A 72,089-nucleotide genomic window follows, 5' to 3' on the forward strand; every position below is an offset into this window, starting at 1 on the left:
TTGTGCCCAAAAAAAAAAGATAATGGGGCGTGTGGCACAACTATGCAGAACCACCTTAAAAACGGAACCGACTAGAGACAAGAAATAATAACTAACGAGTGATACCGCATTTGGCCGCCAGGAGGCTCGCTTGCTCTATAAATGAGTGTTGCGTTGGCGCTATAGTAGTGTTGGTAACTAAGCCTTTTAATGTGCAAGTTACAGTTTGGGACATCATCATCATAATAATAATAATAATAATAATAAGAAAATAAATAAATTTATAGAATCAAATGCACCATGAATCAGTGTACATTACAACACATTTACTGCAGCTAGCATACCTTTGTCCTGCTGGTATTCATATTATACAGTTTAATGTGGTTTAACTAGGCAGTGAGCACAGCAATGAGAGGCAGTGTGGCTAAAACACGCATGCTTTTGCATGGATGTCTTTGACTGCAATATATTGTGTGTTTCACTAAACCTGTGGGGTTATGTATTTTATACATTATTTTCTTTATGTATTATAACGGTGCTAGACCAGTAGTAACTGTTTATAGATTTATAAACCGGAATGAAATACAATGAAGTGAGAGGGACAGATTTCTGTTTGTGTTTGTAGCCGCTGGTCTTTGAATGGTTAAACGCGCCAGGCTGCCTGTGAGAAGGCCTCAGAGAGATTCAATGGTGAGCCCAGTGGGACATTCCTCAGGTACTCTCCAAAGCTCTTCTGTGTCCCGCACTCTGACACTATTTACAGGGAAACCTGCCCTCACCCGGCTAATCTTAGAAATCTTAGTTCTATGAAGCTGTAAATCCGAGGGGTGTGATTCCGGGACTAGGCCGGGCTCCGACGTTAGAGGGACTTCCCCCCCCACCCCGGGGCCCAATATATAAAACAGGAACACAGAGAGACCATCTCAGTAAAGGCCATTCAGGCTCATTCAATAATATTATCCTCGTTTTAGAAAAGGACCTTTTGGGTAGTAAAAAAAAAAGTAAGCCTAGCCTGTGTGAAACCCTGTCTTGTGGTTAGAAAAACAACTATTGACAGTGATGTGGTCAGATAAGATCAGGTGTGGATTAGTGTGGATTAGATCCATAATAATCTTTTGTTTATATCCACATGAAGGAATCTAATTATCTTGATGGTAGTCCTAGTTGAAAACTGCTATTCTTTCCTTTTTTACAAAGGCTTTCAAACAAAAATGAAACCTCTATGCATGAGTTCAGAAAAGAACAAGAAGCTGATGTCCAGCAGGTGGCGCCATAAGACCAAGTTAATATTTTTACATTCTGTAATTCACAGGGACAGACAGAGTTGACCCAGATATTGGAGGCAAGGCTTCACAACCTGTTTAAATACAATCCTTTAGTCAGTGGATCTCACTGCTCATATTCAAGTTTCACTAACTGTCATGTTTTTCAATTTAGAAGATTTGTTTTTCAATATAAGACTCATATAAAAAAAAAAAATCATAAAGCACTCTTTGAAAATACCATCTTCAATGTACACTGTAGTATACCAGCTGTAGTATTTTACTTATTTGAGAGAGTACAGTAACATAGTGAAAACAGGGCTATGCCCTTCATTTAAGATTAACCTATGTGTTTTACTTGACATGGAAGCCTTGTGTTCTGTGAACCTTTAAAACCCCAAAACCTCTGACCACTGCGTGTGTGACCAGGGTCAGAATAGCTATTATTAATGGGAACAGGGATTCGTTTAGTGATCTTTAATCCAACAAGTACAGCGAGGTACGTCAGTGGAGCAGCATTTCAGCACCACTTCAGTGTCTCAGTTGATTACCCACAGCCCCCTATCACAGTCCCTTTAACATTTAAATGCATTTTAGATTCCTGCAACAATATGCCTGCTGTGTGTGATGTACAATGGTAGTCCCAATAGAAGAGAATGTTTATATACTATATGTAGTTTTTTTTTTTTTTTTGGATGGCACTGTTGTAATTTCTATATAGTGCTAACCTGGCTATGGCCTTCATTTCGCAATAGTATATGTTTTACTAGTAATAGCGAATGGTGATAGTGAATATGGGATATTCCAATATATTCTGTACATTGGTTGGGACTCTGCAACCATCATCTTCCCTTATCAGTTGCTCGCCACTTGATGAGCCATTTGTCTTCTGGGGATACTTCTTTAAAGCCAGGCCTTGATTCCCCGATTGCAGCGTCCCTCTGGGATGCAGATGCTCCGACTTATCGGACACCGACTGTAATGCCCCTTTCCAGCTCGGCTGAATCTTTGCTTCCTGTAGAAAAGATTGCTGTTCAGTGGTGTTAAACTCCCCTCATTTCCTTAAAGATGAAAACTTTAAGAATAAAGAAGTTGCAATGTTTGTAACCAGTCTACCACCAGCGCTGCTTTAAAATACATTACTTCAAAATGTAGGTGTACCTGGATAAGCCTCAGCAATACTGAATACAAACTTAGTCTTGCACTGCAGCACAGTATAAATGAGGCTAACATATGAATTTGGCATATAGATTCTTGTTAAATGGTTAAGTAAACTATTGAATATTTAATACTAGATACAGCTTGTTGTGAGCTTCTGTAGGAGTGCTGGATATTAAACCAATCATTCAGCTAAATCTGTAATCTGTAACTGGAATATTAAACTTGCAGTAAGCAGAAATGTTCTGCAAAAAGACCCCCCTTCTTATGATGTATTTTTCTGAGTTTCAACAGATTCCACACAAGTACAAGTGATATCCGTATAGAGTTAATCTCTACCAGCAGCAGGGAATGATGAGTTCAAAGGATGTCTGTGTTCAAAGGGGCTGTGTAAACCTGACAGTGTATGTTCCTCACATTTCTCTTCACCTTCCAACTTTAGCTGCATATGCAATTGAACACATGAGGGGTTCCGAGTTTGAAAGGGTAAATAGTATTTGTACTGTGATGGTAGGCCTTACTGGTCGTGTGTTGTACAGTGTGTTCATTTTGCAGTTTTCCCAGTTATACTATAGTTTATCATAACTTACCATACTTGTGAAATCCAGTTTAGCATTCCTCTCTGAGTTAAACAATACTGGCCTCACTATGCTTTATTACACTTTATATTGGGCCACTGGTGAGCATGATTGTAACCTTTTATATTACACTGACATGCTGCTCAGGTGATGAGTTGAGTCGGGTTTCAACAAACTTGCAGAAGAGTTGGTATGCAAATCATAAATGGCTAAACAGCATGAGTTGGCTTTCAGTGTTGGGCAGGGAAGCAGTGTGTTATTATTAACACAGATAGAGAGTCAGTCAGTTACAGTGAGGGTCGGAAAGGGGAGAGGAGAGCGAGGTGGGAGATGCATGGAGAACGAGGCAGTGGCACAGTGGACTTCTGGAAATGGAAATATATTTTGGAGGCCAATCCACAGGGCTGAAGAATATTCTTCATCATAACAATATTTTTTTAGACAGAAAAGCCATTGTTAAAATACGAATACAAAGAGCAACCAATGCTGTACATTATGTAAACTGGCCAACTTTATACACCCAAAAGAGAGAGGAATATGTGCATAGTTATACACGAGACATATATGCATATATATATATAGTGACTATATATATCTTGTATATATATATATATATATATATATATATATAATATATATCAGTGATACGTGTATATGCACATATTCCTATATATCATAGTGTCACTAGTCTTAGATTTTATTACTATGAGGATTAGTAATAATATATAATAATAATAATAATAATAATAATAATAATAATAATAATAATTTTCACATACCAGTTGTACAAACAATAAATTATTTCAGTGCTGTGTTCATCCTTTCCCTAGTGTAGCCCCCCTCCCAATCTGCAGGAAGATGGCTGAAGTATGCGGGGGCTGTGTTTGCTGTCTGTGAGAAAAGCCTGATAGAAAGCTTACAATCGAGATTAAATGACTGCTGATGCTTTATCTCTTTCCCAGTTGTAATGCTACCGGGTGAGATTGAGCGACAGGGCTGTGCCCACCAATCAATGTGTCTGGGTCAATTAGGGCCGGCATGTCAATCAGAGAGGGTGCCATGCTACAGTACTATGGAACACGACCTGGTTAAGGCTGTTGAGTAAATCTGAAATACATTGGTTTATTAGAGAAAAAAACTGCTAGCTTATAGCGATTTTAAGTGAATCACATACAAGGGGAGAGACACCCTCCTGTGACCTCAACAATACGTTTTTCATCCATTTCACTTAACCAGTACATATAACCATTGTAGTGAATAAGTTCACAATGGTATAATCAGCCTGCTGAGTTACACACCTACAAAACTATAAGGGCAGTGAGAATGTTATGCAAATGATACAATTTGAGAACTCACTTGAACTGTACCAAGGCTGTCTCTCAAAACAACATCAGTTCCCCATGTCTGGACCATGTCTGTGTGCAAGTTCTGTACACTCAAAACATTCTGACTCCAGAGTTCTGAGGGGACTGGTCAGTCCAACAGTCACCTCACCAAACACCTGACTATGACCTGGACTGAGCAGTGTGATAGCAGAAATATAATAGCACTTTCTCTTAGGTTATGAAGCTTGTGATAAAAAAGAAAATAAACAGCTGATTGTGTCAGACCGATACAGGTTATCCGATTGTTTTCAAAGATTATGGTTTTTGCCACTGATTTTAAATAATAATTCAAGTATGAGAAATGATTTGATGTGCACTGGTGTAACTGGGAATACTGGTGTAAGTAATGGCACCTAGGTGTTGTGCACTGATAGGTCCTCATTTTGGGTGTGCGTGTGTATGTCTACAGGGGCTAAATCACTTGTATAATTTTCATAAGTTGGTGGCAATACCGTCTTAGATTTCTAAAGGCTTCTAAATATAAATACAATACCAGATGTATCAATTATAATTTTTAAGTGAAGATGAAAAGCCTATGTATAGGTACAGCAGAAAGAATATCCTGAAAACACTAGCAGAATCGCTGGCATACACTGCTATTCCTAGGTGTAGAGAGATGTGTGTGTAGTGGTGTGTGTCTGTATGTTCAAGGGAGAGGTGGTTATGCATGCTTTTCTGTCCCCAATTTTCCCTGGTTTGAATTGGCAGGATATCAAGGGCACACATTGTCATATTGTAACACTTTGATATTTCTAAAACACAAACAAAATAATCCATCTCCATTATTTCTCTTGACCATTTGAAGTGTCAGTTCGTGCTTTCATTTAGTCCGATGGAATACTGAACAGGACGGACTGCGCTCCGGTTAGAGCCAGCAGAATAAAAGTCTGCTAAAGTGTCCTCCTGTGCTTTCCAGTTGTGCTTTAACTGCAGCTGGTCTCTCAGTGAGGTAATGCAGCCGAGGGGGTCTGGCCTGGAGCACAGCTCAAACTAACACATCCGAGAAGCAGAGGCACTTGCTTTGAGTTTTTGATATTGTCAGATTTCTCAAACTAATGGTCAATGCAGTAAACCCCCAATAAAGCAGAGCCATTCAGTATCAAAACAACACCAATACTAACCTACCTTTAGTGCAGAAAAAAGATTATTAAATATATATATATATATATATATATATATATATATATATATATATATATATATATATATATATATATATATATATATATTATATGTCTGTGTATGTGTGTTTTGTTATTTTTTAATAAAAATAAAATTGATAACTTTGTGTCTAGAAGGCAATGTGCCTGATTTTCCATACAATTACTGTGGAGTGGAAAATATAGCCAATGTGCAGTAGAACACGTGCAACATACAGTGTGCCAAATTTTGTCCAGAAAATGATTCTTTAAATCGTCTAAGATTCTGGTTTTTATTTTCAATATACTCCTGTAAAGGTTAGTTCCCATGATCAGTATAACTTGGTCCACTTGATCAGATCATTTAATCTAATGAACTGGAGCTGCTGAATAGTACGCTGCAATTGGGACACATTTTGTTCAGTTCATTGGGATTTTCTAGTCCTCAAGTTAGTCTGCTTGAAGTAGACTAAACCACCAGTACGCTGCAACTGATCCAGTACGTTTTAGGTGGCCAATGCTGTCACACCACTGAATCCCCCACAAACTCAAACCAAGGCCTACTACTGTTTGGAATCAGTGAGGCTTTGCTGCACTCCAGCACTCCTGTCTGATCACCCTGTCACAGCCCTCACATTGTTAAAAAAACAAAAAAACAAAAAACAAAAAAAAAACAGACAGTAATAATAAAAATGATAACAATAACATTAACAGCAATAATATGATACAAAAATAGAGTTCGGAACCACAGGCTTCAACACTTTTTTAGCAGACACTGTTTAAAGGCAGAGGGTCTTTGCTTCACCTGGCACCCCTTGGCCAGTTTGTTGGGCTTGTCTTGGCACTGCACAGTTCGTGTCTGCCAGCCTGTGTCGCAGGTCCGAGAGCAGGCCAGCCAGGGGCCTGTCACCCACTGTGGGGCTTGTGGCAGCGCCAGTGCCTTTTGTCCCTTGCCCTGGGGAGTCGCGGACGCTGGTGGGGCCAGTTTCTTGGGCATGAAGAAGCTGTAGCGCACGTCGAGGGCCTGGCGTGCATCGGTGGCCAGGATCTGCACGATGATGACCTCCCGCAGTGAGCCCGGGCCCATGCTGTGCAGGAAATCATCGCGCTGGCTCCATCCGCTGTAATTCATGATCGTGCCGTTGAGGTCGATGATGCTTTCCGAGGTGGAGATCATGAACTTGCCGTTCACCAGGTAGTCGCCATTCTTCTTCCTGAGTGCCAGGTAGGCGGTGTAGCGTGGCTGGTCCTTGGGCTTGAACTGACGGACCTTGATGTGCGTAGAACCCTCTGGGATCGTCACCACATCTGTGTAGCCCTTACTGTGAGAGGGAGGGAGGCCATTATTCTGTCTCCATTATAGAAACAACAACATTACACTGTATGTGTAAGAACAAATAGACACCAATGTGATATGTAAAAACTACATTCACAAACTTATTTGAAAGTCAAATAAATAATCAAATAAATCAACTGACAGCTTATTAGACTGCTTAATATCTTCTGGAAAGGCATTCCAGAACTAGATTTTCTATCACATTATGTACTCCTTGTTCTCGATTCATTTGGTGCCATTGAAGGATTATAATAATGGGGACAGGTCATTTGATGAATGAATATTCAGGTCAGCTGTAAAGCTTACAGCTATGGATAAGAGCTTTGCATCACCCTATGGAGTTTGGAACCTGCTTTGTAGTGTTCCATATATTTAATGAAAAACTGTCAAAATTAAATTATTATTATGGCTTCCAATATACTTTTGCGATATCATTTTGTAGTTTCTTTTATTACACAATGTTAAATAAAAGGTTTAAATTATGTTCCTATAGTTTTTATTTTAATTTTTTATTTTAAATGATGTCTAGTCCTACAATTCTAGGTGATTGAAAACGTTTGGCCATAGCTGTAGAGAGACAGTAAGGATTGCATGGTGTGTTTTACAAACTACCTCCAATTCCCTACCATAGTGCATTACAGTCTTTAAGACTATACAGTGACAGTTTTGTAACCTAGCTCATGTGTTTTTTTTTCCCCCCTGGAGTGAATGGCTCTCTAATACAGAGTATCTCCCCCCCCTGTTACCTTTTCTTAGTGAAGTTACCGATGACCTTGATGCAACCGGAGTTGTCTCCCCCGCAGATTCCACACTTATCGAAGTGCAGCTTGGAGCCGATGATCCCGTCACAGCCTGTCCGGACACACTTCCCTCTCACACACACCGAGTTGCTGTAGGGCCGGCACTCTGTCCCATCAATCACCTAAGGAGGGGAGCGAGAAAGAGGGGGGTAATACAGCTGGGGAGGGGTCCTGAATATCAGCCTGCTCGTTACATTTCCATTTCCTCACTACAGTTTTTTTTTAACACATTTTTTTATAACACTGTCCTACCTTTTTAGTATCCAGTTGATAATGTAGAAATGCACAATTTATATGTTGCCTCACCACTGCAACCCACTTACTAATCAGGGGAACTGAAGATTCCCCAAATCGTTCTGATCTTATCTGATAAATAGTGTTCTTCATATTTCCTTTATGTTCTTTATGTGATTGACAAAAGCCCAGTGCAGTATATAAAAGAATGTCACGGGTCAGAGTGAGGCATCAGCTCACCTTCTGAGAGAAGACAATGTAGTATCCGGTGCCCTTGGCGCGGCAGGTCAGTTTGCACGTGTCTCCTGGCAGGACGCCAGCGTACTTGGGGACCCACTCAACGAAAGTCTTCACTCCTTTGGGGTCAGTCTGGTACCCGTTCCGTGCCTCACACTGCTCAAGCCGGAAACTCTTACCTGGAAGGGAAACCACAAGAGTCTCCTCAGCACACCAACATACTACTGGCAGCTGACCTAGCTGCTTTACACCTTTTACAAATGATCCTTTATAGACCCTTATAAAAAAGTTCACCACAGGATCGCTGGGTAAGCTGTACTCACTGTTTGCAGGACAGGGCCCTTCATTGCAGGACCGGTAGATGGCTCTTTTGCCAGTGCAGAATCTGCCGTTGTTGCGTGGGGCTGGGTTGTTGCATTGCCGGCGAGCAAACTGCACACCCCCTCCACAGGTTCGAGAACACTGACCCCACGACCCCCAGGAACTCCAGCTACCATGGTTCGAGGCCTGGGACAGAGAGACAGAGAAAGTGAGAGAGAGAGAGAGAGAGAGAGAGAGAGAGAGAGAGAGAGAGAGAGAGAGAGAGAGAGAGAGAGATGGGTAGTAACAGGGAAATAATAAATAAAAAAACAAAGAAGATGAACTGAAGGTGAAGGTGGTGAGTGATTGAGGGGAAGAATAAATTCAGCTAGATTCAAAGCCAGATACATGATGATAACCAAATAAACAACACACAATTCATTAATGAGCATGAAGGCCGACTCCACATTGTTACATGTTAACAATGAAGTTATTTGTGGAGATGTATGAAACAAACAGCACAGTGTAGAGCTGGTTCCTGTCCCCTGTGAGACCCCCAAGCAGAGAGAGTGTTGCTAGTACTCACAGAGTAGTACTTCTTCCTGGTCTTGTCCACGCACTTCCCATGGAGACAGATGCGTCCCTTGCCACAGGGCGTCCCCTCCACGCCGGGCAGCTTCTTGGTGAGGCAGACCATCTGTCCCTGCCGAATCACCGCACACCACAGCCGTGCACACACGTCCATGCCGGGGCACACTGTGTACTCGGGGCCGAACGCCAGCTTGCACTGCCGGATTGCATCGTAGCTCTGACCAGGCAGCTCCTCCGGGCCCAGCAGAGGGCGTCGTGGGGGATCCAGTAGACACTCGCCTGGGGATGGCAGACTCTGTCAATTACTCTATATGCTCTCTGAACATTTAAACTTTACGATTAAACACTGAAATCGATCACTTATTTAGAACTTTGGTAAACTCTCATAAAACCGTTAGCAAGAAGCACCCCGATAGAGTTTAAAATAAATGGCTCCAATATTAACGTGTGGAAGAAGACGTGTGTATAACACTTATGTGTTATGGAATAGGCTATGCCTAAATATTAATAATGAAATAAACAACCTTACACTGTAAACTGCAGGTACTACTGTATGAACAGCCAGGCCAGCAACCTCACAACATTTTAAATTCTAAACTAATAACACCCAACATTTTAAATTCTAAACTAATAACACAATAGATTATTATTATTGAATGTTTTTCATTAACACTGATGTTTTCATTTTGTCAGCATTTATTTTAAAGATGCTAAAATATGTTTGTAAAGGGAATAACACCCATATATCTACAAAAGTAGTCATGGCATTCTTGTGCTTTATCTTTGCTGTATCAGTTATTTTGTATAACATGAACATTGCTCATTTTTATGTCTAAAAGATAAACAACGCTCTTCATGTTATAAGACTAGCATCACGAAAAAGGGAAACGTATGCTGGCTTTCATGATTGATTAGACTTCATTATGATGCACAACCACCAAAAAAACAGCCAACATTTCTAACTGTGAACCACTAACCGTCTGTCTCTACCCCCGAAGGTACTGTTACTTAACAATTAGTGCTGAAGTAGTGCTTTATTTTTTCTTTTACATGATTCTGACTGAGCTGAGAATGTGCCAAACAAACCACTGTGAGAATGAATCATCAGCAAAAATCTAAACAAGAGCCGCTGTGCTGCATTCGTTTGTTTTGGCTGAACACTTGCATGTTCTTAGTTTGGGTCCCTGTTCCCCCATTCACCCCTTCTGTCACTCACTCTGCTCAGTACAGACAGCCACATGCAAATCATGAGCTAAGGACAGTACAGAACCCAAAGGATGATTCCTACTGTGGTGTAGCTTATGTAAAATGAGACTGACACTTAACAATGGCTACATAAACAACACATATAAAACAGATTATGGTAGGAGGATGATTTGAACTTGAGACTATTGTTTTGAGAAGTGGTTAAAGTCACAAACTTCCACTACCAGTTTGGGACCAAAAACTAATTATATTTCTAATGCAAATGATAAACTGTGATTTAGATATTGTTTTAAAGACTACTATGATCATAAAAATAATACAATGTTTAACTACAGCTGTAAGCTTTTCTTTTGGACTCAATTTCCATCGTAGTTGGTTCCATCATGTGATTACAGTTTAGTAGCTAAGTGTAGCCTGGAGCAAATTTCATCTTTGAAACTGAAGGATCGATAGAAACTAGGAGGCATAAAGCTACTTGGTTTAGATTCTGGGTTACAGATAGTGTCGACGATTCGTATTTTTGACTGTTTCAGGAACCCCGTGAGTTATTTGAGGACCAAGCTGGTTTATAGTTTTCATACACTTTCTCTTTTAAGGTAGAAGCAAATACAGAACTGTAGCAGGGTGAGATCTGTGCTGACTCTGCTGGCGTGTTCACGGGCTGCAGGAAGAGGGCGGCAGTCGCCCAAAAACCGCCTGTGAGTCATGGCAGTGACACGGGGAGGTGGGAAAGTGTGTGTGTGGACTTTCCCCCTCTCTGAATGGCCGAGAGGCGGGTCTTGGGTGATTGTCGGTCCTATAAAATAACGCTCTGTTATTTCCTCAGGTCTGCCCACTTAGACGCGCTAAGAGTGCGGACGCTTTGATTCGGGACCGGGAATCAGCAGGGAGAAAAATAAAGAACCACAGCGAGACAGACAGAGAGAGAGAGAGAGCGGGGAACCCTTGGGCAGACCCCGGCGTATTGTGAAAGAGCAGGCTAGATAACCGATAGAGTAGGACGGTGATCCGGGTCGTGCGGGTAGCGGCGACCGGGATAACGCTGCCGAGTGCAGCACCTTTTATTTGTAGTTTTATTACTGTTTTATTTTCCCTTGTTCTTTTCACCTTCTGTTTTCATTATTATTTCTTTGAGCACCTGCGAGTGCCCTTCCTGTTCACGTACCAGCTGTGGTATTTCCGTGGTGCTGTCTATCATCGTTGATAGGCAGCCCCCGGTCAACAGTGCCCTCTGCCGGAAAAAGTAAGAACTGTCTAAAAATAAAACTGGGCACCTGTGTGGTGTTTTCAAGTACACCTGTCTGTCTCCTAATCAGTGAATTACCCACACCCCTTCCACAAGAACAAAACAAATAACTGTGTACTACTTATTAAAATAAATACACTGTTATTATAGATGTTTGTTTGTTTTTTTCCATAAAGCATAGAGCTAAATATATTTGCAATTCTCCTGTGATATTCACTTGCAACCTTGAGATATTTATTCAAATCTTCTGCCTCTGCTCAAAGCAAGTGCAGCTACTCAGGATATCTTGGATATTCCAGCTCCCTATCCTTCATACTCTCTCTCCCTTTCCCCTCCCTGTCTCTTACTCCTCCTCCTTCCCTGTCCCCTTCCTCCTCCCTTTCTCCCTCTCTCCTCTTTCTCCCTTCTCCTTCCTTCCCGGTTCCCTCCTCTCCTACCGTGCCCATCGTCAAAGAAGTCTGTGATGGTGCTGGAGGTGCACTTGCTCCAGGGTTTGGAGGCGTCTATGCTGGTCAGGATGGATGACATGAGACGCTTGTCCTCCATGGCTCCAAAGTTCTCCTCGCAGTATTTGGAGTCGTCGTGGGACAACCCCAGGAGATGACCTGCCAAGGGAAAATCAAAGACACTCACACACTGTATTAGATACAACTGCACACAGCACTTCATAAACACATTTAGTTACATCTCACTGACACAGCACATTCTCTCAAGAGCCTGATTGCTTTGCTGCTACAGTGCTATTGTTACAGCTCACTTGTCAAGTCAGGGGTGCTGTAAGCTGTAACAGAGGTTAATGGTGTGGTGGCAGGAAAAATTGGCTTTATTTGAATAAAAACAAAGTTCAATTAAATGTTTAACAGAAAAACAGTATGAGACTTGTGAGAACATATATATATATATATATATATATATATATATATATATATATATATATATATATATATATATATGTGTGTGTGTGTGTGTGTGCCACATACGGCATATATTTAAAACGCCTTGAAGGATGTGGACAAATATAAGTTGACCATTCATGACAATTTGATTAAAAAAAAGGCAAAACTAAGATGAGATGGTGGATATATGTTTTCATACCACTATAAATCACATTTACTCATGATTCAGTTCTGTTTAGCCCTACTACGAAGCCTCCTCTGAGGCTCCAAGGCAATTAGACCAGGAGCGAGAGCTTGTAGTCAATAAGCTGTCACATTCCCAGCCAGCGCAGGTGGAGAGGACGGGGTGGTATAAGGGTGCTGTGGCAGGACAAAAGCCCTTAATGTACATATGTGTGTTTGGGAATGTAAGCTTGGCAGGGAGATTTTTAAATCTGGGAGATGTTTAAATCTGTCCCTGCCAGCAGTCACAGGTGAGGCCATTCCCCAAGCAGGTAACTGAGTGCTAATTGGAAAGTGGCCACAGGTACATGAGGAAGAAAAAAGCTTTGACCTGTGAGAGGGTGTAGGTTAATGTTTAGGTGAGTGTATCTATTAAGTTTTGGAGAACTTGGTCAGTGAAGATGAATGTCCAGCTTGACAGCAGAATTGTTTTGTTTAACCTTATTTGAGCCCTTGTGCCTGTTTATTTGTTTGGATGTTTTGTTGTTTGTGTATTAAAAGTGTGTAGACGTGCTTGAACTGCAAAAAAAAAAACAAAAAAAAAAAACATGGGCCAAAATAAAACTATTTTTTGACAAAAGTTTAATAATCACAACAAAATGTGTTTAGAAATTTCTGAAAAACAAGTTTATGAATGAGCCATATACATACATTTTTTTATTAGTCTTTCTGCAACCAAGAGCAAAAATCTCAGAATGGATATTACAGAGACATAAATAGTCTACGTTCTCCTTTAAAAGAGAAGAGAAGCAATGAACATTTTCCAATGGCCTGTAAAGATTTTGAGCATGATCGGAAATGAACCATGTCTTTATTGCTGAGAGGTCACTGAAACAGAAGGTTCTTGCAAGTCAAAGCTGGCTTAAACTTGCAATTAATACACTGCTAAATCCAGCATAGAATTTCCATTACAGTAACACACCCCTGCCAGGGCCCAGGTTCTAAACGGAGTGCCAGTGTAGTAGAATGATTCCTGCAGTAGTATTGCCAGCTTGACTGCCATTGGGCCCAGTCTCTGCAGGAAAAGCTGTTCCCTATTTAGATAAATTACTGTTACATTTTCTGTACTTTAGCTTATCACACTGTGGCTCCATTTCTGTTCCAGTGTTGCACCTAAACCTTTACACCACATCAGTAACGTCTAGAGTAAATTTACGCACAAAAAAACAACTTTCAATTTACAAAATTAATAATGAACAACCTAACTGTAAATACATGTTTTTTTTTTTTTTTTTTTTATATCATCCTAATTGACTCCCTTTGTCCAGTATTAGTCTAGTGGATAGAGGTGAGGGACTAGGAGGCAATGTGGCTTAGTTGTGAAAGCTGAGGGACCGGATGGGAGGCAGTGTAGCTTTAGTGGTTACAGCTAAGGGCCTGGGAGGGAGGCAGTGTTGCCTAGTGGTTAGAGCTGAGGGACTGAGAGTGTGGCAGTGTGGCTTGATGGTTAGAACTGTGTGGCCTAGTGTGGTCCACCATTTTGCATAGGTTTAATTGAACAATCATCACAATTATGTTGGCTGAAAATGTAAAAATACATCTGCAGCGGTTATCATCACAATGTTTACTCATGTCCTGCTCTTCATTCCAACATCACTTTCCAATTGAAGCTGTCATCTGCTGTCTGGATGTGGGCCTGATATAATATATTAAATCATTTGTTTCTGCCTGACTAGTTGAGTTTGACTTAACATGTCTTCCCGTCTCAAAAGGAAACATGGAAAAGAGTTTGTTAGTTTGAAGCTCTGAAGTCCTGAATGCAGCATGCCATAGTGTAGTAGATGTAGGGTAGGGATGAAACAATAGTACATTTCCATGATACAATAACTGCAAACCCACTCTTGACTTTGTAACAATAGTATATTTTTAAACTGGTTTCTGCTGATTTTTAAATAATCTCACTGAATGCAAATATCTCTGCCTTTTTCTCTCACAGTGCTATTGGATTTGCAGCAATTTCCACTAGGATGCTAAAGTAAAATGAGGAAAACTAAGATAGAATACAGTGGAGTTTGGGAGAAAGAATCTCACTAGGTCCAGCATGGACCTCAAATAGGTGCGACCAACATGTAAAATAGTAGGCTGGTCAGAACCACTAGCCGTTTTCCATGACTATCGGTTCATTTAAACACTCCCACGCACAATCAGCAGGATATTTGGAAGCGCAGTGCAGTCTCAGTTCAGGGTATTTTCACTGTGGTAACCTAAAGATTTTACCCCATGCACCACCTTCACAAATGCCAAGGGGATGATAAGTGCTGGAATTTTTTCATGTTGATATAGTATGAAGTCAGATTCCCTGATGAGCTGCAAAGCACAAAATGTGCTGTGAATCTGAGGAAGTCTCCTAAGAGAGGTCTGGCTCACTGTGTTGTTGTTTTTGTCCCAATCAACACATCTCTCATCTCCCTCCAATTATAAGAGCTTAACCATACCCAGAACTAAGGAAAACAGCATGGGCTGGTTTATAGAACCATGCTTAATCTTAAGCAAATACGATTAAAATGCAATTTACATGTTTTTTTTTATAGTTTTTACAGAGAGAAAACCAATATAAAAATCACTGGATTAAAGGCCAAATTAAAGATGATATTTGGGGGTGGGGGGGATGGTAACAAGTCATGTGATGTTGCAATGCGTGTGTGTCAGTAGCAACCACGAACAATTATTAAATGTTAATAACTGATCAAGTAAAAAGAAAAAACACATTTATTTTATGAACTACATTTGTAAGTGGTTGTTTCAACGCATAAACAGATGAATGCCTAAAAATGGTTGGGTTGCTTCTCTACTTGTTCCCTTGCATATTTAGATCAATAAAATGGGATTACAGAAGCTGTTCAGGCCTTTACACTTCAGAAGCACAAATCAAAAGTGGAATGGTCCTTGCAGGACGTACAGTTATCCTTTAAAAAATTTCCAAATGCTTTGCAAATAAAGGTGAATTGTGAGCTACTTCAGCATGCATGGGAATGCACACTGCATGTCATTATGGAGTGGGGTTTCTTCCTCTTTGTTTTGCCGGCTCTGTTTGAAGTGCAATGCTAGTGAGGAAACAGATGATCGTTTGAAGTGCAGTCAGAGCCCAGATGAGGTATGAGTGCCAGGCATTCCTCACTTGTGTTCAGTCTGCTCCTCACTAGCACCAAGCAGAGCTGCCAAGCAAAATCAAACTACATGCCTGATATCCTTTCACATTCTACACTGGCATGGGCAGAACAGTAGAGATCCACAAACCAAGACGCCGGGGTACACAACCCTGAGCACAGCCCCAGCTTAATCCACAACAAAATATACTGTAATGGCCACTTTACTACAGTATTTATTACTAAGCTTTTACTACTAAGCTTTGTTGCTTGGCATATGTTGTTTTCCCATTTGGGAGTCTGCGGTCTCAATATGTTACTGTGTGACCAAATTTTATATGAAAGTTTGCATCACTTAAATTGTGAAATAGTGTGTTCTCAGACTATGCAAATTAAGCTGTAAATGAGGTATATATACTGCGTTAAGCCATTAATTATAGAAACTATAGTAAATACTGTTAAATACTATATCCGTGTTGCAGTTGCAGCATAGAACTGCAATATACTGCATTTAACAGCAATTAACTACAGTACATTGTGGTACTTGTTGTTTTGTGCTTATTTAAAGCCCCAGTGCCTTAATTAAAACTGAATCACAGCCAGACAGTGCAGATAACATTAATATTGCTGACTACAAATGAGTTGCTAAGTTCAAATAGCTCAAACTCAACCGTAACAAAACTTGTACCCTCCTTGCCCCAAGTTGTGTGCATGTGTTTGTGTTTGGATAAGTGTTCCTCTGCGTGGTCTGGCTGGTTTGCAGTTCCCAGTTTCCCAGTCACCTGGCAACACATGGCACACTCTAATGTCGGCCATCACAGCTCCACACTTCAAACACTACATATCACTGTTATCCCCCTAATTGGATAAAAGGAGCTAAGTATCCATATGACTGTAATTCTCTGTTCACTTTTCAACGCGTGTAGATCTGGAACTGATTGTAATATACTGCATAACTTTTAACTGCAGCAGCTGGGCTATGTTTAATTTGGCAAAGGGGAGATAGAGGGGAGAGAGAGGTGGCACTGAGGTAATCAGTGAGGCAGAGGATGTGGGGGCTTGAGGGTAGGACTTTCATCACAGAGCTAATAAACTAAACCTGGCCCATCAATCCAGTGCACCACAACACTGTGTGGGCTTTCTGTGTTGTCCCCAGATTGGTGCTACAGCTCTTGCCTTCTCTGTTCTATACGATTGAGGTACAGCTGAGATGAATGTGTGCCTGTTCTGTAGAATCAACCCATGCGGCAATGATCAATTTTATAAATTAATAATAATAATAATAATAATAATAATAATAATAATAATAATAATAATAATAAAACCAAATTTACTGGCACATCTAGTAAAAACAAAGAAAACACTTCACATCATTTTCTATTTTATCATGTTACAGACGTAAGCCTTGCTTCAATCCTAACCTTAACCCAATCATTATTAACTGTTAGTACTAGGGAGTCCGCAAAAATAATCACCTTATTAATTAGTGGCCAGTTATAATGAAGCGTGATCAAAATGAATACAGGCTTATATTCTGTGCTGAGTGAGGGTTCCCCAGTCAGCAGAGTTTAATTGAGACATATTTATTTTTTTTGCAGTTTTATTTGATCTTTGACCGCTATTCGAGGTATGTTTTGAATTTATGTTTTTTCTGGGCTGTGTTTGTGGGTAGTAAGTGTCCTAGCAGTAATGGAAAGGTTGAGGTAATATCCTGGTACAAATTCCTGACAAAATGGAATAGAAAGTGACACTGGTGATTCATGAAAACATTCCTTTGACATATAAACAAGACTTTTACACCAAACCTCATAACCCATATACGTGCTTAACATGCAGCAAAGTCAGCTTGAACTGAGAGAAGGAGAGGGTGTGGATGGCAGGTGACTTCAGGCTATGTGCCTGCTTTTAAAAATGACAATAACCAAACAATATTAATTGATGGGTCATTGCAAGGTGTTTATAAAGTGGGCAACACTGGCACAGGCTATAATTAGGCGACGTGGATGCAGATGCCATAAGATCTTCCCTGTTAAGCTCTGTGAGCGCCAGCCATGCAGTCCGGGGCTCCTAAGCAGAGGCTACTAAATGTACAGAATGGGGTTTGTTTTGTGATGTTGGCTACTGGTCACTAGTGTCCTGAGTTAGCTTTAAACCCTGGACTCTAGAGGTGAAATGCATGAAAGGCTAATGAACTACTGTAGCTCCCCCAGGCACCTTTCCCCATCAGAAAAATCTAATGCAATAGGTCTTGTTACAAAAACTCTTAAGAAACAACATAGGTGCATGTGGTATGCTTTAAATGGTAATATTGTGCACATAGTTTTTAAATGTAATTGTAGTGAGCAATAAAGCAGTGGAGACTTTGCACTGGAGGAAACTGTCCCTCTTGAGATTTCTTGCAGTGACATGTCCATGGAAAGGTGGGAGATCTCTTTAAAACTACCACGGCTGTGCTGAGACATTCAGCACTCACACCTACAGTAACCCACAATATGTCAAACTCTACTGACAGTGCCTTTACTGATGTAGTGATGTAGTGATGTATTTCAAAACAATCAGTCTCTCCATCGTCTCCCTCAAACATAGTCTATGGCTCAGGCTTCTCAAGTTCAGTACTGTAGTATTCTCTCATGGATTGAATGAACTTTAAACAGAATTCTGTACTACCAATGTCAGTTCTGCACAACTGGTCACTGGACTGGTGCCTTTTTCTACACTCATCTATAATGCACATACCCCTGGTCTTGTATTCAATGAAGTAGAATTCATTTGTATAAATGTAAAAATGATCGCTCATCTCCAATATGGACAACAATTCAAATTAAACAAAAGAGCCAGTTATAACGTCCCACTTAATATGCAGCACTCTAACTTCATTATCACTGGACTGAACCTCCCTTTTGTACAACTCATCCATAATGCACATAACCTTATACAAGTTTACCAAGGAAAAGCTGTATGGCAATTTAGCAGTTTTTTCATGCTTTTAATTTTTTTTTATTTATACTATGCGTCATAGTTTACAATAGTTGGCCATGTTTTTAAATATGCTTTTACCATTGGGCTTTACAATGCTTAATTCTGATTTTCGATGCTTTATTATACTTTGATATACTTTTATAAGGGTATCCTTAAACTTTTAAGGCTATTCTTGGTCTTGTAACGATGGAACATTAATTAGCATAAAATGTATACACCATCGCTCATCTCTGATATAGACATCAATTCAAATTAAACAAAAGAGCCAGTCATATCCCCATGGCCTGGAGCTCTGGGAATCAGTGTGGGAGTCTCAAATTCGATTATATTAGCATTTCACTGTCGTCAGCTTAGTAACTGCGGAGGTTTCACTCCAGAGAGCTTTACGTGTGAAATGAATTCACAGTCGTCTAATAAAGGTATCTGGGGAGACTAGGGCAAGTTCACAATTTAAAGCAAACCTATTTTCCATACTGTAATTGCAACATATTTCTTTCTTTGGTGCAGCACAAATCTGTGCTAGAATCCCATCTTGGGGACAGCAAAGCTGTGGGACAATGTTACAATTGTGACTCCAAGTGGAGCCAGATTTGGTACAGGAGGGTATTGTACACTGAGAGAGTGGTGAGCGTAGCCACATTGTAGACACTGAACCAATGGGATCCTTTAAGATCCGACAAAGCTCTGGGATCTATCAGCTACTATTGTTCTTAATGTGAACATGGCTTAAAAACTGTTGATTCTTAGACCCAAAGATGATAATCTAGCTAGGTTTGTCTAAAATGCATTGAATGGACTGAAAGGATGGCAACATGAGGGTTCATCAGTCTTTTGACATAATACAATATATTGGGGACAACTTTCAAAGCTTTTTTTTCTCAAAAGTCTAACTTACTCATTTCTTAAAAAAACAACAACAACCCCCCCCCCCCCCCCCCCCCCCCCCCCCCCCCCTAAAGTTACAAAATGATAAATAAACACCCAACTTAAACTGTGTTACTTGCTGTGTGGTGTCTGTTCTCTTTTTGGAAAAAAATGAGTAAAAACCCCATTGGGGCTGTGTGGTGGGACGTACCAATCTCGTGTGCCACGGTAAAGGCAGCGTGTAGGCCGTCGTCCTCGATAACAGCACAGCTCCTCTCGGGGGAGCAGATGGTCCCCACGTCTGCCATGCCCAGTGTGTCACAGGAGTGGTGTCCGCACAGGTCCTAGTCAGGAGAGAAACCACAGTCAGGCACTCAACACTGGCTGCTTCAGCTGAACCCAAAGGAGCACACACCGTACTGACAAATTCAAGGGGAATTAGGCTGTACCACCATGATATGGATCTTGTAATTTTTTTTTTAAATGGAAAAAGATTTAACTTACGCCCCAGTAAACATATTATACCTATCATGTGTAGTCCACTGCAGGACAACCAGGGCTGCCCCCCTCCTTCTTCTTTGTCTATCCGTCTCCACGTTTATTATTGTCAGTCTGTTATTTTCAGTTGTTGTAGTTTTCTTAAATAGTATCTTGTTCTGTTTGAAAATGCACTTATAAACATGCAGCTTGTCTGGTTTGAGTGTCCCCTACCATAACTGCAGGGTTTACATTTATAAAGCTCTTCTGAAGCAGAAACAGTTCAACATGTTTACACTGGAAACCTAAATGTTGTGTTTCATTAAGAATGCGGCAACAGAGTTCTCAGAAATCAAAGAATAGGAATGTTTTGATCAATCCAGACTGCATCTGGAACTCAATAAACACCATACTTCCAGGGAGCTTTACATAAAAATTGGGAAAACTATTTCTTAACCCTATCCTGGTTCCCCTGGTGTTTGTAGCAGATGTTCTGTACATGTTACAACTTTATTTGTATTATGAATTAATCTTTTGTTATTCCTTTTTTTTGGCTACAAAATATATTCTAAAATTAACTACAGCCCCTAAATCACCAGGATACAATTAAAACCAGTCAAGTCACTGATTGTTCATCTTTCCAGCAGCAATGTAGAGTTGCTGGAAATCTTTATAAAACTTCTTTGAAAAGTGGTTACAGTACTTGTACATGTAACTTATAATATATAGCAGTTTTTGTAGAAGATTAACATTGTTAGATGGCTATCATACCATAATGAAATATTATGCTGAAGATGAGACTTCTGTAAAATACAGAACTACAATCCTCCTGTATTAATTGTTTTATTTCACAGTTCACACACTGTGCGCTCTCCTTCATCTACCTTAAGTTAGTTTACATTCCCTAAAGATGGTTTCAGCTGCAAGTGCACACATGTCCTCCCTCCTTGAAGATGTTTTAACATTGTCACTCAATGCCTGCTCCTACCTGAATATCATCTACTTCACAGGAAAACATAAACAAAAATGTAAACGTTCTTAAATGGGTTTATGACTACTATAGCCTACAGTATGGCTTGTCTCACACAACACACATAAAAACCCTCTCACCCTAGAAATCATATTTAACAGTAAGTTCAAAATCCTTTCATTCACCCCATTGGATAAGGTGGTAATTTCAATATTAACCAGATGTGTAAAGTGTGTGAGAGTTTACAAACATGCCCTAATTCACTTTTATCTTTCTGGCATGCTGTCTGTGTACATCACAGGGAACAGATGCATTTTATTAGCTAAACCCTGATATACTAATGGGTATACAGAGCCTCAGGATCAACTGGTGCTAGTGTGACCTCTGTATAGCCCTGTAGCTTCTCTTTGGTTTACCTGATACAGACATTTCACACATATGTTAACACGTAATTCACCCAGCATGTATTTGTAACATTCATAAAATATAAGTGTTGTGAAGTGGGGAACCTAGTGGTAGTGTGCTGGACAGAGTCTGAAACAGGTAAAGGAATGAGGTCATGTTCAATACATACTGTGCTTCATAAACAAGACGTAAAACACTGCAGCTCCTGCACACATGGTGAAGTGTGACTATGTCTGAATGCAGTGATGGCAGGAGGAAGCTTAAAGAGAGAGCTGGGCTAGGTATTTAGGTAATGACCAGTGAGAGTGACAGAGAACAGAACGGCTAGTTCTACATGAAGAAAATAAACATTCATGTGACAAGCTGTCAGTGATATTGCATAGGCATTGTATTTCAGTCCGAACACGTGCTGAGTTGCCAGGTAATAAGATGCCACACCGTGGCTCTATAATTGTCTCAACATTTGTTCAGCTGTGGAACATGTGTGTGAGTTTTTACAGCCGTGTAAAAGAAGAAAAAAAAACATAACAAATATTTGGTATATGCAAGGTAAAAGCACAGACAGAGACAATTGGAAAAAATGTACGCCAGGCTCTCGTATCAGTGACTGTATGCATGTCCCCTGCTTGTGTCTCTGCGTGTGTGTGTGTGTGTCTGTATGGTATGAGAGTGGGTGTGGGCCTCTATAAAATATTTCTGTATGCAATCCTACGTGGTATGTATCTCAGTTTGTGTTTATATAGTATGTGTGTACCCAGGTGCCTGTGAGTGGGTGTATGGCATGTCTTAGCTCCTGTGTGTATAGTGTATACTGGTATATGTCTGTGTCTGGGTTGCCCACAGCTCCAGGTGGCAGTCCTCAGATGCAGGGGAGGTTTTCAACAGTCAGGCAGGTGCCTGAGGTGGATTTTCCATACACGTTTACAAGCAGAAGCAGCAGCACTTTTAAAGGACTCTTTCCCAGGACTGCAAGACTCACAATTACCAGACTGAATAATTAGACTAGAGACTCTGCATGGGTAATTCTCTGACAAAGCAAAATCTAATACAATGCAACAGGACTATAATGTGCATTATATGGAGTACAGTAAAGCATACAGTTGCATAACATCAATGGGTTTACTACGGTTGCTTTAAAGAAGAGACATGGAAGAATCCTCATGTACAGCAACCCTGGATAAAACTGTCCAAACACAAGGCCATCCTGCTATTAGTAAAGACTTGTCGTCAATGGATTGTGTCAAGGGTATTGCCATTCATGGCAAGCATACTGAACAGATATTAAAAAGTGTTGCTTACTTAAACATTTTGGGACTGACTTGTCTGGTTTGTGTGTGATGGTACTATCTGAGGGTTAACAATACAAGCACTTGTTATGCTTATGGTGGCACTCAACCAACTCCTTGGTACTGCCCACAACCACTAGAGTCACGAGGAATGGGCAAAATGGTTTAATATATAAGACACCTAACATATTTAAAAAGAGGACAATCTCCAGCATCCAAATTCACATTGCAAGAATCTTCATGTCACTGAACTCTAAGACAAACACTGTGCCTTATTGAGCATTGCTGACTGACATCAGACAACAGACCCTTTTTGCTATGTTCTAACACTTTGCTGCGATAGCATGGTAAAGCACAGGCAAGCATGGTAAATCAGATTTAGTTCTCATTAACCTGTATTGTGCACTAGACTTCCAGAAATAAGAATGGAGTGTAGTACAAACACACACAGACACGTGCACTTCATTCTAAGCATGTAGCATGAATACATTGCCTAATGATGCAAAGGTGTTTATACAATCTACAACTATACCTGTATCCATGCTACTTTTTTTTGTGTCCCTTTTTCATTAAAAATTAATTGATATAAAGCGACTAATAGAATGTGTAAACATGTACTGATAATTCATTGGTAGGTAGTTGGTAAATGTAACAGATGGTTCTGGGTGTTTTATTATTTTGAGGTCCCAATGACTCTGAACTAGAAGTCTATTAAATGAGCAGGTAATAAAGCTGTTTCCTCCTAAAAAGTATGACACACCGAACCATTGACAAGGGCTAAAATAATGTTATAAACAAACAGTAAACTACGTTAAATGATTAGCATTCTTGGTTCAATAAGCTCTTAGAAGCATACTGACTCAAGAATGATCAATGCATTGAAACTTGTTAAACACCACGGTTAATTTGAAGTATTTAATTGTCTGGGGTGCACAAATCTGGTCCTCTATAACGGGAGACCTCGAGGTTTTATAACTGATTAAAACCTGGAATGAGGTTAAATTAAATGAAGACCAGGAGGTCTCCAACTCTATTTGAGAAAACTTTAACATAGTGTAGAACCAGATATTATGTTTTAAAACACATGTTTGCTAAAACATAGATTTCTTTCAAAATTACACCTATTGAGACCTATATAGGGAAGGGATATGCATAGCTTGGAAAATGTAGAGCATTATTATTTTTTTGGCTACAATTTAAAGCTTCCAGTCAGCAGTGTCTGAAACAGCACTGGAGACCGTCTGTTACACAAGGAACTAAAGCATAACCTGTTTCATGAACCTGATGTGGATGTTTGTGCACCTGTGTGGAAAAACACGCAACACATTTAAAAATAAGCAGAGAGGTCAGCTTTAGGGCAGATGTGTTACACTATATTTTCACCAGTCACAGTGTCTCATTATCCATACCCACTAGATTGCATCTGGAAAATCTGGGTGGTCACTTACAAACACAATCATTAACCATGTGCCGAAGAACACTAAGTAAAGTTTGATCTTTTTTTTTATCAGTTACAAGTGTAACAGAGTGGAGGCTGGGTGCGATCTGGTGACCTCGTACACCACAAGCGAGGGACTTAACCACTATGCAAAAGAGCTGGGCTTGTCTGCATTCGTGGTTACAGAGCTTTTAACCTCATCTCACCACTTACACTGCAACCATCTGCATTTGTATTTATAAAGCTTTTAAGGTCATCTCACCAACAAGGGACAGAATCCATAATGACAGTTCAACACACGACACTGCCACCTACACAAGCATATCAAACTTAATTGTTTGCAGTATCAGTTGCTTTCTCTTGGTGCAAATACTGAAGAAAATATTCAAAGATGACTATTTGTACCACAAGATTTCTTAACTTTTTTGCCTAGCACCATAAATCCAAGCCTTTGATATTGGTCTCTCACTGAAATTGTACGGTTGTGAAAAATTGACGATGTTGACATAGCTTACAGCTGGAGTCATTTTGATTTGCTGAGACCTTCTGTTGACATTTTTTACAAACACTGTTGGCGACTGACTGGTGACTAATTAATCTCAGCTGTGACTCTTGTGAAGTACAGTATCCTCTGGACTCTGTCGCAGATATCTGATGTTTTAATGAGACTCTTATTGTTTATAGACACTTGGTTTTAACACATTGTTTAACATTTTGCAGTTTTTTTATTTTTTATTTTTTAATAAGTTGTAACTTAATTATTGAGTAGGTCTGGCACAGATTTATTTCCCTGCTCATATATTCAGCACCACACTGTAATCCAGACAAAACATCATATTTCTTTCAACAGTCACTGTAAATATTTAGCTAACAATCGTAAACTGAAAAAATAGCTCCTTGCCATTCTGTTCCACTTAATGGCAAATCTTCCCAAATGTTCTTTTCCTATTTCAAGTCAGTTACACAGGAGCATCTCTGAGCATGCAAGCACATACATTAGCAGCCCTATCCATCTTCAAGACAGGATGATAAATAAAACATCTGAAATGGAAACCATTGACAGTACCAGTACGACTGCATTACGGGATCTCATTTGCAGATCAGATCTCAGCTTCACATCCCATGCAAGTGAGGTTCTAACAGGGGAACTCTGTACACTGAAGAAGGCATTAGCTGATACCTTTGTCTCCTTGACTTATTTTCTCATAGTGTTACATTAGAATTCTGATCAAGCGTTTGAAGTTATGGATGCTGATCTACTACAATGGGACAGTGCCCCCCACAATCTGCTGGCAGATGGAGGAGGCCCAAGTTATCCCTAAGTTAGCACAGTGTTCCTGTAACGAATCCCATTATATAACACTAATGTCCTTTTAAGAATCACTAATCTGTATATGTATAGTGTATTACTGTTACCAATTTAAATTACCCTGCAGGCTTATAAGAGCTCCACATTTGGTAGATAATAGGTCTGAGCCAATGAGAACAGCCCTGTCTGTGAAGCACTTGCCTCATGCGAATAAACTGATTAATTTGGGAATGCACTGTGTATGTGTGTTATTGTTTCTTGTGAAAGCCAGAATGGGGGGGGGGGGGGGGGGGGTTTACCCCAGTTGACCCTTACATCCGAAATACCGATGCACATGATTCCTCCCTTAGAAGAATGCAGGTTTGCAGTATTTAGTGTTGGGTGAGGACATGCCAATACTGCAGAATGATCAATATCTAAAATCTATGTGCAGAGTCTGTCTGGGAACTCTACTGCAACTGCTGCAGGAATGCAGAGACAGCTGCTTATTAAAGCTCATTAATCCTTCTTTTACCATCCTGTGACTACTGGAAAGTGAAATCAAACACACACACAAGGTAGGCTAGACATAACACAAGTTTTTTCCAAGACCGAACAGCTGCAGCATGCAGAAATATGGTATGATAGGTTCTTATCTGAATTAGAGAGACCAGTTCTAAAATTGGATTGCTCCTTACAGGTAGTGCCACAGCCAAAATTCCGCCAAAATTGATTATTAACTAACATGTTTGTTAAAAAAAATATGGCTATTATCTTCACCTTGAAAAAAAAAATAAAAAATTAAAGGAAGCTGAAAGATGAGTTCAGCGCACCAATATAATACTAATCTGCAAGGAAACTGGTAGAAACAACAGTGATTGTAGCTAGATACTCCGCTGTAATTTCTACTTAACTTTTCTGTATGATGTATAGTGCATCTGAAGTCCAGTTAACTGAAACAAAAGCACCACCAGTCTGATGTCAGCCCTAATTGGTTTCCTTAATTTCCCTCATTTCGATAAAATGCACTGTTCACAATTGTTTTTAAAGGGTCACAACCCCCTGACCTTTTAATCTAAATTAACAATACAAAAAGGAAAAAGGAAAAAAATAAAATAATGGTGGAGTTTGTATTGACTTGTATCTGAAGAGTGCCAGGGGGTACCACCATAACCTTAAAAGTTGGAGCAAAACCAAATATATCTGCATGAAAAGTTTACTTTAAAAAGATAAATGAAACCTCATAATCATGTACTATTTGCACAGTACCTGAAAGGTTAAAATTATTTGTATAAAATCAAGAGTTTTTATAGGATTATAGACAAATGCAATCAAAAACATCTGTAAAGGGCTAGGAGCATACAGATGCAGAAGAAATAACAACCACACACACCCATTCACACCCTCTACTCCAGTCTGGCTCTCAGATCCGGAGCGATGGGATCAGGCAGCCACAAACAGCTCAGTTTCTGCAGGGCTTGGTGCTGTGGCAGGGCAGTGCTGTATGAACTCCGGTTCATCCTGCCCCTTTCCCATGAAGTTTCAGTTTCACGAACACACAGTCAATTCTATTCCCAGATGTTCAAGGAAAAACAAAACAAAACAAAAAACATGCTCATCCTGGTTTTGTAATTTTAGTTTTTACAGTCAGTTAGGTTGCACGCTTGCATGCATGTTTGTAAGAGTTTACGTGTGTAGGTGTCTATTTTGGTCCATGCAGGGGAAATGTCTCTTCCAGAGCACCATCTGGAAACTGGGGTGTCTTTGGAACTTAGGACGCTAATGAGGAGGTATGAAACGCATTGAGGTGAAACCAGCTTACCTCTGAGGATAAAAGGCTTGTCTCTGCACTTCTGACAATGTTAATGGTGATGGTTTGCGCATCGTAAATAGAGAGCTAACACTAAGCAGACATGCTCACAGGAAATAAATCATATCATACACACTGATCGGCGAAACAGGCAATGCACACAAAGAACGTTAATGAACTGTTAATAGATTCTACAGATGTGAGGGCAGACTGTAAGGTAACCCCCCCATTAAAACTGTGTCAAAGGTTCTAACAAGGATATCAGCATGGTTTTATATTTCTATAAAAGCAAAACCAAATAACCCAGTAAAGAACAATCTGGTGGATTAACAGGATATGTTACAAAACGGTAAGGCTTTATGTGAAACTGCAGTTTGAATTTCAATCACTTCCCAAGTTGACTAACCTGACACTTTATTACAGATACATCCCCTTTCCACACATGTAGGAATTGAGCCAGCCGCTTCCCGCATTTCTATTCAAAGGTGAAGAGTCACTTGGCCTGAGGTACAGATGTATAGATAGAGAACCGTGGAGCAGTAGGGTGTCAGTCAGATTTAACAAGAATCACTAGTTGACTTGCTTCAAAGAGGGAAGATAGACAAGCTTACCTGGGCAGAGCTTCATCTACCCCAAAGCACTCTTCCCTGGATCCCCATTCCCCACAGAGCACCTGTCCTTGGAGAGCAAGATTTACAGGGTTTGCTGAAACCTTTCCCTCTCTTACCCCTTCCATGCATCCCTACAGCAAGTGCCTGTGGCTAGTATCCTTCCAGCAGTACACTGGATCAGGCGGAACCAAAGGCAAGCATTTAAACTTCTGTTACATGCTTGACAACATTGTAGTGTTGTCACAGCTTTGAAAACACAGGCAAATATTACTCTCTTGACCTGTTATGTAAAATCAAAACACTAAGGTGCAATACAAAGAAGACATGGATACACTAGTGCTGTTGTGCAATGATAGCACTGCAAGTACATATAAAGTACCAGTTAAACAATAACTGTTCACCACTAAGGTCCAGTAAGTTCAATGAACTTGCATTAGAGATTCCAACTTTAAAAGCACGTCTTCTGGCAGGACATTTAACTGCTGTATTCTCTAAATAAAATACAACCCATCTCTGTCACACCACCGTTATGCACCTAGGCTCTGTATACATCCCGCTTCTTCACCGTCTGTTGTACTTGTGCTCTCGTTTACAGTAACATAATATTGGTTTAATAGGTCCTATACTGCCTGTGGACAGGGGTCAGTGAGTTTCAGTCTGGCCACTGAGACCTGAGCTCTGGATGGCATCTGCAGACCGGTCTTCTGTGCTCTGTTAGTGACCTGGCCGCTGGCAGTTTTGTTCTGCTGCTGTGAGTGACAGCAACACTGATCCTGAACGCTAACGAGACAGGGAGCTTGGCTCACTGCCTCCTTTACCAGGGGAACAGTACTGTGTAGATACTATCACTGCTTCTGTGTGTGACAATGCTGGGAAACAAATTCAGATATTCAAACACACATTTATTTGGAGGCCAAGTGACCATGTTCGTGCTTGGCATTAGTAGCAGGAACACAGCAATGTATACACATTGATAGATGTGAAAATAACTTTGACTCTAGTGCTGTATATGAATGTATTCTATGATACAGATGAGTGTTTGTTTTTTGGTTTACAGGGTTTTTATTTTAGTATTTCTATACATTATGTTTAGAAACTTTTATATTGTGCCATCTAACTCATACCTAGCAGTCAAAATAAAGTAACTTGCCCCTTCTTATTCCTATTCCTCCAGCTCCCCCGCTCCTCTCTTCTAGCTAACTTGGCTCCAATTGTAACGAGAGATCTACTGCCTCGTCCTGTCGCTTAGATGTTGGGATCCTAAACCATGTGTGTTTAAGGCCTAATGTTTCATATCAATAGATTCTATTCAAATTTCTGTGATGTGTAGGTTTGTCTTGAACAACTACAAATGTATATTATACATGTTTTGAGCTAAAATGAAAGAATATTAGTCCCGGCAACACTGTGTGTGTGTGTGTGTGTGTGTGTGTGTGTCAGTGTGTGTGTGTGTGTGTGTCAGTGTGTGTGTGTGTGTGTGTGTGTGTGTGTGTGTGTGTGTGTGTGTGTGTGTGTGTGTGTGTGTGTGTGTCAGTGTGTGTGTGTGTGTGTGTGTGTGTGTGTGTGTGTGTGTGTGTGTCAGTGTGTGTGTGTGTGTGTGTGTGTGTGTGTGTGTGTGTGTGTGTGTGTGTGTGTGTGTGTGTGTGTGTGTGTGTGTGTGTGTGTGTGTCAGTGTGTGTGTGTGTGTGTGTGTGTGTGTGTGTGTGTGTGTGTGTGTGTGTGTGTGTGTGTGTCAGTGTGTGTGTGGTCAGGTATTACTATCAATGTGGGGACAAAATTTGAGAAAATGTTCCCACAAAGATAATAACTCGATAAAAAACGACATTGTGGGGACGTCCCCGCTTTGTAAAACACCTTTTTAAGAACTAAATATGCCTTTAAAAAAAAAAACTAAAAGTGCCAAAATATTTAGTTTGTTGTCGACTTTCACCCTGTGTGGAGTTTTGCCTGCCTGGAGTTAGAAATAGTAAATAAAAATATAGTGAGAGTCAATGAGAAGTCCCCACAAGTATAGGAAAACAGAACATGTGTGTGTGTGTGTGTGTGTGTGTGTGTGTGTGTGTGTGTGTGTGTGTGTGAGTGTGAGTGCGTGTGTGTGTGTGTACCTACTGTGGCTTGGAGCAACGTAGTCAGTGTGATTGCTGGGTCCAGCAACAGAGGAGGCAGCCAGTACAGATGGCTGGTAATCTGCAACACTACAATCTGATGAAAACGCACAGTACCAGCCATCTTTACTTAGATCCAACAAGATCTTTCTTTGGCGGGCCCGTTGATAAACATCTGCTTCAGGATCTGGCTTTCTTTTTCAAATATTGTGCGCATGCAGACTTATGATCAATCAATCTTTGTTGTACTCATTTTGCTCAGAGTTCAGGCTATCGAGTTTTGTTGTTTTTAACAGATTATTACTGAAACTAGTACACATGAAGCTGCTCTTAGTAATGGGATTACTATCTATTTGTCTGGCATTTATCTGTCTGGACAACGGACAGTACATTTAATGAAGAGAATAAAATGTTATTGATTTTTCTATACATGGGAGGGGATTATTATAGGTCAAGCGTTTGTGCGTGACTTGAGCAGAAGTCTTTATTGCAAGTACTTATGTGCCATAGTTAACTGTCATACTATCTCATATAGCAAACCTTAGAAAATGACAGTAGATGTAGTGAACGATAGGGGTCGCTTTCAGAAGTGTTCACAGATAATATCACACATATGAAAATACAGTGCAGGACCACACCTGAGCAACAGTGTAATACTGGGGACATCTCTATCTTTAAAAAACATTGCATGCTTGTACAGACATGTCAAGCACAAAAACGTTTCAGCAGTGCGTGTTTAGGTGGCCTGCCGAATGAAGGCAATAGCCAAAGCATTTGTTTGCTTGTGAGTTTACCTGTTGTGCAGACACACTTTAAGGCCCTTTCACTGCATTGTTTTCCAAGTGGATGGTGTGGTTCTAGGTCTCTAGTACATACAGTATGTATTTGAAGTGTGCTAACGAGCTGCTGCAGCATGCTTTCCAATGTATGTTATTTTGGGTATGGTATCTTGGTTGCTGTTGTTTTACTGCACTGGCAGACTGTCTTATACAAACAAGTAAGTATTGTTCTGTAAGAGAAACAAAGGAAGAGCTGAAAGCAGTTATGCATTCAGTCCTCCAGTTACATGTCAGCTACAAGGACACTAGTCTGCAGGCTTACTGAGCGTGACCTAAAAATGCTGTCTAATTGTATTGACTGTCTAATTGGCTGGCTGCCCACACCACAACATTCCAGTAAGAGAGATACTGTCTCTTTGCTCACTTGTTCCATGCTTAAATGAGAGACTAAATAATGTAGCAATACACTGTAAAGCTATAGTGACCAATATGTTTTGATAAGTGTGTTACTTTATGAGTCTGCTGTAAAACATGACAACTGCCGGCATCTGAATAACAAATATTTTTTTAGATGTTCTGAAAAAAGTCAATCCACTTGTTTCTTTCTTTATTTCTTTGTTTCTTTGTATTTACCTTATTGGGCTAGGTATTGCTGCATTGGCTGCATTTCAAGGAGGTAGTGTGATTGCAGCACAAACGGCTCTTTGGTGATGTAAACAAATTGGAATGTAAATCTTTCTTGAAGTTGTGTGCAAAAAGGTATTATACTGTGTGAAAAACTGTAGAAATCATGCACTAAATATCCATGTAAAATTCATAAAATTGAAACAGGTTTTGATACACTAAATATTTTGAACAAAACACCCAGTAAGCCAATGTCATTGTTCTGGTATTATATAAGTGGAATTCACATCGTTGAAACTGAGGCGCAGATCTGTTAAACGAGAAGCAGGTGCTGATACAGCTGTCTATGAACTCAGTGCAAGTAAAACGTTAGATGTACACAGATAAACTGTAAATATAGCTGAGCATTGCGGCCAGCACTTTACACCCACAATGGAACAGGTCGCGAAAAGAAGATAAAGATCAAATAAACATACGTTACGGCTTTCTTTCCTGAAAAATGATACTGTTGTGACTGTGGCGGAATAAGATGACTAATGGGGGACTTCAGTGTGTGCGTTATTACCAGCAGCGTAGCCAAGCTTCCCAAACACCTCAAAATGACATGCACAGTAGAAAACCGTAAGGAAAATGGAAAAAAAGAGACGTTTATAAAGTTTTAACTCTCACTTTGTCATTTAGGTCAAGCAAAAAACTGGCTGAAGCTCGAAGTTCCTCAGTTAAATATGTGAAGCAATCTACAGTACATTCAAGTGCATATGTTTAAAGGTTTGCTGTCTAAGATCAGACAGCTCCCAAGACAAAGGGTGCACTGACTTTAAACTGAAGTGGTCAGTACCCACAAATAACATAATATTTCAATATAGTTACATTTTTCAAAGGCACCATTTAATATATGTGTCCAGTAACTTCGGACACAGTAAAAATAAAATACCACCTGTCAGACCTGCGTCTACCTGTCTTGCTATGAAAGTAGGCTTCAGCTACCTGTCTCTTCATAACAGTGAAACATGCCAGTACCTGCATTGCAACAAAAACACTGAATCATACCCATACCCTGCCTATCTTGTTTTAAATTAAGAAGCCAAACATTTTGTCAACATCAACCCATGTAAAACAGGTGTTTAAGATTTTTTTTATTTCTCCTTTTTGAGACTGACGCAGTTCAAAGTGACTGCTGCTTACCTGCCTGGTGAACAGAATTGCAGCATCATAGTGCTCTTCGTGGTCGTCATCCAGTTGGTTCTGCTGGTTTTGCCACTTGCAAAAGCTCTTGAGGGTGGAAGCTGCATTCTTGTTGATCTCCAGACCCTTTTCCTTACTGGTGACAACCACCACTTTCACCACCGCTAGCTGGATAGGGTTCTCTATGCTGGCGTGCCCATACAGCCTGGAGGCGATGGAAGCCAGAGTTAAGAGGTAGTGTTGCAGGTCCTTGCCATACTTCTTGGACATAGACTCGTCGGCCACCAGCAGGAGTTCCACATGCCTCACTCTTGAAACAGACCGGCGGGTTCGTCTCCCTGAGGCAGAATTAGCCTCCCTGGAGCCCCACCACCACCTCTCCTGGCTGTCCTTCTTGAAGGGACCCGTGTTTTTCGCCAACACACTTGGTCGTTTCCCTTTGCCACCCCGAGTCCCGCAGTTCTCTTGCATGGACACAGCCTCGAAACGAAACCTCTCCCGAGTGTAGTAATGCAAACCCCGCTCCAAATTCCCCTCGGCACCATACACCTCATTGTCTCGTCCCTTAGCCCTGATCAGTGGCTTTACAGTATAGCGCGCATGCTTCACCGCAAAAAAGCCCTCCAACCCCCCGCAGAGTTTGAACAAAGCCAGAGATTCAGGGTTGGAGTCTACAGTGCCCCGGTAGAAGCACTCCTTGTGCAGGGCCCCCAGGTGCGCATCCCCTTGGAGCGCTCCTACATACTTGGTGCTGAAGTGGTGAGAAAGAATGGACTCGTCCCTTTCCAGATCCAAGAGGAATTTTTTACCATCAGCATAGAGGATGTAACCAATCTTGCCATCACCGGAGTAGATTTGGTCAATGTTTTGAACGATCCCATTTTTGCTCCTGGGATAGTGTGTCCTACCAGCTGTCAGAAGCCTATTGGCAGATGGTGGTAAGGCAGTGCCAGGCGTGAGATTGGTGTTCGGAAGAGAGGTGCCCAGGTGTAACTCCAAAGTGCACAGCAAAAACAAATTTAATAGCATCATGTTTTTGTCTTTAGTCAAAAACATAAAATAAATGTATTGCATTATAGTCTCAGCACACACACACAAAAGTTTTCAATATAAAATCAATAACTTAAAAATCTTCATAACTTAAAAAAGGAAGGACCAAGACTCATTTTCTAAAACATTGCCTTTTACTGCTTAGATTCTCCCAGAAAAGTATAAAAAGACGAACAAAGAAAATAAATAAGGCTGATCGGGATTGCAGGTTTTCAAACAAAACACAGTTTCCACTTAAACAGCGGCAGCAAGAAACAAGTTATGTTCCCGTTCTCTCTCTCTCTCTCTCTCTCTCTCTCTCTCTCTCTCTCTCTCTCTCTCTCTCTCTCTTTTGCTCTCTCTCTCTCTGCAGTCTCGTGCAAAAAGAATCAAAGCATCAAGTCAAGTGCTGTGCTGTGCCTGTTCCCAGCTCTCTACTGACGCGCCGCCTCACACAGCTGTCCTTGGCGTTTGTTTTTATCCCCAAGTGCCCCAATGCTAACGCGGAGAATTGAGTGTAATCTGAATATGAGAAAAGGCTGAACAATGAATTTATAGCGTAATGTCAGAGAGAGAGAGAGAGAGAGAGAGAGAGAGAGAGAGAGAGAGAGAGAGAGAGAGAGAGAGAGAGAGAGAGAGAGATGTTTCTTGCTGCCGCTGTTTAAGTGGAAACTCCCACATTTCCTTCACTTTCAATCACACTATAAAAAAAAAAAAAAAAAAAAAAACCCACCAACATTTGGGTGAGAAATAAATAAATAAATAATAAAAAAAAGACTCTTCCATCAATTTAAAATAAGATTGCCCGTTACATAAATGTGCGTCATGCAATCATTGCGGGTGGCAGCGATTTACTCACAGCACTGGTACTGCATAATATCACTTTTAGCACTGTATATTAGAATGACCGGTAGAGCGCGTGTTTTGTTAACAGGTTTCTGGTGACTAAGCGAGCAGGATGTTATATAAAACAATTTATATCTGGTTGCTTTAATTACACTTTGCAGGCCAAATTGAGTTTCTAAAATTCGTATTTATTGCGCATTCAAAGTAGCATAACTATTTTAATAGTGCTGTATATTACTGCACTATATACATTTATTAATAGGATTCAAGTGTTTTTAGGTCTCATAACCTTAAAAGTTAGGCTTAAGTTTCGGTTAAAATAGCTGTCAGATTGCAATATACTGCAGTTTATTGAAATATTCTAGAGTAAATGCTATAGTTTTCAGTGATTTGCAGTAAAATCGTGTAAATTGTTATATTTAGCTGTAGTGTAGTTATAGTGGTAAATATGATAGAAATCAGCAGTACATTTCTGGTTATGCATTTTATGAAATGCAGCAATAAAATACCTGGTCACAGTAAATGTTGCAGAATACTATTGAAGTACAGTACTCATATTAACTGTAGTAGTGCAGTAAAAATAACTATTTTGTAACATTTAATGTAGAATACTGCATTAATACTATAAGAGTCTATTCCACATCCGATAAGCACCTTTTACAGCAAGGAACTGCAGTATACTACAGTACATGACAATCTGCTGTATTTTACAAGAAATTACTACTGGCAATTTAAATATTTACTGTAGAATAATGGCAATTATTGCAGTAAATGTCAGACAATAGAAAAAGTCAGTATTTGCTTATTCGGAGACCATTCTATTCCCAATTTAGGTGATCCTGGTACAGACAATTACTGTGATGGAACCCACTGGTAAAGACAAAGTTCATTAATGAATCCACTCTTCATCTGTCTTGTTAGTTAAGCTAATACTGTGCCACACTGTCCATGTGTGTGTCCATCTACCAGTAAGGTCTCATCTTGTATCCTATTCCTCAAGTGGAATTCGCTAACCTCATCTTGTTAAAATATAAATCCAATATAGATTTTCCACCATTCTGTAGACAGAATCTCAGTCCTGGTGATTTCATGTTTTCTTCCTTGCAGGCGGGGTTTGATGCAAACTTGTTTTGTAATTGAGCTGACGCACTGAGAGGCTGTGTGGCCCTTATGGTTGGGGTTGAGGAGTCAGAGCTGGGATACTATAGCTTCTTTTTGCATGCAAAATATCTAGTATATATATGCAGTGCTGACTCGTACTTCTAAAAAGGATTCAATTGGAAAAAATACTGCATGGAACTAGTTTATTGCAATAATAAATCAGTGTACATTTATAAAGGTTAACTGTTAATATTATTGGGAGACAATCCAAGAAAGTTTGGCTTCGAGAATGAGAGGAAGCAGGTTAATTAAAAAGATTGTTCTGAGATGTCATTCTAGATGGAAAAATTTTAATTTTGTGTTAAGAATAATATATATATATATATATATATATATATATATATATATATATATATATATATATATATATATATATATATATATATATGATACTATAGTAGTTCTGGTACTTGCATAGAGGCCTTGGAGGTCTGAATCACTTCCTTCCTAGTTATTTTCTTTATGTATCCTCAAGTGCATAACATGTACAAGTTTTGAGTCTGACTGAGCTGCAGAGTTAATACAGCAAAATCTATGATGTAAGGTACAACAACTGGTATGCAGCACATAGTGTGATATGCTGTATTTCACTTTCTCACATATATGATACAACTTGTTGTGAAAAAATCTTCACATCATACAACATCCACATGATCTTTGGTATGCGACCTTGACGCTCTTTGGATATTTACTTAAAGGCACTAGGCACTAGAAACTCTTACAGCTTGGACTGTGGAGAGGAGAAAAGGCAGGTAGGTTAGCCAACTAATGATTTAAAAAAATAAGATTTGGATTCCTGCATCAGTTAACAAATATATCAACATCCTTCACAAAATATGTTCTGCATTATTGTGTATTATTAAAGAAAATTATTTAGCAAAATTTGCTCATTTCACATCTTTTTTAAACCCAAGCAAAACACTTGTTAACAAGTATGTCTTCCATTTCAGCCACTTACAGTACTCACAAGACTCACAATATCGTGTACCTACACCAGTGGATTTATTTGTACCATACAATTGAAGCAGTAGCTGAAATACATAATGTCTACATTGTTTCAAGCAGAACTTTTAACTTTATACGAATCCCTCTAATGTCACTTAATACAATAAATAATGCAGGGGAAAGAGTTCTATGTTGAAGCTGGTTTACAAGGTAGGAGAAATATCAAAACCTCTCAGAATGACTGTAATCATCATAAAAAGCATTACAATAACATGTGATGTTATACCTATTAATGGGATACTAATGGGCTTCAGTTACTGTATTGTCCATATTTAATTATTTTATTTTGCACCTGTCCCTTGGGCACTAGGCAAAAAGGTCCATAGCTATGCACATTTGTTTCCATAAAACCCTTTCAAATGGTAACTTATATCAAGTAAAAACTCAGGACAGATTGTGAGAGGGAGTTATGCTGCTAATTTGAGTGCTTCATGTGTATGAAGATCAAAGGGTTCCCCAGATCTTAATACTTTTCAGAATCTGCTTGCCTGTGCTGCTTTTATACTTGGGGAAACCTGGCTTGTTGTGGGCTGTTTGTACAGTTTACTAATCCCATATGCTAACGGCTTTGATCAAATATTTTATTGCTGGCTTCATGTGCACACATATGCACATGTATATAATTCATGCAATACACAATTTTATGATTTTCCATCCAGTCCAGGTTGTGGAGTCCTGCTTACACTTGTGACGGGGACCTATGGCACAGGTAGATGCACCAGGATCTGTTCACAAATTCTGAAAAAACAGTCCTCCAAACTAAACATAAGGAGCCCTATTTTGAAGCGAGAGCATTACAGTTTCTCTTGCTTGTTTTATACTGCATATTCTTTTTGCTTCAAAACTGGCTCTGGATCACACTGCTTCTCTGTCTGTTAAATTTCCTATTAGACCACAATCCTTCAGACCTATCCACTATGCCACACTGCCTCCCAATAACTAAGCTCTAACCACTAGACCACACTGCCTCCGTCACTCAGTTCTAACCACTAGACCACACATCCTCCCTCCCAGTACCTCAGCTTCAACCCACAAGGACTAGACTACCCTCACCCAGTCTCTAACATCAAACCATTAAGACATAATGCTTCACTCATAGTCCCCCAGCTCTAAGTAGTCCACACAGCTCTAACTGTTAGTCCATACAGCAAGTCACATTATACAATACACCCATTACCTCACAGATGCCTGTGTTACTTACCCCACTGGGACCAGGTTGTGACTTTAAGAGGCGAGACAGCTTTAACTGGCTACTGTTTTACAGGCTCTGACCCATCAACTATACTGGGCCTCTTCCCTGAGGCACAAGTGAGCCTTGCTGCTGGACTGCAGACCTTTTACCTTTTAAGTTAACTACCACTGGGGACTGGGACCTCTACAAAAACACACAGTTTACTATTGTATCAATGCTTGGCAGTGTTTTATTTACTAAAATTGAATCTTGCTTTGACTATACTGGACTGTATTGCAGCCCTTTGTATCAGTACTTGCATCATCTTGTATTTGCACTTAACTGCTCCACATATTGCTGTATTACTACTAGTGCTCTCAATTCTATCTATATTTTCTGAATCCTGTGCTTGATTTTACTCTTAAAGGTAAGCGTATTCACGTTTTTTGTATTTGCTCTTATTTCAAATTGTTCTTATCCATTTATTGTACTTACTACTTGCTCTTAATGCAATTGACTCTTATAAGCAAAAACCTTTAATACAAGTTTAACTGCTCTTAGTCAGAGTTGTTCTTCAACATAATTATTTACTGTACTATTTATTTTGCTCTTATTTGAATTTGCTCTCATTTTCTACTGGTTTTATTGTATATTATAACTGCTCTTCTCAGTAATGTGATATTTTGTAAACAACAATAATAATAATAATAATAAATATAGATGCAAGCAGCAATGACCGGGGGCCAAACTCAACATATGAGTGGACATTTTTTGATAACTGCATAGTAACCATGACCCTATCTGCATTCTCTAAGGAGTTAGAAGCAAGTTTAGCATTTGACATTTCGCATAGGTCAGAGGTCACGGGCAAGGACATTTTTTCATAGACCATATATGGGTTCCTATATGTGTTCCATATTAACCATGACTCTATCTGCACTCTCTAAAGAGTTATAAGCCAGTTTTACATTTGACCTTTAGGATAGGTCAGAGGTCACGGGCAAAGGCATTTTTTGATAGCGCATATATGGGTTCATATGTGTGTTCTATAGTAACTATGACACTGTCTGGACTCTCAAAGGAGTTATAAGCAAGTTTTGCATTTTACAGACATTTAAAAATTCGGTTTGAAAAATCCAATATGGCTGACAAACCATGTGACCAATCAGCTTCATTCTTTTGTTGACATTAATTCCCATAGGCGCCTAGTACTCTTATGAAGTTTCATCATTCTACCACATTCTACCATAGATAAACACTGCAATATATGCAAATATGTGCAAATGGACCATAACTGAAATATGATTGGCTCGTGGCGGACATGTTTTTTTATGTAGCGGCTTGATTTGAACAAACCTGATAGACAATCTTGCCAAGGCTATGTATGCAAAGTTTCAGACAAGAAGACATTAGCATATTTTTGACAAATCCAATATGGCTGCCAAACCATTTGACCTTTGACCTTGTTTTTGCTCTGACACAACTTCCCATATGCCTCTACCACCCTACCATGTTTCGTAATTTTTCATGTAATGGTGCTATTTTTACAGACATTTGAAAATTTGGTGGAATAATACAAAATTATAATCCTAACAATAACTTTGTTACTTGGCCCCCTAATAATAATATACCACAACTGTATTTGTAAAGGGAGGAATGGCTTTTTATTTGGACATTATTTTGGAAGAGTTTTGTGTAATGAAATAATTTGCATAGATACATGTTTGTAATTAAATATGCATTGAACAGTGTTTGTAACCAACAATAACCAGTGTACTGTAAAATATGCACTTTTGTTCTTCAGATGATAGTGGAACAAACTGGCAGGAGTTGCCTAAGGCTGAATGCTGATGGCAAAGCTTCCTGTCTGTCACCCATCTGACTATCTGGGAATAATGTTTACCAGTAAATATCTACTGTAATTTGTTTGTTTTCAGTCCAGTTAAATTCCAAGTTATATATTTACTAGTACCCCAGACCCTCCCAACTAGGTGGTTTGCAAAACACTTGCAGACAAAAAAACACCCCTTTGGTTCACTAAAATAAATCTCTGTCTTAAATTATACTTGTTTTGCTCAAAAGAAAGTGCTACTGACTGTTTTTGACTTGCCTGTTCCAAAATGTTAATTTTATATTTGCATTGCTTAATATCACTCAAAGAAGGCAGCTATCTCACATGTGACACTTTAGGTAGCCTGTGTGTGCATGTCAGGGTTTAGAGTGTATCAGATTCTGTTGTATTTAAAGTTATTGTGATGTTGAGACCCTTCCTAAGTATACCATACTGTTTCGGCATCCTGATTTAATACCTAGGGGAATAACCCCATAACTGAGACCTGAAGATGCCCTCCCTGTAGAACACAGATCTTTTTTTTTGTCAGCTTTTCCTGATCTAACAGACACTTCTACATGCGAGGACACACAATTACACAGATCTGCACAGAGTCTCATGGTGCCATACTTTCAAAGCGTTTCGACATAGTTAATTCCTATTTTTTTAAAGAAGTAAAACACCTGTTCATTTTACAAAACTAGAACCATACAACTAAGTTATATATTTCAAGTTCTTTTAAGCACGCACAAGGTATTTTGCTTTTCATTTTGTAACAGTATGTGGCAAAATGGTGAGTGGATACAGATGAGTGCAGTGCAGTGCAGGTACAGAACACACATACAATTACTTTCGGGGGCAGGTGTGTTTATTGATAATAATAACAATGTCCAGAGCCCTAAGGCAAACACCTGTAAATAATAAATGCTGGAGTGATACAGCGGCATATCCAGGTTTTATAAACACCCACACTAAACACAAAACACAAACACAAGACAGTGAGTGAATTTAAGTGCTAGTGGTGATTACAGTACTCTGTGAAATGCTGGGGTGAAAAGTGATGTCCGGGTTAATGCTGACTTGTACTCCAGCTCCAGATGGTGTTACTGATAGTCTAAAAAGACAAACAACAGTCGACACTTCACAAGCACAAAACAAATTCTCAAGATTTTCAGCAATGCCTGTACTACTTTTTGGTTAACTCCAACCATTTACAAAGGAGCAGATTACTTTACTATGCCCCTATTGTACACCCTCGCTCAAGACCCCTTTGGTTAACAAGTGCATTCACTCCTCCAATCTGTGGGTGCCGTGACGTTTCTCGTTCGGGTCACTGAGTTTGGGTACCGCAGCTCAGTCCCTTTTCTAGCTGGCCGACTTCCACCTACCCACAGGAATAAAGTGTCATGCCTTTTAATCCTGGGTACTCTGCTCCCTTTATCTAGTACCCTCTCAGGTCAGGAGGGAGATCTAACACCACACGTCATTCGATCTCTGTCACACAGTAACAAGATTTTTTCTCTTTTCAAAAAAACTAGAGTAAATACTATAAAAATATTGCCGATGGAGTGTAGGCACACATGCACTTGAATGCGCTTACACACAACAACAGAGGTATATCTGGAGTCAAATACAAACCCTGCCATCTGAAATTGAGGGCTCTGTGCCATCACACTGCCATGTCATATCACAGCTCCCCTCTTCGCTACCAGCTGCCCCTCTTTTACTTGCATAGCCATGTTGTTGCTGCTCCACTCTTTCATTGGGTCCAGCGTTTGTAGATGCTCCCTTAGTCAGCCCCCTTCAGAGACAGTTATTGTTAATTCATACAGGGGCAACATGGTTTGTACAAAGAGTGCACAAGCAGTCCTGCATAGATGAAGAGCCGTGTTTGTGTTGTTCGCAAGCTTCAGAGCAAATTTCCATAGACAACAACCATGCAGCTATTACAGAACAATGTTTATTTTTATGTGTCTAAAGTTTTATATGCTAAGCAGGGATACACACATGAAGAAAAACAGAAAACAGCACTTTACAAAACAAAACTATAAATGTCTTGATCTTTTGATCAAGTATTAAGAAAATGAAGTGATGTACAGTATATGTATGAGTTTTTGTGTATTACATAATATCCCATAACCAAAATGTAATTATACTGTAGGTGTTTAGCAGCTTTCCTCTGCTTTGTCCCGGTGGAGCAGAGTGAAGGAAGTTGTAATATTCACTTAGGAACTTCTGCACTGCTTGCTTGGACTAGGACAAACTAATACTGTAAAAGTAGAGTCTGAGACAAGTTATAAAAAAAAAAAAAAAAACATTGAAAAATAACTTTAACTTTACAATAATGCCAATAGTATGAGACCAAATGAGAGGCAGGGGACTAACACATAAATTTGGGCTAGCACATATTCTTGTGTGATAAATGTGCTACATGTTCCTTATGTATTGTAGCAGAGAGAGAGGGCTTAGGAAGGGTGAAGTTTAGCCTCCTGACAAACGGAGGTGCTGTTGAGGCTATCTTTCCTCTTGTTTTCTGGCTCCATTAAAATGCCTGTACCTGGGACTGGGACGTCCTTGCCTCCTCGCTTGCCTAAAGTTTATACATTGTTTTTTAAATCCTTTGTAAATATTTGTAAATAAACGCTTTCCTATGGGGTACCATGTGTAAATAAATTGGCTTTTTTTCACAGATTTAACTTAAATCTGGCATTTTTTCCTCAGATTTATACATGTTGTGAAAATAAATACTTTTTTTTTTTTAATGTGTAAATTCAGATATAATTTATAAATCTAGTTACAAGATTTAACATTTATCTAAATATTTAACTAAATCATAAATCTCTTAACAAGACTTAAGATTTAGCTAAATATTTAACTGGCCAGCTAAATCTGGAGTTTGTTTGCAAATGAGCTCCACCCGCTTTGTGCTTTCACGCAGTTTGATTGGCTCTTGTAATGCTGAAATTTGCATGTATCCTGATTATAAATATGGGATAATTCAAACACCTGGTCCAATTTATGGCTATTAACCCCCAGGTACCAGCACTTCACCTTGAGATTTAGTGCTCAACTTCCTAAAGAAAGAAGTGTTGTTATTTTACCTAAAGCTAAACGCATGGCTAGTGTTTATTTCATTGAAAATCCTCACACCTGAGATCTGAGATACAGTCTGTGGTTGAAAGCAACATAATCCAAATCACTGAGATACCACAGACACTGTGAAAACATTGCTTGACATAAATTTGGTATCTGCGTTAGCATTAAATTATAAAAGCTTGGTAATATCTATGCTCAGCAGAAGGTTATATAAATCTAAGATTACAGAGTCTGCTGGAACTGTCTGAATTTTTTTCAGAGATCCCATACTTGTGAAAGTCTGCCTTCCTTGCTTGCCTTTCATGATTGCAATACATACTGCTAGGACTGATTAGATCTGATATTATTCATATGGAAGCATTTATGGGGCAAAGGGCTATAATCAAAAATAACTTCCCATTTAAGAGACATATATGGTTAAAAATTTTCCCTGACGCTTGAGGAAAACAAATAAAATAATTTCAAAAAAAGCACACAGAGCTGAAACATTAACACAGAACAGACTCCAGAGAAAGATTCCTTGCTCACCTCAATCTCAGAAGATTTAGAGACCCTCTGTGCTTTACTCCAGGGAAAAGGTGTCCTTGCTTAGTGTAACTCATCGTCAGTTTGTGAAAGTCTTTAGTAATACACCATGATAGAAAAGTATTGAAAGACATTGAGCATGGTAGAACCAAACCGGGTCACCTGTTTTAAAAACATGGCTGACAATAGGGAGAAAGGTAAGAAGTATGGTAAAAGCAAGCCACAGTACATACATTACTCGCTAACAAGTATTGGGACAGTCTGAAATAAGGTGCATGGCTGAAAAACTTTGTGCTACACACCCTTTATAACAAGCACCTCTTGTAGACCAGTTTTGCAAAAACCCAATGGTATGCAACATAGAATACTTCCACCATTATACTTTTACCAGTTTACCAGTGAACTCAAATATTACATAAACCTATTCAACATTTACCAGCAGTTATTTAAAATGTTTTTCCATTTGCTCAAAAAAGCTCAGCAGTACAGCATAAAGCGACAAAAAAAGAAGTAAACCTTAAAACAATGATCTCTAAAAGAACCTACAACACTGCAACTCATGCCATTGCACACGATTGTCATGAGTCAGGACAAACCAGCAGCACTCTAATTTAGAGCACAGATCTGCAGCGTGGATGGAAAGTACGAGCAGGAGGCCTGTATCCAGATTGTTCTTGACCCAGTCCAATCGGTGACAGATGGAAGTGAGGTAATAGACACTTGGAACTAACAGGACTTTTCTTGTTATTTAAAAATGTTGCAAGTGTTGCTGGGTAATTGCTTGAATTCCTTTCTGAGTCAACTGGTTCAAGCATGCTCACTACAATTAAGTTCACAGGCTATGCCATTGTTACAGCATGGTTAACAAATAGGAATGCCTCTGGTTATTAAAGGATTTGGCACATGGTAAGTCATATGTTAACAGTTCAGTCTGAAATTATATTTTGATCAGATTCTTTATAACGCAGCCAACCTACTTTGAATTGTTTTCTGAAGTGTGCTCAAAATGTTGCTCATGTAAACGTAAAATTTGAAATACAAGTTCAAATACAATATTGTATTTGCATATTGCTATTTACAGTATATTACATTCATATCTCAGTTTTGCAATCTGAGCAGTTACAGTATGTCAGGGCAGGTATCATTTACACTGCAATCCTCAACACAGGAAGTGATCATTACCCAATCAAGGAGCAATCAGTCCTGCGGTCGGCAAATGACTGCATCACATTCTACAAAGCGCTGAAGAATAAGGATGTCTTCTTTCACTTGGCTCCATATCCAAAAATGTCAAGCGCCAAGACTCAACCACAGACATTAACTCCTTTTATTCTCCACAGTCCTTAGAAAAGTGTACTGTGATCCATTAAGATAGCATATGAAAATGAAGAAAAGCATGGCAAAGCAAAGGCATGCATGTTAAAGAGCAGATAATTATGGAAAAATGTGAGAAAACTGCAAAATGACTGTGTGAATATACCATGCTAAACTCTTTGAAGGGCCTGCTAATGTTTATATGAATAGGCTGTCTTTTCCTGGGATTTATACCAGTACCCTGACTCCCTTCTCCCTTCTCCCTTCTACCTTCTCTCTCTCTCTCTCTCTCTCTCTCTCTCTCTCTCTATATATATATATATATATATATATATATATATATATATATATATGTCTCTCTTCTCCTTCTCTCTCAGTTTTCTATTCACGCAGAAAGCAAACACCTTAAGGGTTAATATTATCCCATAACTCAGCAGCAGTGTATTATCTGATAAGAACTTATAGGTGGTGCATGTCTTCAAAGGAATGAGCACTCACCTGTACTCACCTCCAATAAAAAAAAAAGGAATTATAGAACTGTAATGTATCCTTCTGTATTGTGCTCAACAGTGGAAAGAACATGACAAACATTCGGCAGTATTGTATTGGAGAGATGCTTTATGCAGCTTTAAAATTATATTCCCATATTACCACTTTATTACCATTTAAGTATACTGTATATGAAAATCAGACACATGCTTTGTGGAAAACTCTTTTCAATTACATTCAAACCTGACTTAACCTGTGTTTAAGTAACCCCTGGTTACTTCTGCCATTTGATTCCCATGATGCTTTGATGATTCATGCCAAATATTACCGCCCTGCCATGAATACTGCTGATACTACGCTTGCTAAACTGTTCTACTGTACTTACTTTTTAAAACAAATGCATTTACCTGACTTCTAAAACATGTCTTTATTTGTAGTTATTTTCCTCATTTCTTGGTTCATATTGTAGAATAACTCCTGTCGGTTACAAATGTGATAACACAGACTGATGGCACCAGTTAATCAGGGAAGAAAGACTTGTAGACAGAGGATTCACAATATCACTTTCAAGGTTTCCATAAAGACACTTGATAAATAAAAATCATATGTTGAAAAATGTGGCTAAATTGTTACTAAGTCATGTTGTTACTAAGTTTATGTGGAGTGAATTAAATACGGGTTCAATTGATATTAGTTAACCTGTATACTGAAGCTCTGGAACATGTTAATAAACAGTCAGTAGCTATGCAATAGGGATACTTAATTTATATGCAATTGCATAATTGATTGTAAACTAAAGGTCTTTTAAACACTAATAAACAATGCTTTTGAGTTTTATGGAGCACTTATGTTACCCCTTAGAACATGTATGTGAATCCACCATTACACTGCATTTCTCTTAAAACTACCAATAAATCTAAGTCTTAATCAAAATACTCAACATATTTATTGTACATGTGGACAAAAATTAAATGTTTTTTAATTTCACTATGATCCGAGTTATGATCTATGATCAATTAATTCCTTATTTATGCCACTCAAAATGAGGGTTTACTATTGTGTTTTTAGTACATGTACAACTATATGACTGAGTCTGTAAAATTATGGTTTAATACGGGCGCAGACCCCACTCAGGGTAAACACTTGTTTATAAGAAGAGCCAGGTAATATTAAAAAACAAACAAACTACAAAAAAAACAACTAAAATGGTTTTGAATAAACAATCCAGTGCTGCTTTATAAGTGTAATTAAGCTGTTTGTTTGTGGGAATTCTCCTGTGATTCACACCTCACTGCTTGTAACACTCAGTGTGTGGCAGGCAGGCAGGCAGTTAGGCATGAAGTCACATTTTTCACTGCATCTTGTGTTTCATGTTTTGGTCTCGGAGTTTCAGCATCATAATTGATGTTATGCTCTATGAATTCTGACCGCAAATAGCTAATAATGGAAAATATGTGTTTTCTAACTTGGAGAAACATTTCCTCAATTTATGCAGCCAATTACTGTGCTAAGAGAGAATGGGGATATATTTAGTAACTAAGAGAAAACAGTTACTGTTTCGCAAGTCTCCTGTTTACACTGGTTTTTCATTTTAAAATAAACATATACCAGTAGATGCATTTCATTACTCATTGGATCTCAATCTTTTGGCTCTATCTTTCCACCACAGCAGAGTACCTAATTAAAAACCACGGAGAAGCATCACCTTTTCCCACCTGAGCTCTATAGCACAGCCCTCGAAGGAAGGGTGGACAGGCAAATTTCCAGGCCATAGCCAGCCCTTGGATTATAGTCATGTGCTGAGATTAGCAGACCAAAGATGGTTTTGAGGCACGAAAGAAATCCCCCTCACATGATCTCAGGCATGGCCAGTTCTATTACGGGAGACAAGAGCAGAGCCTTTGTGTTAATTGGGAAGTCCTTTAAACAAGACAGTAAACTGACTTTAGGGGTCCTATGGTCCTATTCAGAAGAAGAGTAAGGGAATAAACCCAAATGTTCTGACTAAATGCCATTGCAAGTCGTAACTTCCCCCTTTCTTAATTGTTATTGTTCCTCTCCAAGGCCCCTCAATGGTGTGAGGGTGAGACAGGAAGAGCTCTTTCGCTGGTTTCTACTCAAATTTGTGCACTTGGGACGCAGAACAGGAGATGTGTTGACGGGCAACCAATTGAGCAGTTAGGCTCTGTGTATGTCTCAGTATTGTTCAGTGACAGGTAACACTTCACCCTGTTACAGAGTTTTCTTGGAACCAGGTATTCTGTGGTTCTGTCCTGTTTTGATATATTGCTTAATATTGGGTTGGGTGTCTTATAGTTTAGTCATATGATAGATGTAGAAGAGCTGGGCAGCAGTGTGTAAAGAAGTGGGATTGAGTAGCTCAATGTTTAGAGTGCTAGGCTGCAGTGTGGAAATTAGTGGGTTAAGGTAACTCTTTGGTTAGAGTTCTGGGCTGCAGCATTCATACTACCTTCTGAAGTTATTTTCCTCTTCATTGACTGGCTTTATTTGTGCTGTAGAATAACTGCACTGAGTTTTCTTATGCTCTGGACAATGATCGCTGAATCAGTAATCTCCTGCACAAACACAGGTCATTAAGCTGGAAGGAAGGCTGCAGCAGCTAAAAGTGAGAAGCCTGGAATTACATTGTGACTGACGCCGCTGGGAGTTACGGCTTGGCTGACACTCTCAATAAAGAGGCCAACACATGCCTGAGCCTTGTTAAATCTGAACTGGACTCCAATAATAAGCCACTAGGGTGGTGTAAGAATCCATTTGCAAATTAAATAAATTGATTACTCTGCACCCGACTTGTGAGCCGCAGCCTGGAATGAGATGCTCCCTGCGGTCAGGCAGGAGCTAAAAGATACAGAAATCTCATCAACTGGACACTTTATTTATTGGTTTAATGTTTTGGATAATTCACTAGCAATGATTACTGACATGTAGGACCCTGTATTTATTTAAAATATGGATAGCCCTCACCTTGGTTGAACCTCCCTGTTTGCTGCATCACAGCTGCAGAGTTCAACCCGAAAGCACAATATCAGTGTGTGGCAGGAATTAGGAAGAGCTCCTTCTGTAAACATATACATGATGTTCTTTTAAAGGGAAAAATAAATTTAAATAAAAAAAAAAAAAAAAAAAAAAAACAGGGGGTGTGCAATTGAAAAAAAAACATTTTCTTTGATGGATTTTTTTCATAAGAATGAAAAAGAAACTTATAGTTATGATCATATTTTTTATAAAACAAGCATTTCAGATGAGGATGTACAATGTGTCTCTTGTTTCCAAAATTGGCCTGTCCTGAAACACACAAACAAGTTCACTCTTAAAAATGTTTCAAACCAGCTGAGATCCTGAAGATGACAACTTCATCCTCGCCAAGCAAATAATTGCGTCGTAATTCAGCCCAGAGCAGCATTGTGTGTGCTTTGCGTAACATGAAGATAAAGTAGTTTGAGGAGTCAGATAGCGAAACAGCAACAGTGCTGTATTTAAGCCTGTTTACATTATTCCATCAAGATTCACTGGGAAAGAAAATGATGCAATTAAATCCAGGTTAACTGCTTCTTACTGAGAATAACACTTCCACAGGGATTGTGTTACCAGCTGCAGACAGAGCTGGACAATGCAGGCCTCTTGGAAAAGAAACTAAAAAAAACTGGGAAACAGAGCTGTGGCAAAGTGGTTTGCAGTGTGCAGGTGTAAAGGTGATTTGATTATAAAACAAAAGACAGACAACAAAGTTCACGATCCAAACAGAAATGTTTATTTATAATCCCGGTTGGCGTCCGCAAAGAATAATCCCAGGTAATACACAGCAATGGGGAAGGGAGTGGCGGGCAAGTCAGGAGGTGAGGGGATAGAGGGAGTCGAGGGACAAGGTGAGGGAGGAGAAGAGGGTGGAGATAGCAGAGTCTATAGAGAGTTGGGAGAAGGAGTCGATTGGAGGGAGGTGAGAAAGAACGGTGGAGGCAAGGACAGTGGGAGAGAGAGAGAGCGGAGGTTACGGAGGGAGGGGACAGTGGGGGTAGGTGGAGTAGGGAGAAGAGGATAGACAGAGAAAAAAATATGAAATAGTGATCAGAGAGTTCCAGAGGGGTGACAGAAAAGGCGGACGGGACAGAAAAGAGTAAGGAGGGAGAGAGGATAAGACCAATCCCACCTCCCTGTTCAGTGAGACACGGAGTATGGGACAGGACATAGAGAAAGGACAGGGCAACAGGAGAGAGTGTTATCAGGAGAGGATCCAGTGGAGGATCCCTACTGGACTAGACTGGACTGCCCCCCCCACCCCCCAGTTAAGAAACGCTGATCTAAACAACGTCAACAAAATCATTAAAATGTAAATATTTGTAGAGACAGACATAAACTAAAGACTAGCTTCCACTCGTGTATGTTTAACCCTGTCTTCATATTTTAAACATTGGCTGTATTTAGATCCATCACCATTTAGATCAACTAGTCCCCGTGAATTGTTTTTCAATTGCAAGACTAGCGTTAAATAATTGTCTTTTCAATCATTAAAGACATTTCATTCTCTTTCCTCTGTGTTACTGTGTGTTACTGTGTGTTACTTGTGTTACTGAGGGTTCTGATGTCTTTGGTAGCTTTGTGTTGAGAGCGAGCCCCCCCTTTGTAAATGAGGCCTTGGTCTCAGTGGCTAAATCTCCTGATTAAATAAACAAATAAAGAGGCTTGTAATTTACTCCTGATGCCAGTGTTTTGGCTTCAGCAGTTTATCAATGCAGAGCAGGCTTATATGACTCCACAATCTGCTTTCTAAAACTGTAGTGCATTACTGCTGCTGCTGAGCCCTCCTCTGTGTCATGTGCTCTAAACCTGGTTCTATTGACTACACACTATGCTCTTAGCATCCTCTGAAGGTGTACACTTTTATAGTTGTTTGCCTGTCAAAAAACTATAAAAGTTAAATCTGATTCATGGTAAATTATGTTTTACAAGCAGGTTATCTGCATGTTGGAATGCCTTCTGTGTGATCGTCTTCCCTTAGATACTTTTAAACCCTGCTACCTGAAGCCTAGTTTTACCGGCAGTATGTTAACGTAGTAAATCGACTCTGGTATGTGTAAACCATTTGATTTATCTTAACTAGTTTCTCCCAGTGAATAAAAATTATTTACTTATCACACTTTACACTGGAACTTGCAATACGCTGGCTGTACTAGTGGCAGATATTGAATTTAAAGTACTACCAGAGTTAGATATTTAATCTTGTTTGCTAGCTTAAGCATATACAATTTGTCTGGCTTCCTTTTATTACAAGGGCTGCAAAAGCAAGCCCAGAGAGAAAAGGCATTGCTTTAGATTGTTATCTGTTTGAAAATAATGAAGTCTAAAATGAGGACTGGTCCATAGATATTCCTTGTGCACCTCTATAGATCTCTTCCTCAGTAATGATGTCAGAACAGACAGAGGGTTTGATATATATTAAGGCTGAGACATGCAGACTGCAGATTGCTAAAGATTAGACAGGCAGAAATACAAATATGAAAATTCTTGAAGTCTATATATGAATAATCATATAGCAGCACCTGGTTACCAAGGGGATTTTTACATGTGAAAGCCAAGTGTAATAAATCCCCAGGTTATACTGAGCCCCTTTGGATCATTTTATTTTGGCTTTAACGAAACGTTAATTGTTCATTTTTATAGTTTAATTTTGAGGTTAATGTTTTTGATGTTGTAAACATTTTAAATGGCACACATAATTATGGTGAGATGGGAAGTAAATGGTAACGTGATTTACAGTGCGGGCTGTTTTGGATGACTTATAAGAACGTGTGTTTCCGATGAGATTGTGTGCATCCAAAACTTTATACTAACATTTTAAGAATTACTGTTTGTTGTGACATGAACTATATTATTACTGGGGTAAAAAAAAAATGTTTTTGATTATTCTGTTTTTTATTGCAATGGTAGTATCATTCAGTGAAGCGAAAATTATAAAGGGATACTTGAGCTGAAACCTTCAGACACAAGGGGTACAGTATTTTAACAAGGTTGAAAACCACTGGGCTGAAATATAACCTTGAATGCTGTACTTAGTGACTGATTTCAAATTCATTCACTAAGTCTCAGCTAGAAGTCTTAACAATGTCTTCGTCGAAAATATTGTCAAAGAATATTATTAGTTTAATTTTACTTCTATATCTTATGAATTTCAGTATTTTAGAGTTACAAACTAACTGCAGCATCACAAAATCCAATAAGTATCCACACTGCTACAGAATTCTCCTTTTTTAAAAATTATTTTTAATAAATAACACATTCTACTTTATTTCTTGACATTATATAAAGTAATAAATCAAGTCGTTGCAGCAATATACTTTAATACTTTGAAATGATTGTGTATTCCCTACAGGCAGTTTAAAAAATACACTAATTTATATAATATATATATATATATATATATATATATATTTAACTCATATATATATATATGATATATATATATATATATATATATATATATATATATATATATATGCAAACTACTCATATATTAAACACATGTTAAATATTAAACACATATAGGAATGACCCATGGACTGTAGGGGGTATATCTGCAGGTGCTGTATTATGTAAAACCCCTGCCCTATAGCTAGTTTATAAATGACTGCACTTTAGATCACTTATTGACTGTTCTCCTAATGTAAAACCTCTTTGACATGTCACGTTTGGTTTGCAAGAGTTTCCTGGTACAGCCAGCCAAGTCCGGGCACAGGGTACTCTCCTTACAAGTTACAATTCATACATCATGCTCACATGCCACACAAAGGAAACCAAGCTAGGAAGCAATTAAACTACACTGGAAACACTCTCAAGATATGTATGTAAGTTAGTATGCAAGAGTCTAACTGGCTTGTTTGAAAAGTGCAGCACCTTGTGCAGAAGCTTTCTATTAGCAGGAACAGATATTGAAGATGAAGGTCTTTGAAACAAATGATCTGATTCCATCTACACTATAGGTTCTGACAGAGATAAATAACCAGGAGATCCTAAATTAGACACATGTATTTATTTATTGACATACTTTCTAAAGATAAATCCAGTTTAATGTTAATCAAGTGAAACACTCAGCTCCCTTAGTATGGTGTTATCAATGTCGACACTGTGGGTGTCATCTTCACAGAATCCAGGATGTCCGATCAGACAGAGGAGTTAGTGACAGGTATGGGAGGATGAAGTGATCTCTGAGGGAGTGGCAGCATGCTGTCAAACGCAGCAGGGGCTGGTGTTTCAGTGTCAGCTCTCATGTCCTGAAAGTTTTAAAGAGCAGAGAGAGAACCATACACTCCCTTATATACTACACTGCCTCTGGGAGAAAGACTGGGGTAAGAAGTGACTGTCAGTCTAACGGAGGCAGAAAATCAGAGCTGAGAATGTAGGATCTGAGAATCTGTAATTTCCATTTTTCGTTACATTTCTGAAACAGATTTTGAATTGATTGAGTATCTCTGGCTGGAATCCAATTTTAATTATGGCACCATTATTCTTATATGAGTGTGAAGAAGCACAGAAAAACAGAAAACAGAACCCTAATAAAGATAACTGCTATTTTTTTCAGTTTTTGAACAACATAAATATGGTTTGTATTTGGGACAAACTATGCTTGGCCAAAACTTGTGCTAATACTATTTAATTTAAGATGGGTCAACTTTCAATGTCCTCTACATATCATTATACAGAATTGCATGTGGTGGGATATTGAAATGCTAGACAACATACCAGATGTTACAGATTATATCTCCCGTCGACGAGATGAGATGAGGTTAAAAGCTCTATAACCAAGAAAGATTTTTCATAGTGGTCAAGACACTCGCTTGCAGTGTGCACGGTCACCGGTTCACGCCCAGCCTTTGCCCTGTTACATTGGTGCTGTGACTAGGATCGCAAAGATTAGTTGCAGCCAAATCACAAGGAATGGAAGGAAGTGTGTAATGGACAATGTTGTGTGATGCACTGTCATAACAGATTCTGTCCTCTATAGGTGTGATGAGGTTAAACGTTCTATAACTACAAATGCAGACAAACTAGGTTAAGATGCTCCTTTGAGGGTGATTGATTGCCAGTTCTGACTCAGCCTCTGCCCTAGCAACAAGACCATCCATTATCCAGAAATGTCTTGTGTCCACACTGATCACTAAAAAGTATTAATTCAGAACAGTTGGGATTACAGTGTGTTGACTGTAGTACTGTTGTGGGCTGATTTTGGCTTCCTACCACAGCATGCCACTGAAGGCCTGCTATATTTTCAGTATCTTACTGTACCGTAGGGTTTATCATCAAGGCTGAATGGTGCTTCTTTTAAACAGGCACAGTGAGCTCTGCAATTGTGTGAAGAGGAAAGCTTTATTCGGTAAAAAATCAAATAAAACTAGAACACATTCCAGGACTGCTAGGCAATGCCAGCTCTTCCTGCACATGTTCGTGATGAAAACATCCCTGAGTGAGCCGACAGACCTCAACACACACCCCTGGCTTCAGCCCACCTGTGAAAGAGAGGCCAGTGAACCTGTGAAGAGGATCCCACAAAAACACTGATCTCAACACCATTATTGTTTTTAGAAAATATGATGAATGAGCTTGCCTTTTGAACTCTCTGCTTCCACTTTCCAAATGAAAAAGAAAAATAAAAACATGTCAAGTTAACATTTATTTGAAAAATGTACATAAAAGATAAAAAAACGAATGTGGTTGATGAGTGTTTAGGAACCCATAAGTTGAGGAATTTAAAGGAGCAGCAGGAGACTGAGAGTGACAGTGAGAGGAGAGAAGACATGTGTGGCAGTTACAGCCTAAAGCTAGAACTGTGTGGGAGAAAGAGAGGAAGAGAGAAATAAAGAGAGATGGGGTCCTCTCAAAGTAAACTCATTGAAATAGTCTTCCCTAATAAAACTTTTTTTTTCCAACAGCTATACTACTATACTAATGATTTACCATACTGTAGTTATTACTGATTGCCTGTGCTTTACTATGCTTTCACTATGATCACTTTTCTCTACTTAGGTCAGCCAGGGTGTCCTTGGCTCACCGCGCACCAGTGACCCCTGTAGTCTGGCCGAGCGCCTGCGGGCTTGCCTGCAAGCTGCCCAGAGCTGCATTGTCCTCCGATGCTGTAGCTCTGAGGTGGCTGCATGGTGAGTCTGCAGTGTGAAAAAAAGCAGTCGGCCGACGGCACACACTTCAGAGGACAGCGTGTGCTCGTCTTCACCACTCCTGAGCCAGTGCAGGGGTGGTAGCGGTGAGCTGAGCCTAAAAATAATTGGATATGCCAAATTGGGAGAAAATAATAAAATAATTGACGATTACTAAATAAAAATAAATAAATAAATAAAGATAAGGTTAATTAAGAGGAGTTACTAAGGGGCTGCTGTAGACACACAAAATCTTGCTGGTAGTCTGTGACAGAGAACGAATGACGCTTGATGTTAGAGCTCCCTCCTGATCCATGAGGGTACTAGGTATATATATGTATATGTATATATATAAACTATTGCAAAAGTGTGCTAGAAGCCATAACAGTATTACAGTATTTCATGTTAGATTTAGAAATGTCATATTTTTTATTTTTTGTCAGTTTTTCATTAAGTATATGGAAAACTACAAAGTGCTATTAATTCAATATGTTAACGTAACATTATAACATTATTCAACAGGTTTCATTCTACTTTATGAAGCAAAATGAGTTAATTCTATGGGGTGATGCAAAATTTTTGTCCATAGCTACATATATCATAATAAATCTCTCCAGCATTTATCCTGGAAAAAAATATGTAATTATGTCCCAATGTAGAAGACCAGTACCATACCAACAAACTTTATATTCAGGCTTGGCAGGTGGTGCTGAATAGGATTTCTAACTGTTTGGGTGTCTGGATTCAATTTAGGACATTTTGGCATTTTTTTGAAAATATTTACAATTAAAAGCTGATAAATCTTTGCAGTTATGACAGGCTGTCCTGGATCATTAAATATTTCTATTTTTTGCTGTCCTGTGTTTTTTTCCCCTGTACAACCTGATGTACAAAAATATGCAGTTGGGTTACCAGGGCCAAATTTACAGCCTTTATTGGCATTTATCACAGAAGTTCAGCAATAGTTTATAATGGCACCGGGAGCGTGCAGGATAAATACTACCTACAGTTCTGAGACAGACATGGAAAACAAGCTGAAAATAGCACACCGTCAAAGTCTGCACATTAATAACATTAAAAACAGGATGTGGCCACACCATCAGTGCATGGTAGAAATCCATACTGAGTAACTTCCTGAATACTCTTCTGGTCAATACAAATTCACTGTGTAATTATTGAGCGTACTGTGATATTTGTAGTACAATAAACACTCTTTTACAATTTGTAGGAGAATTGCTGCGTGCCATATGCATGCTATGGATTATAAACAAAGTGGGACTATGGTTATAGTGTTCTACATTGTTTACTTTTTTATGTACTATAAAAAAGGCTAACAAGATACTCGGATACATTGTGAAAAGTGTTGAATTTAAATCAAGGGAAGTAATGTTAAAACTGTACAATGCACTTGTAAGACCTCATCTTGAATATTGTGTGCAGTTCTGGTCACCTCGCTATAAAAAAGATATTGCTGCTCTAGAAAGAGTGCAAAGAAGAGCGACCAGAATTATTCCGGGCTTAAAAGGCATGTCATATGCAGACAGGCTAAAAGAATTGAATCTGTTCAGTCTTGAACAAAGAAGACTACGTGGCGACCTAATTCAAGCATTCAAAATTCTAAAAGGTATTGACAGTGTCGACGCAAGGGACTTTTTCAGCCTGAAAAAAGAAACAAGGACCAGGGGTCACAAATGGAGTTTAGAAAAAGGGGCATTCAGAACAGAAAATAGGAGACACTTTTTTACACAGAGAATTGTGAGGGTCTGGAATCAACTCCCCAGTAATGTTGTTGAAGCTGACACCCTGGGATCCTTCAAGAAGCTGCTTGATGAGATTTTGGGATCAATAAGCTACTAACAACCAAACGAGCAAGATGGGCCGAATGGCCTCCTCTCGTTTGTAAACTTTCTTATGTTCTTATGTTCTTACTATGATGTTTTTGCTAGGATAGTATAGAAGAGGATGTAACCCAAGGCTGCTGAGCCATGCATGTGATACACAGAGTGATTGTTATTTTCAGATCATTATGACACTTTTCAGATGCCTGTCATCTGTTGTCTTCCCCACCAGTCACCAGTGGCTTACACGATTAATTTTCCCTTCCTTTGCAACGTGACAAAGCAGCTCTTGGAGTGTGGGATGTCTAGGCTTCTTGGACACAGTATAATGCACCTTTTAAATTGATAAATCTAAAAGAACATGTAACTGCTCCAGCAAAGCAAAGCGGAATGAAGCGAGTGAAAGCAACGTAAATTGGTTTTGTAAGTATTGTAAAGGCCAGGTATGAAGCTGTCACAGATGCCTTGAACGGTGATGTCAGAACCAGGAAATGATGGAACATACTGAGATTTGGATTTGGTGAAGCTGAGCGTTTGGTTGTGCTCCACATTCATAAAATGAAAAAACAGTCTTCTGAATGAACAAACAGACTTAGAAACAAAACGGCACAAGGGCCAAAACAAAACAGACATACAAAACACGGAACAAATAGTAACAAGTATAATCAAATCTATATAGCAATTGTTTGCTTTTCTAGTTTTTAATTATTTTTCCTTCTCTCTCCCATTCTCCACTCTCAAACACCCAACCCCGAGTGAGTGAAACACTACCTCTTTTAAGCAGCTGACTCAATTGCTAATCAATCATTCAATTGGAATCTCAATACATCTGCACTTGAACTAACTGTGCTCCCTGTGCTTACATACTACACACATTTTAATCTGCATGTGAAGTGATTATGCCATCCTCATGTCTAAATACAAATATACATTTTAAATCACTCGTTCTCCACATTATATCCTGTGCACTAATATCTATACATCAAAATTAACACACCACACGCAACATATAAACATAAAATACACACAGGGGTGGAGCACACTGCCACAGAAGCATATTACAAAAAAAAAAACACATGGTAAACTATGGTAAGGGTATATTATAACCATGGGAAAACTATCAAATTACCACAAACAAGGGAACATGGATCATCTAATGGGTATTTTTATAAATTCTGAAAAGGGTACAGACAATTGTAAATCAGCATTGTTTGAGGTGATTTAATAGATCAATTAAAAAAAAATATTCAGCGAAAAAAGACACTTTACAGAGTTAAAAAGGGACCAAAAACAAAGTACACAAAAAGAGTACACGGAACTGCAAACGCAAGTCAAAAAGGAAGTTAGAAAGGCCAAGAGAGAAATAGAAATGAACATTGCTAAGGGGGCTAAAAACAATTCCAAAATGTTTTTCCAATATTACAACAGCAAGAGAACATTCAAAGAGGAGGTTAAATGTCTAAGAGATACAAATGGCATAATCATAGATGAAGAAAAGAAAATACAAATATATTAAATGATTACTTTTCACAAGTTTTTACAAAGGAGGATAAGGACAACATGTCCCACATGTCATCCAGTTCCTATCCAGTTTTAAATAACTTTAGCATAACCGAGGCAGAAGTGTTAAAGGGACTAGGAGCTCTTAAAATAAACAAGTCCCCTGGGCCAGATGAGATCCTGCCAATAGTACTCAAAGAAATAAAATAAGTTATTTACAAACCGCTAACCAAGATCATGCAACACTCTCTTGACACAGGGGTTGTACCGACAGACTGGAAAATTGCAAACATACCACAATACTGATCCACAAAAAGGGAAACAAAACTGAACCAGATAACTACAGACCAATAAGCCTGACTTCTATTATATGCAAATTTATGGAAACTATAACAAGATCCAAAATGGAAAATTACCTATATGGTAATAGTTTCCTGGGAGACAGTCAACATGGTTTTAGAAAAGGGAGATCGTGTCTAACTAACCTGTTTGATTTTTTTGAGGATGCAACATCGATAATGAATAATTACAAAGCATATGACATGGTTTATTTAGATTTCCAGAAAGCTTTTGACAGAGTCCCACATAAAAGATTAATTCTCAAATTGAATGCAGTAGGGATTCAAGGAAACACATGTACATGGATTAGGGAGTGGTTAACATGTAGAAAACAGAAAGTACTGATTAGAGGAGAAACCTCAGAATGGAGTGTGGTAACCAGTGGAGTACCACAGGGATCAGTATTAGGTCCTCTGCTATTCTTAATCTACATTCATGATTTAGATTCTGGTATAGTAAGCAAACTTGTTAAATTTGTGTGTTAGACCACACAAAAATAGGAGGAATGGCAAACACTGTTGCAGCAGCAAAGGTCATTCAAAATGATCTAAACAAGATTCAGAACTGGGCAAACAAAGGGCAAATGACATTTAATAGAGAAAAGTGTAAGGTACTGCATGCAGAAAATAAAAATGTGCATTATAAATATCATATGGGAGATACTGAAATTAAAGAAGGACTCTATGAAAAAGTCTTAGGAGTTTTTGTTGACTCAGAAATGTGTTCATCTAGACAATGTGGGGAAGCTATAAACGATGCTCGGATACATTGTGAAAAGTGTTGAATTTATATCAAGGGAAGTAATGTTAAAACTGTACAATGCATTAGTAAGACCTCATCTTGAATATTGTGTTCAGTTTTGTTCACCTCATTACAAAAATGATTTTGCCTCTCTAGAAAGAGTGCAAAGAAGAGCAACCAGAATTATTTCGGGTTTAAAAGTCATGTCATATGCAGACAGGCTAAAAGAATTGAATCTATTCAGTCTTGAACAAAGAAGACTACACGGCGACCTAATTCAAGCATTCAGAATTCTAAAAGGTATTGACAATGTCGACCCAAGGGACTTTTTCGACCTGAAAAAAGAAACAAGGACCAGGGGTCACAAATGGAGATTAGACAAAGGGGCATTCAGAACAGAAAATAGGAGGCACTTTTTTACACAGAGAATCATGAGAGTCTGGAATCAACTCCCTAGTAATGTTGTTGAAGCTGACACCCTGGGATCCTTCAAGAAGCTGCTTGATGAGATTCTGGGAACAATAAGCTACTAACAACCAAACGAGCAAGATGGGCCGAATGGCCTCCTCTCCTTTATAAACTTTCTTATGTTCTTATGTTCTTATGTTATTATGACACATGGTTCTAAAATACCAAATTATCATTGTCCGAGGTCATTGACCTCTCACGGTCGTCAGAGGTCAAATCTAAGATAGCTCCACATCTGAAAATAAACCTTAGGGTATGCAGAAACACTGTAGAAAATGCCATGCTTTTATCATGCACAATACTATTGCTTATTATCTGTACTATTACAGGGTTCATGCTACAAGATTTGACAGGGTGAAAGGTATTGTAACTGAAGAGCCACTGTAGCACTTACAGTTTCCCTGTCCAATCTTAATCCACTGTTATGTCACAGACAGGTAGAAAAACACAGCTGAAATATTACCATTATTCTCTCAGGATCCTGCAGCATTTCTGAGTGCATGAGAACCTGGAATGTCAGCGACGAGAAGAATTTCTTTCAAAAGCAAACAGATTATTGATGTAGGAATTGGAAAATAATCGTTAGTTAGAAGATACTTCTGTGAGTGTTTATTTTAACCTGGAGTGCAATCACAGAAAAAGATATACACATATCATTGTCAGAAACAGTGGCGCAACTTTCACTTGTAACAAAGAAAAATTAAGTAGTGATTGATCGGGGTTCATGAAACACATTTTCTATGAGAAGAGCTGATTCCTTTATGGGACTGAGAAAGAAGGCTTCAAAATACATTATTATATATTATAATAGTATGAGCAGGCTTGTCACAGGTCCCTCCTGTGTTGTGGTGAAAATCTTTCGGTTCGACTACTAAATTAATTTCACTTGCAGAGCTGATATAAAAAATCAACCCACTGTGCCATCCAGACTGAATAAATCAATACTAGGCATCTAAAGTGTGAAGGAACATAGGAACATCATGTATTAGATGGTTCTTAGAACCAAGGAGTTTGTAAATGTTAGTCTTTCTTTAATGTGATTTTGTAAATGTTAGTCTTTCTTTAATGTGCTTTACAGGCTCACAGCCCATGTCCAAATCAGAGAGGCTAATCTGCAGTGGGGAGGCAGGTTGTCCAGCCCCTACTATGAACTCTTTCTCCCAAAATACAATTCCTTTGCAAATGCTATTTAGATAAAAATAAATAAGGAGTAGAAAGTTGGTGTGACAGAATTATTTAACCTTTTTTTCTGGATTGCAGTAGTACCTGGTGTTATTTGAGACATGACTCAGCTTAGACTTCTGAGGTATAAGACAGTCAAGAAGACAAAAGTTTTGCTAGTTCCACTCTAACAAAATATGAGGCAGCTGCTGGGATTTTTACAATCTGAAAATTATTTTAACCTGTAGCTGTTCATGGTACAGATTTTGGTATAATATGAATATATGTGTATAGAGGCATGAACAGAGATCTTACATGAGTTCACAATTAATTTATTCCATGACTGATCTTGTGTTTATGGTGCAGTGTCAGTAACTTTCAGAAGGGTCAAAGTTAAAACAAAGTTTCTAATTCTGTATTTATAGATCTGTTCTCTTTTTGTTTTCATTTGGAATAATTCGATTTTCAGAAAGAAAAATCACACCCAAAAGTTATCAAAACAAAAAAATGTGATGTGGCCGAGCAAGAGCTCTGCCAGTAAACATTGTTGGTATTTGTGTGTTTTAGCGAGGGTGGGGATAATTCCAGTCACTACCAAAAACATGTGAGAATGTGGCTGCTCCAAAATTGAATAATTAGTGATAATTGGGAGCAGCCACATAACATAAAAGGAGAGTCCAGGGCTCCATTAGGGAGTTGGAAGGAGTGCTGTTATTCTACACAAAAGGACAAGAGAAGATGGTTGTGTATGTGGCAACTGTCATACTGTACTAACCCTGTATATTTAAAGGAAGGTGCACATATAGTATGCAGGGCCTTTTAGATGTGCATTTATAGGACTATCAAGAGTGTGTTTTGATCCTGTTTTTTTTTCTCAGCAAAGACCAGTGCAAACTGAAGCAAGAATGACTCTCCAGGAGCTCACCCTGAGAGAATGATGGCAGATTATCATACTCCTTCCACAGAAGGATTGCTTTGAAGAAGCTTTTTTTAAAAACTTCAGTGAAGCAAAACAACATGCATCCTTCTTAACTGTACACTGATTAAGATCAGTGATACTAAATTGCAGGACTTTTCTTCAAGCCTGACTTATAAGCTTGGCTAGGTTCCTTGGATTCTTATTACACAATCATAAAAGAAAGTTGCACAGTTCTAGAAAAAAAAAAAATACAGAAATATTTGTATGCGTGGTAACAGAAGCAAAACAACTGCCTTGTATCACAAGTAAAAATATTTCTCAAATATAAAGGCATGCTGAATAAGCCAAACTGCTGTTTCAGATGAAAATTATCACAAGCACAGTTATTTCACAGTATACTGATGGGATGTTTTCTTAGCTCAGTTTTATCTTCTCTGTGCTTTTCTAAAGTCTGAAGTCTATGCATTTTAATTTAGGATCTCAGGCACTAAGTCCCGTCTGGCTGCTGTCCTTGATGGAAACCAGAAGGAATGAGTTATGAAGATTTAAGTTGAGGTGATCTATGTAGCCTAGAACAGACAAGGACTAGGGGGGATTTGAGTTGAAGAGTAACCAATTCCAGGAACCCCGTTTTAGGAAGAAAGATATGTGTTTCAGCTTTTATTTCAAAAGAAAAATGTCTCTTTCTTCCTAAAAAGGGGTTCCTGGAGTTGTTTACTCTTCAATGCAAATTCAAATGTGTTAATGCTGCTTAAAACACAAGGAGAAGAAGTCCAAGAAATCCTATATGTCAACCTTATGACCGGTGACATCATCACAAAAATGATGATGCACATCCTATTCACAATATGAATCCTACTTGTTGCCATTTCATAATGTTTACAAGGGCTTCCACTGAAAATCTGCCACAAGAGTAGACAGGCAGTATTTTTCTTGGCCTGTGTCCTGATGGAGCTGTTTTCTCTGACACCACGTGTGACAAACTGGCTCTTGTGGTGACGTTAGACCAGGAAGAAAATGGACAAAGAATGTTTAGTGAACACCCAACCCTGAGTGAGTGGTTCTTGCATGTGTATATACAGCTGTGCCAGGATTCAATTATTAATTAATCATTCACTTGGATCATAGCAAGTGAACTTTTATCTGCAAGCGAAGTGATTATACAATCCCTGTGCCTAAATACAACTACACATTTTAAATCACCCATGCTACATAACCCACACTCCATGCACCAATACAAACACACCACATAAAACCCCAAAATACGCACAGGGGTGGGGCACCCCGCCACACAACTCCAGTGTAAACTGTTCTGCAACAATACAGGTATAAAGATGCAAGTGTGAACAGGGCTTAATACTATAACAAACTGCATTTACCGTGCAACTTAAGTCATTTCTATTATTCCTTGTATTTGTAATTAGGATGGCCTCCTCATAAGCTGAGCAACTTTTGAGAGACAAATAACTAGGGAGTGAGCGAATCTGTTAGCTTGAAGAATAATGCTGGGTGCAGGAATTTGAAGGACATGCAGTAAGAGACCATCCCAGAGGTTCTCTACCTTCCACATAATCTAGCAGCAGGGTCCATGGCCAAGGAATTCCAGCCAGTGTAATGTGTGCTGCACTCCACAGCTTCTCTGCAGTCCAGGGTGCATGAGGAGAAATAGTTGTGTACAGTAAAGCCCAACAAATATCTTTGTTCCATCACAGCAAGCTTACTAACCCCGATGCATTATTGCATGCTTTATTATCATCTTTGCAAGGGGTGTGTGACCTGCAGCCTCTACATACAAGCCCACCTTAGAGACAAAGGTTGTTTACATCTAATTAATTTCTGTTTTTGTTTAAAAAAACATATGTGCAAATCAGGTCAGTAACTTCTAATAAACAGCACTGTGATGATTAAATATGTTTTGGCTTTGATATGATTGAAATCTCAGCATCAAAAATAATGTTAACTCGAATTTAATCAAAAGTGACATATAGTTATGGCTGTATATATTTTTTTCGTGGCACAAATAGCTTATTCACAGCATTTCACGGTCTAAAAAAATAAGTATGTCAGGATTTTTTATGCTTAAACATAATATTCCAGCAGCAGCCAAAGTCAATGTCAACCTGTCTTCCACTGCAGTGGCCTCATGTTCGTTTCTTGTGTTGATACATCTTTACCCAACAGAGTATTGGTAGTATGCCCGGAGTGGGGGCCATCTCATCTCCGACAGGACCACCAAAGGTGGTGGTGGTGGTGGTGGGGGGTTTCTTTCTACTGAGCAGTGAGATTAGTCTTTAAAAAGTTTTGACTAATAAAAGTTTTGAACATAAATGCCAGGTGGGTGTTGTAAACGAGACAACATGCTGAATTTGAAACAAATGGTTATTGCTTGAGCTAATCTTGATTGACAGAGAAAGTCATATATATGGGCAGCTGGCTCTTTGATATATATATATATATATATATATATATATATATATATATATATATATATACAGCTCTGGAAAAAATTAAGAGACCACTACAAATTTTTCTTAAATCAGCATCTCTACATGTATGGCAGCCATTCCATTCCAATGTCTGTTGAATTCCAACACAGGAACACCTCATTCTACTGAATGAGGTACTGATTAGGGGATCACCTGAACCAAATCTTATTTAACGAGGAAAAGTATAAAAACTACTCCTGTGGTCATCACTATCCTCTTGCAATAGGACCAGTTGGATGGCAAAACAGTGCTAGTAGTACCTCAAAAGTAATTGGAATCAAAAAATAACTGTTGACCATGCCCAAAGAGTTGAAAAGGAAAGTTTTGAGTGAGGAAAAGAAGGGTTCAATTCTGGCTTTACTGGCAGAGGGATACAGTGAGCGTCGGGTTGCTTCCATCCTTAAAGTTTCAAAGACGGTGGTTCATAAGAACACGGTCAAGCAGCACACATTGGGGACAACAAAGCTACAGACCGGTAGAGGGCGAAAACGACTCTCCACTGACCGGGATGACCGCCAACTCATTTGAATGTCACTCAGCAACCGTAGGATGACATCAAGTGACCTACAAAAAGAATGGCAAACGGCAGCTGGGGTGAAGTGCACGGCGAGGACGGTTCGAAACAGGCTCCTAGGGGCAGGGCTGAAGTCGTGCAAAGCTAGAAAAAAGCCCTTCATCAATGAGGTTTGCAAAAGACCATAAGGATTGGACCATAGAGGACTGGAGTAAGGTCATCTCCTCTGATGAGTCCAATTTTCAGCTTTGCCCAACACCTAGTCGTCTAATGGTTAGATGGAGACCTCGAGAGGCCTACAAGCCACAATGTCTCGCACCCACTGTGAAATGTGGTGGAGGATCTGTGATGATCTGGGGGTGCTTCAGCAAGGCTGGAATCGGGCAGATTTGTCTTTGAGAAGGATACATGAATCAAGCCAAGTACAAGGTTGTCCTGGAAGAAAACTTGCTTTCTTCTGCTCTGACAATGTTCCCCAACTCTGAGGATTGGTTTTTCCAGCAGGACAATGCTCCATGCCACACAGCCAGGTCAATCAAGGTGTGGATGGAGGATCATCAGATCAAGACTGTGTCATGGTCAGCCCAATCTTCAGACCTGAACCCCACTGAAAACCTCTGGAATGTGATCAAGAGGAAGATGGATGGTCACAAGCCATCAAACAAAGCCGGGCTGCTTGAATTTTTGTGCCAGGAGTGGTATAAAGTCACCCAACATCAATGTGAAAGACTGGTGGAGAGCATGCCAAGACGCATGAAAGCTGTGATTGAAAATCAGGGTTATTCCACCAAATATTGATTTCTGAACTCTTCCTAAGTTAAAATATTAGTATTGTGTTGTTTAAAAATGAATATGAACTTATTTTCTTTGCATTATTCGAGGTCTGACAACACTACAACACTTTTTTGTTATTTTGACCAGTTGTCATTTTCTGCAAATAAATGCTCTAAATGACAATATTTTTATTTGGGAGAAATGTTGTCAGCAGTTTATAGAATAAAACAATAATGTTCATTTTACCCAAACACATATCTATAAATAGTAAAACCAGAGAAACTGATAATTTTGCAGTGGTCTCTTAATTTTTTCCAGAGCTGTAATATATATATATAGTTTTGACTAACAAAGGTTTTAACACCAGAATTTTGAAATGCATTTTTTTTCACTGATTCGGCCACTAGGTACATGCGCTTTTTTGACTTTTCCTAAATATGTGTATTAAACATGTCAAAGCATCAGTAGACCCAGGGTTGCAGAAACTTATAGAGATATAATATGTTATAACTAGAATTATTGGTGCTGTCATTTTGACCATCATAGTAAAAACAGTGGTTTTGGCTTAGTTCACCACGTAAGATCGATCACATGATCGAGCTGCTCAACTTGAAAGCTACGCATTTATTTTGAATAGCTATGACAGGAGACCTTTTCAGATGTGATTTATTTTTTGTGATGGTCCACATCCCATCACTTATAAGAATAAACTACTAGTTTGGTGACTGTAGTGGAGCAGTTTTGCCCTGTGGTCGGCCCTGAAACCCAAGTCTGGCTACGGCGCCACAACCCCCACACCCTGGAAGACACTGTGAAACTGTCAGAGGACTTTGAAGACTCCCTGGTCTCCGCCCAGACAGGGATGCTCGCGACTCGCCCACAGGAGCAGCCGAGCATCACCTCCTCTCTCTCTCCCACAGCCAACAGCACCGGCACCGAGATCCAGACCTCCGAGACCGCCAACTCCAATGGGCAACTTTGCCTCCCCTTCATGGAGACCAAGGTTGGCCTCCAGCTGGGGTAGAGGTGCTGCCCCTGCCCCCGTTGCCATACCAGCAACTGGACAGATATCTTCAACATAATGACCCATCACTAGTGAACGTTTGGGGACAGGTCAGGTCTGTTAAAGGTAAGAATGTTGATGGCGCTGGGGTGCTAGTGTTTTTAGCACTTCAGTATGAAGGGGCAATTACTGTATAGAGTAAACCTAGCCGCGGGCAAAGGCCAGCCTGTAACAGAATGGCTATAATTATAAATGAGTGCCTCCTGCGTGCGATTAGGTGAAAAATGTTTGTTCTGGGCAGTCAGTGTGAAGGCCAGAGGATATCTGTAATGAAAAGGTACTGTGTAAACCCTTTGTGTATTGTTGTTATAAGTGCAGTCTTTCACATCTGTTTAAAACGACCACAAGGAATATAAAAATAAACAGTAGTACTGTATTTTTTTTAATTTAATTTTGTTTAAAAACATTTTGTTTTAATCTACTTTAATCAGGGTATAGATTACCTCATATGTGCATTTAGCAAAATAATTAATCAACCAAGGCGTTTAAAGTATTTGTGTTATCCACGTAACATTTGCAATAACAAGTTTGTTTCATATTATCGTTAATTTTATCTTTGTTATTGTTAAGTTGCTAACAGGTTAAGTGATAGTGTAGTTTGCTGCTGAGCCTCGTTTCAGGCTCTAAGCACTCAATGGAATCCAGAAAGAATTACAAGAACATTTTATAATGCACTATTGGCAGTGGTCAGTGGTTCTCAAAATTGGGTACAGAAACCCCTGGGGGTCGATAGAGGTTGTCCATGTATCCTCAGAAAATTCTGGAAATTTCTCTTTTGAAAAACATTGCATTTATTTAAAGTACGATCAGTGGTCTTTCATAGTTCTGGTATGATTCAGGCATTGTGATACATTCATGATATTTCATTTCTTACCTATGTAATGCCCTGTAATGTGTATTATATATAATTATGTATTGTTGGTTCTGCTCAGGTAATTATTTACCATGTTTGCTAACTACTCCAACAAAAAAATGTACAAGATTTGAATTTCTGAAATTGTGGTTTCAAAATGACCACTGCCATGTTTGTCAATGTGATGAGGATTGCGGACATAAATGTGATGTTCAATGGGCTAGAGATGTGAGGACCAAGGAAGATGACCGAAGACAAATAGCATGGTCTCATAACTATGGCTCCTGACCATAGCAATATAAAGCGGGAGGAATTTATCAGCTTGATGGATGGCCTCATTATGATCTTGAAAGGTCCATCAGACTAGACATCCATCACTGTGGGTGGCATTGAACAGCAATGGTGTTCAGGTACGCTAGAGACATTATTCAGTCTTTCAGATGTGATGAGGGTAAAATGATGGAGGGTCCAGTGCATAAATAGAATGAGAGTAAATACTAATTCCCAACTGGCTTGACTGAGGGCAAGATTCATATGTGCCCATCTGTATCCAATTATCCATGAATGGAAGTCCATATACTGTTTGAGAAACAGTGAGGCATACCACGATCATGTGGCTACTAAATTATTTTTATTGCATGAGAGTAGCTGCTATTTACTTCATGCTGACTCAGCCATTGCCAAGATAAAATGAGATAGTAGTGGTGGGAACCAACCAAGACGTAGTCTTGCTGTAATGTATGAACCTTCAGCACTTTTCCTCCACAAGGTAACATGGATTTTTTTCCGGTATAGATGGCTGATGTATAATGCTGGCTCCAGGGATCAGCCAATTTCCCTGGTGCATCTGCATGGCAACAGTCTGGAATGGACTGGGTGGGGTACTTCACACTTTCTGCCTTTAGTGTTTCATCGATTAGCCCACAACACCTCAGGAAGGCTTGACAGTGATGCTGGTATCCCATCACCACCCTCCTCCACCCCCAACCAACCCAGCTTACTTTACTTATGTTAGACATCCATTCCTTTTAATTGATGTTAACTTCCTCCATTGCTTATCTTAGCCATCCATTCCTTGATGTTGACTTCTTCCACCACCTCTTTTGAGGTTCCCAATCAGCCTTTTTTTTAACTTAACCAGAATCTGTTGCTGCTTCTTTCTGCCTCCTTGGATAGAGCCTTCACTATACGTCACAACTCCTGTCCACTGAATCCAGTAACTCTGAGCAGCAGGGTCATGGAGTGTGCAATGAATCCCAGACAACCCACCTTTACTGGATAAACCCGGACTCTCCACTCTTGCTGTTCCACCTCAGCAGCTATTCACAGAATCCTCTCATGGCACTGTTCGCTCCATCAGGAGAACAGTGTGCTGAAACTGACCACAGGACAATGTCAGGTCGAAGGGGTAGTTGTAGCAATTACTGGTGGGAAAATAAGGCGCTGGCCAAAAACTGGCTACATTCTCAAATCTTTAACAGCCTCCAATTGTCCCAGACGAATCTTAGCTCTAATAACCTTTCCTGCTGGTTGCTCCTCTAGATGGAGGAATGTTGTTCTCTGTATGCCAGTTATTGCTGATATTGGCGAAGCGCTATTGATCTTATATGCTGTCCAGTACTAATGCCAAGCATCATAGCACCTGGACATGGCCCAAATTGAAGCAAAAATGTGCTTCAGGGTAGCTGGTGATGAACACAACAGACACGCAGGGTTCTTCACTACCCATACATTCTGTTTTTGTGGTGATGAAAGAAAATCATATATGGACCTGATTAGAAAGCTGATCCTCCTCTATTCCATTGTCCACAGGTCTCGACAGCCAATCTTAAGCTGTTCCACATTCTCCCATCTCATCCATTCTCCCTGCTTAGCATGTTGCTGGCTTGACACCCCTAATCCTCTCTTTCTTTTGCACTTCAGTAACTACCAACTTCCTCCTTTCTGCTGAAGCTGCTTTGTGCCATGTCAGGGGAGCCAAACTGAGACCAAGGCCTCTTATTTCCTTGCCCCATGATATCACTGACATGAAGGGTGGCCTTAGCTTCTTCCATCACATCCTTTGCTTCCCACTTTCTCCCAGTTCTCACTATGGATGCTACCTCCCTCTCACACTCACCATGCTATTCCATCAGTGTCATTTACAGATGAACCTGAGCACTCTTGAGTTTCTCAGTTAGAGCTGAGACTGGCAGCTGTAGCTTCCCTGTACCATAGTGCTACCCTGCTAAGGCATTGTGAAACACCCAGTCATTTCCTACTGTATTAACTAATCAAGTCTTACAGTCTCTACTTTTGACAATGCAATCTCATACACAATAAGTGGCCACAACAACCTTGGAAAAAAAAAAATTATCCTCTTCAGCCTTAGCACTGCCTGCTGTCTCACTTCCCCCACTCAGACTTTAAATCCCCATTGTACCACAGCCCAGGACTCTTTAAAGGATCTCCTGACACTGCGGGAATGGCCTTGCTATCCATATAGAGCACCGTATCTACTACTTTGCCTTTACTGATGGCGATGCTTCTTGACTTGGTACACATCTGATGTCATCTGCTAGTTTGCCAAGTAACCGATTGATGCAGGGTACCTTTGTAGTCATGGTGGTCATGTCATCCATGTATGTGCTAAATGGTGGCAGCCGCATGCTAGAAATTAGCCATTCTCATTCCACTCCCCATTTTGAGGCCCTAATAATAATTTCCATTGCCAAGGTAAAGGCCAGTGGAGAAAAAGAGCAACCCTCTATGTTTGCAACTTTGAGAAACTACCAATCAGTGGTAAACTGGAGTTGAAAGACAGAACTGCAAGGCCCCGAAAGTAGCCTTTCACTAACCCTGTTATAGTACTAGGTACACTGAAGAACTCAAGTACAGACTAAAGGAGCTTATTTGGCACTGAGCCATATGCATGAGCTAAATCCAGGAATGCTACATGGAGCTCCTTTTTATCCTTTTTTTTTGCAGACTGAATCTTTTGCCAGATCACACCGACATGACTACAAACAAGTGTTAGATAAAGGGGCGTCAGTACTGTGTAGTAAATCTCATGACTAAAGTAATGTAAATATTTTGCACTGGACACAGTCAGGCGGTATCTGTGGATATGGCCAATTAGCAACAAAGAAGTAAGGAGTAGCTGCATGTCCTTAGTTAGGTCAAGCAGTCTTGATGATGCACAAAGAAAGGCATTTCGGTTCATAGAACCGAGGAGAACAGAAGGGAAAAAAGATGGTTTGCCAGCTTAACTGCTGATTACAAAATGAAGAGGAAAAAAAAAGTCTTGTCACATTCTAGTCTGCAGATTACAGAAGAGAGAAAGAGGGAGAGAGAAAAAAAAGAAAGTGCGGCCAGCTGCTTTTTCTCAACTCGGCACATTTGTGAGATGACATCAGCTGTGCTGACAAGAAGACAAATAAGAAGCCAGGCACTGCTGGGGGGTTAGGTCATCAATACTGGACTGGGAAGAGAATGGAAATCCCACGCCCTCCTCTCCCTTCTCAGTCACTGGATTCAGTCTCTGCTTGGTTATGAGGTTTTCTTGACCTTATTATTTATCATAATATATGAAAATCTGAAGTAAAATCTGAAAATCTGCAACTAAAATTATTGTTATTTGGGGGGGGGGTGGGGTGGTTTCAGAGGTTAGAGCGACAAGCTGTGAGGAAAGTACTGGAAGCATGCAATTTTAACAAAGAGACACTGGTTTATAGGCTGCTTGGTAAACAGTAGTTTGCTGAATAAATGCGTTTTGAGGATCTTTTAAAAACTACTCCAGTCTAATGAGGTTGCAACTTGAAGAAAAGAATAATCGGATGTCAGTATTATCATTTTCTATGGGTGCACTACAGTCAACAGCAGCACAGGTTTTGCATCTCAAATAGCAGCCCCAAGTAGTTATACTTCAAAATTCCAAATAATATATAGCACTCATGTGGACACATTTTCATATGTTACTTTTATGTTATGTCATTAGTAACCAGATCTTTTTTTATTATTTTAACATACTGCAGCACAATATTCTATTGTTAAGTATACTGTGTATCAATTAAAAACATCAAACACTAATAATCACTAAATACAAAATATGTTAAGATAGAAGTAAACTTTGAACAACATTTTTACTTACATGAGGATATTTTAATAGAAGAATTTCAAAGACATTTACACCCTCCCAGCAAACCTGTCAGAAGGCACGAGCTCCATACTGCCTACCCTTTACTATTGCCTTGTTAAAAGTAATAAATGACCGTACAGCACCATCAAATGAGTTCAAAGAGCTACAGTATTGTTACTGATATCTTATTTATAGATAATGTAAACATTGGTGGCAGGAACCAAATACCAATATGAAAAACTGTGACATTTAGCATTACAATAAAATAAGATAAATAACTAACACGACAGGACCGCGCTGACCCATGCTGTGGCATTGGGCTCAACCATCAGTTGATACATGAGGCGGCCGGGAGAGCCGACAGGCATTGGGCATGCAGGTGCCCAGATCGTCCACAGTTCCAGCAGATGCAGTGCAGAGGGCTGGCTTGCTGTGGGTTGCTCATTGCCATGGCAGTCTTGGCATCATTCAGTCAAACTTACAACCTTTGTTGGAATGATACAAAAAATGTTACTGTTTTGGCAGAAATACCAAACACTTGCATAAAATTTAATAAACCTTTCCTTGACAAGACACCATACCTCATCGGATTTGATTGAAGGTTGCCCTAGAAGAAGGAAATAATGCGTCAATTGGCTCCCCAAATGTGCAAACTGGCATTATGTGACTTTGCCCATTGTACAATCACTACTTTCCTCTGCCTCACCCAGAAAGACTGATTCCACTGTAGACACTTAGTTGCTTTTATTATTTTATACTCGTATTTCTTTTCTTATAACTCAGAACTATAACTGAAGGGTATTCCTAGGTTGTTCCTTTGTTATTTCACCATGTTGGCAGGATTATTTTTTTTCCAGTTTGAAATGTCTTTTGTGTAAGAACACTTTGAAATTAGCCCCCATGGTGTTAATGCTGCACATATCGTGTGAAGGCCCACAGGTCTATAAATGTAATTGGAGCCACTTAATGGGAACCTTATGTGAAAATATCATTCACTCAATGAAAAAGATCAAACTAAAAATATTATGAAAGTAAATCCATAAAATAAACAACAGTGACCACCACTTTCCGGACTGTTGTCAGTGCCAATTACGCAGTTTTCTGACATCGCATTAGTGATGTGCTCACCTTATTTTGTTGTTGTGAATGACAGAGGGGGTGCACACATTGCTGAGGAATAGAATCTAGCTGGAAAGACAGTCCATCTGT

General features: G+C 39.3%; 1 protein-coding gene across 1 annotated transcript; it reads right to left on the reverse strand.

The window, feature by feature from the left end:
* Window positions 1-5,601: 5,601 nt before the first annotated feature.
* Window positions 5,602-34,042, reverse strand: LOC121328121 (A disintegrin and metalloproteinase with thrombospondin motifs 5-like). The gene is made up of 8 exons (XM_041272619.1): window positions 32,477-34,042; window positions 19,710-19,842; window positions 11,889-12,056; window positions 8,995-9,278; window positions 8,432-8,615; window positions 8,112-8,287; window positions 7,584-7,759; window positions 5,602-6,823 (listed from the first exon to the last, which is right to left on the reverse strand). The coding sequence occupies exons 1-8, from the start codon at window positions 33,548-33,550 to the stop codon at window positions 6,256-6,258; spliced, it is 2,763 nt and encodes a 920-aa protein (XP_041128553.1). The 5' UTR covers window positions 33,551-34,042; the 3' UTR covers window positions 5,602-6,255.
* Between the last annotated feature and the right edge of the window lie 38,047 nt (window positions 34,043-72,089).

This window comes from Polyodon spathula, chromosome 15 (assembly GCF_017654505.1).
Source record: "Polyodon spathula isolate WHYD16114869_AA chromosome 15, ASM1765450v1, whole genome shotgun sequence".
Taxonomy (NCBI): Eukaryota; Metazoa; Chordata; class Actinopteri; order Acipenseriformes; family Polyodontidae; genus Polyodon; species Polyodon spathula.

Excerpts from the sequence above, each read along its gene's own strand:
- LOC121328121 (XM_041272619.1), bottom strand. The coding sequence starts at position 33,550 with ATGCAATACATTTATTTTATGTTTTTGACTAAAGACAAAAACATGATG. Across the intron at positions 19,843-32,476 it reads CAATTCTGTTCACCAGGCAG|GACCTGTGCGGACACCACTC; the intron begins GTAAGCAGCAGT and ends TCTCCTGACTAG. Across the intron at positions 8,616-8,994 it reads CCAGGAAGAAGTACTACTCT|GCCTCGAACCATGGTAGCTG; the intron begins GTGAGTACTAGC and ends TCTCTGTCCCAG.